The 70,774-nt window shown below is 49.7% G+C and overlaps 2 protein-coding genes across 3 annotated transcripts; both read right to left on the bottom strand.

Annotated features, from left to right (window-relative positions):
- Positions 1-34,775: 34,775 nt before the first annotated feature.
- On the bottom strand, positions 34,776-38,989 carry LOC134057617 (zinc finger protein 239-like). 2 transcript variants are annotated; one of them, XM_062514594.1, is made up of 3 exons: positions 38,229-38,989; positions 37,734-37,874; positions 34,776-37,547 (listed from the first exon to the last, which is right to left on the bottom strand). In XM_062514594.1, exons 2-3 carry the CDS (start codon positions 37,813-37,815, stop codon positions 36,631-36,633), a joined length of 999 nt encoding a protein of 332 aa, XP_062370578.1. In that variant the 5' UTR covers positions 37,816-37,874; positions 38,229-38,989; the 3' UTR covers positions 34,776-36,630. The 2 variants fall into 2 exon arrangements, with proteins under 2 accessions (XP_062370578.1, XP_062370577.1); XM_062514593.1 differs by having other exon boundaries at positions 34,777-37,547; positions 37,734-38,989.
- Positions 38,990-40,325: 1,336 nt separating this feature from the next.
- LOC134057616 (uncharacterized) lies at positions 40,326-49,321 on the bottom strand. The gene is made up of 7 exons (XM_062514591.1): positions 49,298-49,321; positions 46,683-46,786; positions 46,234-46,636; positions 44,107-44,179; positions 43,719-43,771; positions 43,281-43,394; positions 40,326-42,803 (listed from the first exon to the last, which is right to left on the bottom strand). Exons 1-7 carry the CDS (start codon positions 49,319-49,321, stop codon positions 42,636-42,638), a joined length of 939 nt encoding a protein of 312 aa, XP_062370575.1. The 3' UTR covers positions 40,326-42,635.
- Between the last annotated feature and the right edge of the window lie 21,453 nt (positions 49,322-70,774).

The following is a 70,774-nucleotide window of genomic DNA, read 5'->3' as shown; positions in this document are numbered from 1 at the left end:
ATGATTAAAAGAGGGTCTCTCTGAGACTCGTCTCATTGAAAAATCAAACCATATAGCTGTGTCTCTTCTCAAAACACCGCTAAACAAAAAGGTAGTAAATCTACATAATGATGTGCCTGTCTTTGTTGTATGATTTCTGCAACTCTCTCCCGAGCTTTCTGTGCTTCTGGTGTGAGAGTTCTGGGAGATTTGATACTATTGTCTTCTCTCAAAAGATTGAACAAAGATGAAAGATCCTCAGTTTTGATTCCTAAAATTGGTCTCATCCATTTTATCTCTCCAAGAAATTGTTGTAGATCTTGTAAATTGTTGATTGTTGAGCTGATTTCTATTTTCTGAGGCTTTATTGTCTGCTCCATGATTTTCCATCCGATGTATTTCCAAGGTGCAATCTCTTGAATCTTTGAAGTGCTGATTTCCAGTCCAGCCTTTTGCACTTCTGTAATCACACAGTCACGAGCTTCTTGTAGCTTTTGTTGTGTCGATGCCGCAATGAGCAAATCCATGTAATGAATGATCCTCACTTCAGGATACTTTTCCTTGCTGGAGCCAAAGCTTGTGCCATGTACCACTGGCAAATTGTTGGCGAATTCTTGAGGCCTTGTGGTTAAACCACCCAATGATATATTTTCTAAGGTTCTTCTCTGTTTAAACTTGGAACAGAGAATGCCATTCAATGAGCATCATCTGGATGAAGTGGTATGCTAAAGAAACAATCCTTGAGATCAATGATCACAAGCGGCCAATCTCTCTGAATCATCGTGAGAGAAGGAAGTCCTTGTTGAAGTGGTCCCATTTCTTCCATGATTTCATTCAGCTTCCTGAGATCATGACACAGTCTCCATGAACCAAAAGTCTTCTTCCGAATGACAAACACTGGAAAATTCCAGGGACTATTTGTTGGCTTGATATGTCCTTTTTGCAACTATTCTTTGACTAAACTCTTCAAAGCACTCAATTTCTTCTTCTCCAAGACCCACTGATCCACCCAAACAGGTTTATCAGTCTTCCATGTCAAATTCAGTGTTGTGATTGCCACAGTGAGCCCCACTAAAAATCTACTTTCAGACTCACGCCCTATTGTGCCAAAAGGTCTCTTCCCCATACTGTAAATGGCTTTTGCACAATGAAAGGATGAGTAATAGCTGGTTTTCCTCCTGGCCCTGAGATTACTATTGCATTCTCACTTTGCAGACATACGGAGCTTCCTCCTATGCCTGTGATTCGACCCAAAGGTACTACCAAATTCCATTCTCTTGGCCAGAAAATATATGAAACAAGTGTGATGTCTGCTCCTGTATCAAGCACTCCTGTGATAACTAGTTTTTTGTCATTATGTGTCAACTCACAAGTAATAATTGGTTTGTGACCTATGTGTTTCAGCCATGTAGTGTGAACTTCTACATGATCATTATAATAAGGATGATCTTGGCCTAATGCTGTCATAACTTGATGTTCCAGTGGGTGAGGTGGCAAAGCAATTGCTTTTGCTGAGTATTCTCTGGAATAGTTAATGGTGGCTGAAGAGCTCTAGCTAAAACTGTCAGATCTTCATTATACTCTGCTGAAATGACTGATAAATGATCAGACCAAAAATACTATTTCTGTCTCTACCTATTATCAAAAAGTCTTGCCTTTTCTGAGAAGATCCTCTGACTCCTGTAGGTATCGATCTCTGCTCTCCACTCAGGAAGCATATTATTTTGGAAGCTGCCAGGATGCATTGTGCTCTGGGTGGTAATAATTTTCGGCCACAGGGGACACCTGCAAGCGTCTTGCAGAGGGAGTCTGATTGACGTTCCCTAACAATTGTGCCGTCTGTGCTGTTGTTGTTCCCTGTGTTATTGCCATTACTTCTGTCATCGCACATTGACGACCCGCACTCTTTTCGAAGTTTCCTGGAATGGGTAATGGTTTTTCATCAACATCTGTCTGAGAGTAACACTCACTTGCAAGATGCTTTCGTCTCCTGCATCTTGGACAAAGCTCTGATGGCTTGCCAGTCTTTGCAAGCTGAGGACAATTTTTTTAAAATGTCCAAAACCCCCACAATTGTAGCATTGTCCTTCAGGGGAGTTATTTTTCTTTTTAAAATTCACAAGAACCTGCTCAAAGTTTTCATTTTGTGCTTGAAGTACTCGTTCCATTTATTCTTGTATTCTTGAAGCTATATGCTGTGGAGTGCCTACTTTATTCCAGGCTTCAACCATTTCTGATAAAGAGGGCTGACCAGGAATTGCACTAATAACTCTTTTGCATTCTTGATTGGCATTTGCAAATGCAAGACTCTTTAACAAATGTGGTTTGGCTGCTTCATCAGTGACTTGCCTGTTCACGGCTTGTGTGAGTCTGTCTGTGAATAAAGAGAAGGGTTCAGACACGCCCTGTCTGATGTCTGTATCAATTGTGTCCTGCATGCCTGCTAGTGCAATTTGCAGAATTGCCTTGCGTGCAGCTTCTTTGATATCTGTTAACACTTCTCATGGAAGTCTCGCTTGCTGAGCTGGATTGTTTTTCGGAGGATCACCTGCTAATTCTGCCAAGGTGAGAGCTGCATTCGGCCCACCTTGATATCTGGTTCTCAGTTCTTGCAGAGCCCTCCTCCATCTGTTGTCCCAGATGAGTTCCTCTGTGTCTGTGAGAATCAGAGAAACAAGAGACTTGAGATCGTACGGAGTTAACTCATATATATTAAAAGTACCTTTCAAAAGCTGTTTGAAATATGAAGATCCCAGTCCATTGTCCCTGATTGCCTTAATTAAACATTTCACTACTTCATGATTCAACCTTTCTCACCTTGGATTTTGCCCTTGGACATCATAATTGACTGGCATGGCGATGTCACCTGTTCCAGTCACAGGACATTATCTTTTGCTAGATTCAGCCTTATATGTGCCCAATCTATTAATGTCTGCGCTGCAGGTGGCTGTGCTTCCATGGAAATTGGCCTGTAAAGAGGAGCCATCTGATGTGTTTGTGTCCACGCTGCAGCTTTATTCACGGGCCTCACTGGTACCTGCACTCTTTGTTGTGTTGTTCCTGGTCCTGGCTGAGGAACGAGCATCTGTGACTCAAGAGTCGCCTGAAGAGTCTGTGGAAAATCTGCCCTCATCTTTGGACGAGATTCCAGAGTTGTTCCCATCTGCTGTAAAAAAGCCTAAAAAACATCTTTTGGTATTGTAACCAATTGTCCTTGATTTGCACTGGCATCTGCTGTCCACGCCAGAATCCCCTCCGACACTGTAATATATAATGTATCATCCCGTTGCTCATGAGGAACTTCCTGTATTTTCTTTTTAAAAGACGATTTTTTATAAGAAATCGGAAAAAAGTCTTGTAATGTTAGGGTTCCGCCACCAGATGGAGCTGCTGCCTACGTTTGTATCAATCTACTTTTCTGTTGCCGTTGCCATGGCAACCGAGGCTCGACCAAGTCTGTGTCCATGGAAACACCTTTTGCTTGGGCACGCCCCGGCTCCACTCGCAGAGCCCCGGGGGTGTGGCCACTCCTGTCCCGACCGCGCCTCCTCTCTGCCCAGAAGACGCTGCCCTGCTCTTGGACATGCCTCCTCTCCTATCGTAATCACTATCGCTGTCACTGAATTCATGCCCTTCCGAGCTTGATTGGCTCTCATCTGAGCGGTTTCTTTGTTTTTACCACGCCCTATACGGCGTCTCTCCGTATCTGGGTTCCCGGTCCCTATCGCTGACACTTCCGAGTTTCGAGTCTCCCGCGCATGCTCGCCGCGTTTCGCACGCACCGCGCAAGCGCTATCCACTGCCTGTGTTACTATCACCGCGCATGTGCCGCTCCCTGTCGCGCCCGCCGTTACCGGGGCCGGGGCCGGGGTCTCCATCCCCGTCGCTGCACTTGGGGCCGGGACCGCCGCTGCCGCGCTCGCCGCGGTCTGGGCCGCCCTTCCCGCCGCCTCCGGGACCGGGACCGGGACCGCTCTGCCCCCCGCCGCTGCCAATCCGCGCGTCTCGGTCGGCGCCGCGGACGGCTGCGTCCCGCCTACCTCGGCAATGCCGCGCACCGAGCCCGCTCCGCTCCCCGCTGTTTCCGCGGTATTATCTGCCTTTCTCGCGCTTCCCGCCTCCCCCCTTGTCCCCCCTGCCTCCCCGGGAGTCGTCTGCAGCTCCCTCCCGCTTTCTGGGGACAAGGTTTCTGAAGGGCTAAAGAAAAGAAAGTCTAGGTGCTCTAACACGCTGGGAAATATTTCTAACTTAATTTTTCCCGGCTTTGGATAAAGTACTGTGGGTAATTCAGGGAAAATGGGTGATTCTGGAGATTCTAGTAATTCAGGGCATATACCTTGACCTTCCTCAGGCCCTTCATCTATATTAATTGCACCTTGCTGGTAGCAAGGTTCGTCCACTGGCTGATAACCAGTAACGGTCTGCTGCTGGCTAGACCATTGTTGTTCCACTTGCTGATGGCAAGACGGTAAAAAACCTCGCTCCCCCACCTGATGGCTAGGTGAGGACCTTAGATTGCCCTCTGACAAATGGATAAGCCCGCATTTCTGCGAGATAGGACTTTTAGCATTATCCTGGCAGGAGACAAAAGCTTTATTGCCTCCCTGTCTCTTAGAGTTGCTAAGTGAAACAAAGAACGATTGATTTCCTGCCAAAAACCTGGCTCAAATAACAAATTTATTTCAGCATGTGGATACCTTAGTCTGACCCACAAAAGTAAATTCTTAAGTTCTTTATCTGAGATGGGGATGGGATGAGCAGATGCCACACCTTTTAAGGTGGATAAAAGGCTTATTTGTTCCTGACTGAGTCCACCCCCCATAGTTTCTGAATTTTGACCTGTCTTACCCAAAGGCAAGTCTTCAAAGTCGAGCTGGACGGTTTTTCCTGATCTCTGGCCAGTCGGGCACAGGGGTGAGGAGTTCCCGGGTTTCCTCCCTTCCGAGTCGAATCTGGAGCTGGCTTTCTCTCAGCAGAGGTCAAAATTTCTGCAGTCTTCTCCAGTGGTGTGCCTCTCTCTGTTATTCAGGGTGTGTGGTCACATTTGTGAGCCATGCCCACCCAGGGACGCCAGATGTCACTGTCTGTGGGGTCTCCTGAACTGGAGATCACCCACAACAGGACATTTAGGTGGTTTAGAGTTCAAGTTTTCCCAGCTCCAGCACCGAAGAAGAATTAGGAAGCCGTTTTCTGTGGTTTCCAAGGTTGTTTATTCTTTCTTATCTAAGAAATTCTTTAACTAACAGAGGTCTGTGTAGTAGCTTGATCCAAGGCACACTCTCCATGCCCTTGGGGCAGGACGTATCTTTTATACTATAAAATACATACCTAATGTTTACAATTACTGTCCAACACATGACACCTTTATTACACTGTCCAACTTTGTCCCAAACCAATCCAGTAATGCCATCCTGACTCAGAAGGTGGATGACATGAAGAAGAAGAAGAAAAGACATACCATGCCCAAAGTCCTCCATCTTAGCTTTAAAGCCCCTAATATAAACATTTCTAAAAACTCACTTTTCTACCTTCTAACAATCTAATTTATACTCTACTTAATTTTTGTGACTTGTAATTCTTCCTGCAATGTTGGTAATTTTTTCCAGGGACTAAAATCCAGTCCCCAGGGGTCTTGGGCACTATACCAAGCCCTCTGAGCCCCCTGCCTGGAGGGTCTGGAGGCATCCAGGGAAGCCAGGGGAAGACTCTGGACTCCCACATTTTTCCATCCCATCTCAGGCAGAGGTGGGACTTGGGGGGGGAAAAGGGGGGAGAGCAACACAGGAGTCAGAGGGGCAGAGGGAAAAAGCTGCTTTTTCCCATCCCAAGCCCAGGTAGAGGCAGAATTCCTTCCCATCCTGACCCATGGAGAGGCAGAATACAAGGGGGAGCACAAATACCTCAAAACACTCCTTTGAGGTAAAAATAGGACAAAGAAAGAGTAAGGTTTTAAGTCCAAACTACCCATGAAGGGGTCAAAGTTCTTAAATTTAAAAAACAAAAAAAACCCGACCAGTAGGTTGCCAGAAATACCACCGGGCAGCCCTTTGGGAATGACGTTGAGACACAAGGGAATTATACAAATGAAAAAGTAAAGAAAAATTGATTCAATATTTGTTTAATAAAGTGGACCAAAGAAATGATCCGTAGAGATAATCTGTATTGGGCCATGTTCAGATCGTTTGAGGGGTGGATTTGTCGAGCATTAAACACATATGTTGCTTGTAAAGAACCATTTATGAGAGAGGAATGTGACTGTGCTGCTCTGTGGACAGAACAGCATAAACCATTCTCGGGATGTGCGTTCAAGGAAAAAGAGGATGAGGATAACAAAAAAGGTTACCTGGGAATCCCTTGATAATCTCCCACCTCCATATAAATACAAAAAATACAGGAGACACCCCCCCACCCCCCCCAATGTCTCTGCTCCCTCCCCTTCTGGTACTCCAATAGCTCAAAGGACTCCCTGGAGTCAAAGAAATACCAGGAGAGATAGGATCAGCAGAGAGGAGGGAGATAATGACACAAAGGCTCCCCTTTACCCCCTGAGGGAAGTCCCATTAGCGGGACAACAGACTGAATTAACTGGATTTGTAAATGTTCCCTTGAACACAGGGGAGGTAAGAAACTAAAAAAAAGAGATGGGAAAACTATTGGAAGATCCTACAGGGGTATCTGAGAGACTAGATCAATTCCTCAGACTAAGTAGGTATAATTGGATCTAATTACAATCTATATTAAATATCCAATCACCAGGGAAGAAAGGGGGAGGGAAACCACCCTGTTAGCGTGGAAACACATAATCACAGGATAATTATATGCAGGTGCATTTATTGAAAAGCTCTGGGAGCTGGGCTACAAACCCAAATCTGACTCCGACATGGATTTGAGATGAACATGATTTTATACCCTTTTAATTATGTAACTGTATATTAATTATTAAACTCATATTGTTGTATACATTGATCTTATCCAAGCATGAATTATTGTACTTTTCATCAGGTCCCCCAAACACCTTTTCTTGTGATTCTTATTACAATTAAACAACAACTATATTCAACTACCATACAGTCGTATCATTTATCATATGTTGATTACGCAGGTGCAGTTTCACCTGATCTAATTTGTTCCCAGGGCCTAGTTCCCATTCCCAGGCCTACCAGACCCAACCTTTCTTACCATCACCTGAATCTATACAATTCCCATGATTTTGGAAACATTTTTAACCCTATGCTATCATTTCCCCCCTTTGAAAGTATTTTTACTTCACTATAATAAGTGCAAATGCTTTCACTTGATACAGTCCTCTTGGCTTCCGAGTTTTTACTTGATGTTCGTCTTCAAATCCATGGTTGTTGTAACCATGGTCATGGATGTTGTCACAAACCGAGGAACCTGAAGATGATGGGTGTGGATTTCTGTCCTGTGTCAGTGTCTTCATTATCTTTCAGTTCCAGGATATCCTTTTCTGTATTTCTCTTTTCAGGATTCTGTAGACTAACCAAATCACTAAGAACATAATTAGTAAGATTACCAAATTCTCAATGATAGACCTAACCCATGAACTCACATTCCATCCTAACCCTTTGAAGATTTTGTCTAACCAGCTCGTAGTCAAGTCCTTTTGTTCTTCTGTGCCTAATACCTTATTTGTTTCAACTGATTGATATAACATTCTACATCTGCAGTTATGTTTGGGATGTGGATTCAGCAATGATCAATTTGTCCATTTAAAAATCCGCATGCCCCGTGCTCTTTAAGGAGTAACGTATCTAAGGCCAATCGGTTTTGTAAAGTCATTTTTGTGGTTGCTTGTAAGTGAACATTTAGTTCTTCAAATCCTTCCTGGGTGACTCTTTCTAGTGTATCTACTTGACCTGTAAGTTTATATAACATTTCTCTATTTTGGTAGTTTGTTATAGGACCGAATAAAGACTCTCGGGCCCACCCAAATTCCACTCCACTGGAGGGTTCTTGCCAAGTTTCATCCTGATCTGGAACTTCTCATCTTGTTCTTATCTGCAGAAGTTCATGTTTTCCTTTAAATGGGGATTTTTTCCAAACTGGACATAAAGTAGGCAGGCCCAGGTAATTTCTTTTACTTTCCCAAATCTACAGGCAGATGTGTTGTCCAGGTACCATCACTTGTTGCCCATACAAATTGTCCTGAACTTTGGATTGTACTCTTGCCACATCCCACTATTATCTTATAATTCACTTTACTTCGTTTGTGTTTGATCCCTCTGCAGGCACAACCAATTTGCAAGGCTACTGCTAGTGGTGGCATTTGTTTTACCTTTATGTTGTCAGAAGTGCAATCATAAGTTTTATTACATGCCCACCAACTCACTATTTCTGCCTTTATTCTACTGCTAATGGCAGTGTTCATCACTGCTGGATCTGTTTCATTCTCAGGTCCTTCCCATTTTAATGCACCAAGGGGTATTTGCCGTATATTGAAATTTCTGAAGTATACTCATGGACCACACACTGTCCCAGGGTTCTGTTTGACCTTTCCAATCTTTTTCCTCACACTTCCATACAAGAGTGGTCTCTGTGATATTCTCTTTAATCTTTTTGTAGCGTGGCAAGAAGCATTCCCAGTTTGCAAGGTTTTGATCTTCAACCCACTATTCTATGATTTGTCCTACCTTTCCATGACTTGAAATACAGTCCTGTTTTCTCAAAGGCCTCGTCCATTCCCCTATTACTTTCCAGGTCTCCTTGATTATTTGCCTCGACTGTGGTACTTGTTTACATGCATTGTTTTGTTCTTTTGTACTTCAGATAATTTTGATGTTAGGATTCCCCAGCTTATTAGGTCTCCCGCTGCCTTCGGTATTGGTGTTTTGCATTGTGGCAAAGTCTTTGACTAATCCAATCATTACATTCTCAGCCCAAATTGCATTGGAAACTTTTATCACCTGAGTTTCTGCCTGGACCTCCCTCTTCATTCTGGAATGAAGAGTGGTCAGTTGATCCTTTTGCATTCCATATCCCAAAGTAACATTAATTCCAGCTGGTGACATTAATATTAATAACCATAAAATGAGCATTGGCACAATTCCTGACATCATTTAAAACAATTAAACACATCTTATCTGCAGCTTTGTTGGTCCTACAGCTTGTGCAGTCCACAGTCCAGGACAGACTTTCTTCACTCAGGTATAGTGTATCCAGGGATCCACTCCAGCCACCTTGACTGCTGTAAAAGTGGTCAACAGCACCTGGTAGGGTCCACTCCACCTTTCTTTTAATGGTTCTTCGTCCCAAGTCTTAATGTACATGTCGTCTCCTAGATTGATGCCATGAACTGGATTCTCAAAGAGTCAGTGGCCTATTCCACATGAGGGCACTCGAAAGCTGAGCTAAAGTTTTCCCAAGAGACAGAACATAATTATGCACTTCCTGCTTCCCTGTGACATATACATTTGGATTAGGTTCAGGAGATTCATATGGTTTCCCATACAATATCTCATAAGGACTGACTAACATCCCACTTCTAGGCTTTATCCAAATCCTCAGCATTGCTATGGGTAAAGTTTGTGGCCATGGCAGTTTGGCTTCTTGGCATATTTTACTGATTTGCCTCTTTAATGTCTGATTCATCCTCTCTACCTGTCCACTTGACTGGGGTCTCCATGGTGTGTGGATGTCCCAGGTTATTCCTAGCAACCTACTCACCTCTTTTACCACTGTGGCTATAAAATGTGGGCCCCTATCTGATGATATCCCTATAGGCACCCCAAATCTGGGAATGATCTCTTGTAGTAACCATTCAGCTGTTTCTTTTGCTTGGTTTGAGTGACAGGGAAGGGCTTCTGGCCATCCAGAAAATGTGTCAACCCCCATTAAGAGATATTATCGAGTATCCTTGAGGTTCTCGTAACTCTACAAAATCTACCTGCCAATAGTCTCCTGGTTCTATCCCTACCTGAATTCTTCCTAGCTGTGTCTGTTGTCTAGCCACTGGGTTGTTTCTCAAGCAAATCTCACATTTTGTCATTACTGATTTTGCCATTGTTAACATTCATACTGAGATTAAATTTTGTTTTAGCAATTTCACCAGTGCTTCTGCACCCCAATGACATTCACTATGTTTAACTTGTAAAATTTCTCATATTATTAAGGGGGGGGGGGGGGGGGGGGAATACCACTGTTTGCCCTTGTGTAGTTACATACCACCCTTCTGAATTCTTTTGTGCATTCAGCAAACGTCCCAGTCTCTTGTCTTCTGAATATTTTGGTTTTGGAGGCAAATTGAATTGAGATACATTAAGTTTTAAAGGTATCAATGCCATTGCTGTTTGCACCTTTTGAGCAACCTGTCAGGCTGCCCAGTCTGCCTTTCGATTTCCCTCACAAATTTTAGAACCTCTTGACTGGTGTGCTTTACAGTGTATAATTGCCATTTGCTCAGGTTTTTGCACTACTTTTATTAGTTGCAGGATTGTGTCTTGATGTTTAATGTGCATACCCTGAGAAGACAGCAGTCCTCTTTCTTTCCACAGTGCTCCATGCACATGTACTACTCCAAAAGCATATTTTGAGTCAGTCCATATGTTCTCTTTTTTCCCTTCACTCAATTCTAGTGCTCTGGTTAAGGCAATCAGTTCTGCCCTTTGGGCAGATGTGTTTGGTGGTAATGCTTCTGCCTCAACTACTGTACTGATTGTTGTTACCGCATATCCAGCGTATCTGATTCAGTTCCCCATGAAGCTGCTTCCATCTGTGAATAACTCCCACTCTGGTTGCACTAATGGGACATCTTTTAGGTCTTCTACACAGTCATGCTCTAATGGGCCTTCTTCAGTTGTGGTACCTAGGAACCAGGCTAGATTCAAAAAGTTAGTTGTCTTTAATGTGACATCATCCTGCTTGGTCAGGATTACCTGGAATTTTATCATCCTGCTTGGAGATAGCCAGTGTCCCCCCCCTTTTGCTCTAAAACAGTGGTTACCGTGTGTGGCACATAGACATCTATGTGTCTTCCCATCGTGAGTTTCCTGGTTTCTTGTATCAACATTACAGTGGTTGCAACTGCCCGCAGACATGAAGGCCATCCGGCACTTACATTGTCAAGTTGTTTGGAAAAATAGCCCACCAGCCTTTTCCAGCTTCCCAAACATTGAGTCAGGACTCCCAGTGCCAGGTGAAGCCTTTCATGTACAAACAGCTGAAAGCCTTTAAACAGATCAGGTAACCCTAATGCTGGAGCAATTGTCAGTGCTTCTTTCAATTTTACCAAGGCCTCTTTCTGTGGTTTGCCCCAAGTGAAGGGCTGTGTCTTTTGAGCTTCATACAGGGGTTTGGCAATTAGCCCATAGTCCTTGATCCACAGACTACACCACTCTGCCATTCCAAGGAAGATTCGCAGCTCGTGAAGATTCTGGGGCTCTGGAATAGCACAAATAGCTTGGATATGGTTAGTACCTAGTTTTCTCTGTCCTTGTGAGATTTCACATCCCAGGTAAATTACAGTCTGTTGGGCAATTTGTGCCTTTTCTCTAGACACTTGGTACCCTCCCATTCCCAGTGAATTCAAAATCTCAATTGTTCCCTTCATGCAGGTTGCCTTTTCTTCTATTGCTATCAGTATATCATCAACATACTGCAACAAAAGGTATTGGTCTTTCAGTACTTGCCCCTCTTTGGTCCAGATCTCTAGTTCCTTTGCCAGTTGGTTTCTGAATAGGGTCGGACTGTTCTTAAATCCTTGGGGTAGTCATGTCCAGGTGAGCTGGGTTTTTCTTCCATTTCCTGGATTTTCCCACTCAAAGGCAAACAGTTTCCTACTTTCTTTGTCAAGGGTATGCAGAAGAAAGCATCTTTTAGATCAATTATAGTAAACCATTTATATATCTCTTTTACAGATGTCAACAATGTGTACTGGATAAATGTCTAGTTATTTTATTTATTGCCCTTAGATCCTGTACTAGCCTATAATCCCCATTGGGTTTCTTTACTGGGAATATTGGTGTATTATATTCTGATTCACATTCTTCTAGAGTTTGATATTATAGAATTTATCAATAGTCTTTGCTATTCCTTGCCGTGCTTCTGTTTTTATAGGATACTGTTTGACCTGTACGGCTTTTGCAATATGCTGTTTGCAATGGGCACTGATTCAAGCCCAACCCTTGCATGACTGACCCTCTGCCGCCCTTGCCAAACCCACCCCTCCCCATAGTTCTGCCTCAGCTGCTTCTAGCACCTCCCCTTGAATTTCCTTGTACTATTGCCAAGAGATTCTGCTCCTGCTGCTTGTTAACCTCTTTTTCTCTATTGTTATAAACGTCCAAGCTACCTCAAGCAACCTGTCCAAACTTCTTAACTCACCCCCCCCACCCCCCATCTCTGCAACTCCCTCCCAATGTCATCCCATGATTGGCCAAGAAAGACAAGAGCAAGCTGAATTTTCACCTGTTCTGCATCTACCTGGAGGTCAGTATATTTCCTGGCTGCTTCCCCAAGTCCTTCCAGAAAGGCAGCTGGAGACTCCCCCCTTTCTTGCCTGATCTCATATAATTTGGACCAATTCACAGTCCCAGGCATGGCACCCTGAACCCCCCCACCTACATCCACCCTCGATATTTCCTCAGCCCCATCATATCCACTCCAGGTGGGCTACTAGGATGCCACAATGGGTCCACAGTAGGAAAGTTATAATCCAAAGTCCCATTGCAAATTTCTTCTCTCACCCTTTCCCTGGCTGCACTAACTACCATTTCCTTTTGGTAGAGGCCATTAGAGTATCTAATATAACTTGGATGTCATCCCAGTCCAGATTTTGAGTTTTCAGAATAATTTTCACTACTCTGGCCACTTTATCAGGGTTTTCTCTGTAAGTCCAAGCTGACTGCTTCCAAATTACTAAATCTCCTGGGGAAAAGAGTACATTTACAAAAAACGGTCTGTCCACTCCCGCTCATTGTCTCAAAGGGGCAACTACAGTTCTCTTTTGTTTGTCTGATCTTAATAAACCCTCTCTTGTTTTAGACCAAGCCGGGGCTAATTTTAATCATGTCCAACGAGCAATAGGGGTTAGTGGTTTATCTTCATCGCTCCCACTACTATCTACTCCTTTTGCACCCTCCCCATATCTCTGTATTACAGTTACATCTTGGTCACTTTCTGGGGAAGGAGGGGCAGGTGAAGACAGCAAAGAGGGTACAGGAAGATAGGAGCAGGTGAAGGAGGCGTTGGAGGGAGAGGAGGGTATCCCTGAGCAGGAGTAGGTGAGGGAGGAGGGTATCCCTGAGCAGGAGTAGGTGAGGGAGGAGGGTATCCCTGAGCACGAGTAGGTGAGGGAGGAGGGTATCCCTGAGCACGAGTAGGTGAGGGAGGAGGGTATCCCTGAGCACGAGTAGGTGAGGGAGGAGGGTATCTTTTGGCAGGGGGGTGTAAGTGAGTCAGGTGAAATAGGGTCAGGTGAGGTAGGGTCAGATTCCCTTGATGCCGTGAGGGCTACCAGCAATTCACCATCTATATCATTTTTCCAATATAAACTTTCATCCAATGCCAGGTGTTCTAAACAACGCTTCCCTTGGACACAACCCATGCAATTATTGTTTTCAGGTATTTTAACAATCATTAACCCACACTGAGCCAGCCACTCTGGTTTTTCCTGCAAACAGGAAAACAAATCAATGTACAGAACTTCATCCAATCTCCTCTCCTGTTTACAAAACATCAATAACTGTGAAATCATGTCATATTGCAAAGAACCGTTTTTCAGCCACGTTTTCCTTTTTTTTTCTCTCTTTTTTTAACCTTTTTTAATTTTTTATTTTATATGCAAGACATATTTTGGCCACCAAGAGTTGCAATAATCAATCAACTTAACCTTACGTAACTCGTGCCCAAAATTACCTTCCTTCCAATGTGCTATTAAGCACCCCAAAGGATAAGTGTGTAGTATGGGGGCATTGCCGCCCAAAATCCATTTGAACTTCTCCATGTTACAGCTATAATAGACCCCTGATGCTGAACCTGCAGTGCTTTTGCGATTGACTGACAGACGGTGCCTAGGCAATACCAGGAATTCCTTAGCCCAACAACACACAGCTTTCGCTGCGTCTAACTGGCAGGCAACCAGACCAGATTAAAAGAACCTTACCTTTCTCCAGGGGACGTTGTCAGCGGTGGGGGGTCCTGGTGCCGATGGGCTCCCCGAGAATCCCTTGGTGCCGGCTGGAGCGTGATCAGGTCATGGGGTCATCAGCAGCACTCACAAGGTCCCATCTGGGTCACCAAAATGTTAGCGTGGAAACATATAGTCACAGGATGATTATATGCAGGTGCTTTTATTGAAGAGCTCTGGGAACTGGGCTACAAACCCAAATCTGACCCCAACATGGATTTGAGATGAACATGATTTTATACCCTTTTAATTATGTAACTATATATTAATTATTAAACTCATATTGTTCTATTGTATACATTGATCTTATCCAAGCATGAATTACTCTAATTTTCATCAGGTCCTCCAAACACCTTTTCTCATGATTCTTATTACAATTAAACAATAACTATATTCAACTACCAAACAATCGTATCATTTATCATACGGTGATTACACAGGTGCAGTTTCACCTGATCTAATTTGTTCCCAGGGCCTAGTTCCCATTCCCAGGGCCTAGTTCCCCAGGCCTACCTTACCATCCACTAAATTTATACAATTCCCATGATTTTAGAAACATTTTAACCCTATGCTATCACCTTCAAGGTGGTTTTAAGCAGCCCATTGCACCGTTCCACTTTCCCAGCCGCTGGTGCGTGATAAGGAATGTGGTACACCCACTCGATGCCGTGTTCTCTGGCCCAGGTGCTTATGAGGCTGTTTTTGAAATGAGTCCCATTGTCTGACTCAATTCTCTCAGGGGTACCATGTCTCCAAAGGACTTGTTTTTCCAGGCCCAGGATGGTGTTGCGGGCAGTGGCATGAGGCACAGGGTAGGTCTCCAACCATCCAGTGGTGGCTTCCACCATGGTCAGCACGTAGCGCTTGCCTTGGCGTGTCTGAGGCAGTGTGATGTAGTCAATCTGCCAGGCCTCCCCATACTTATATTTGGACCACCGCCCCCCATACCAGAGGGGCTTCACTCGCTTGGCTTGCTTGATGGCAGCACACATCTCATAGTCATGGATAACCTGGGAAATACTGTCCATGGTGAGATCCACCCCTCTATCTCATACCCACTTATAGGTGGCATCTCTGCCCTGATGACCTGAGGCATCATGGGCCCATCGAGCCAGGAACAATTCTCCCTTGTGTTGCCAGTCTAAGTCTATCTGTGACACCTCTATCCTTGCAGCCTGATCTATCTGCTCGTTGTGTCAGTGCTCCACATTAGCCCAACTCTTGGGGACATGGGCATCTACATGATGGACATTAAATATGTTAATGATTTTGGGAGAAAGGATTATAATATGTATCTTTATTCCAGGAAAATCAGTGAATATGTATATAAAATAGAGTATAAAAACAGAAGCATTTTCTATTATCACTGTGTGAGTTTGCTGGAGTTATGCCCCACACATCCAGCCAAATAACGCCTGCTTTCTACAGGAAAACACAGGAGACTGCTCCTCAAACATAGGGCTGAAATGCACAGAAAGAGAATGCTCACAAAATTGCACCAAACTGTTTCCAAGCCACCAAAATCCCTGAAATGTAATCAGACAGTTTAATTTAAACAGCAGAATGGGACAGACTCCTTTGCTTTGCAAAGAACAAGTACAATATATCTACTTAAGACAATTCCTTCTGGAATAACACATTCCTCAACTTCTCCTGAAACTGGGATTTTATACTAAATACAGACATGACTAAGACTTTTTTTTCCCAACCTGACTTTCACGGCAGTCCACTTTTGCCCTGTGAGTCTCACCTTAAAGAGCTTTTGTAAAGATTGTTTTATCTGCAATGACTTTGTGCCTGTATATGGGAAGTATTTTTAATTATTCTTTTAACCATTGCTGCCCTCAGAGTGGGTTTGCCTGAGGAGAATAGAAGCTCAGACATGCGGGTGTGAGCAGGCTGCTTCCCCTGGAGTAATCAAAGTATACACAGAGCTCACATCTGGGATTTGAGAGGTCCCAGCTGGCTGGAATCTGGCAAATGTACAAATGTCAAGGAGGACAAGAAGGGGGACCCCAGACACTCCAGGCCAGTCAGTCTCATTTCAATACCAAATAAAATAATGGAAAAGTTTATTCTGGGAAGTATTGAAAAACACCTGGAGGACAATACAGGCATCAGTCAGAGTCAGCATGGCTTCATGAGGGGAAGGTCCTGCTGGTGAAGTCTGATTTCCTTCTACAACAGGGTAAAACACATCAGTTGATGCAGGAAAGCCAGCACATGGAATCTTTCTGGATTTCAGCAAAGCTTTTGGTACTGTGTCTCCCAGAATGCTTCTGGACAAAGTGTCCAGCACACAGCTGAATAAACACATTGTGGGATGGGCAAGCAACTGGCTCAGGGGTCAGGCACCAAGGGTGGCAGTGACTGCGGTGACACCACACTGACAGTGGTCACCAGCGGGTTCTGCAGGGCTCCACTGCCAGCCCCGGCTCTTCAACATCTTCCTTAAGGACCTGAACACAGGGCTTGAAGGGATAATCAGTGAATTTACTGATGACACTAAACTGGGAGGAGCCGTCACCTGCCTGGAGGTCAGAGAGGCTCTGCAGAGAGACCTCACAGCTAGAGATGGGCAATCACCAACTGTGGAGTTTAACAAGGGCAGTGTCAGATTCTGCCCCTGGGATGGGGCACCCCTGCCTTGGTGTATGGACCAGGAAGGAGAGGCTGGAGAGCAGCTGTGGGGAGGGACCCAGGGGTCCTGGCCAAGGGCAAGTGGAACATGAGTCAGCAGTGCCCTGGCAGTCCAAAGTGCCACCATGTCCTGGGGCAGCAGGCCCAGCATCAGCAGCCGGGCCAGGGAGGGGATTGTCATGCTCTGCTCTGCACTGGGGTGGCCTCACCTTGAGGGACAGCACAACATAGAGAAGACATAAAGCCATTGCAGAGTGTCCAGAGGATAATAGCAATCTCTTCACTCTCATGAGCAGGGACAGGACTCGAGGAAATGGCTGGAGCTGAGTCAGAGGAGGCTTAGGTTGATTAGGAAAATCTTTTTCACCTAGAGGGGGCTTGAGCACTGGAACAGGGTCCCCAGAGAAGTGGTCCCAGCCGCAATTCTGTCTTGGGACAAGAAGCATTTGGACAGTGGTCTCAGGACCATAGTGGAATTGTTGCGGTGTCCTGTGCAGGGACAGGAGTTGGACTCAATGATCCTGATGGGTCCCTTCCAACTCAGCATATTCTGAACTTCTCTGAAATTACTTCAGCATCCAGCACTCAACTTCCACTCCAGAATAACTCACCTGCCCTGTAGAGGAGATGAATCTCTCTGCAAACAGCCCTTCAACAGTCCCCTGGAACCTCCTTTGAGATAAGAAAAACTACTTGCTTCGAATGACTCATGTTATAAAAATGCAAGCTCTTCCTATCTTTTTAGAATATTACTGGTTGGGTTTGGTTCTTTATAATTGGTTGTCCCAAACAAAGAAAGATAATGTAGTTAGCCAAAATGTGTTTACCCTGTTTTCCATTGGTTTACTTGTGATCCCCCCAAAACCTATAAAAGTACATGTGTGATCCCCTGTCTTTGGATTTGTAGCCTGACCCCTTCACGGACAATAATAAAGCCTGTGGAAAAAAGTCTGAGCTGCTCTCCCGGTCTTTTTATGCCGGCTGGAAACTACAGGTTTCTGTGAGAAACCATGAAGCTAAGTGCCTGAAAGGCCAGCGCTCACAAACCTTGTCACTTTCCCCTGCCCAACAACACGGCAGGGGACACAACAAAAAGTTACACTGTCCCATCCTGTGTCCCAAGCTCTGCCCTGGCACTGCTGTCGCCGTGTCCCCTCCTCCTGCCCACAGGGCGCAGGTACAGCTGCAGGGATGGCCTTGTCCCTTGTGTCCCCTCAAGACCCCACGGCTCCTTGGGCACCTTGGAGGGGACAGAAAACACCCTCTGGATCAGCGCCCAGTGCACGCTGCCCTTGGGGACACCCCTGTCACCAGCCCTGTCGCTGTCGGGGTGGCTGTAGGAGCGTTTCCAGCCCTGCAGCCGCTCCCAGCGCTGGCTCCCCAGGGACCCCCCGCCCCTTTTGGGGTCCCCTCCTGGGGTGGTGGCGGCCACAGTGTGCCACTTGTAGGTCTTCAGTAGTGCGGGGGGGGCTCAGGGGTGTCCGGGGGGGCTCACACCTCCATGTGTGGTGGCGGGGAGTCAATTTTGGGGGGTTCAGGGGCTGCATTTGCTGGCGGCATCATGCGGGAAGTCATTTTGGGGGGACCAGGGGTTGGATTTGGGGCTGGTGGGATGGGGAGAGGAATTTTGGGCTTGGATTTGGGGTTGGTGGGACAGGGGAGGCATTTTGGGGACTGAATTTGGGAGTGATGGGGTAGGGAGAATAATTTGGGTGGGTCCAGGAGCTGCATTTGCTGGCGGCATCATGCGGGAAGTCATTTTGGGGGGACCAGGGGTTGGATTTGGGGCTGGTGGGATGGGGAGAGGAATTTTGGGCTTGGATTTGGTGTTGGTGGGACAGGGGAGGCATTTTGGGGACAGATTTGGGAGTGATGGGGTAGGGAGAATAATTTGGGTGGGTCCAGGAGCTGGATTTGAGGGTGGTGGTGGGAAGCATCCCCAGCCTGGAATCCCCACCTTGAAGGGTCCCAAATTTCCTGACCACCCAGGGGTTCCAAATTTTTGGGTTCTCCTGCCCACCCATGCCAGCCTCCCGCAGCCTCCACCCCTGCTGGGGACAGGGTGACAGGTGTCCCGCTACCCCTGTGCCCCAAGTGCAGGAGGGACTGGAGGCATTTCTGCTGCGCCCCAACCACACTTCCCTTCCCCCCTACACCTTGGGGATACCCCTGACCACCTCTTTATCACCCTGGGGTGCCCCTCAGTCAGGGGGTGCTTGGTCACACCGCAGGAGCCCCTCTCTGTGCAATCCCCGAGGTGGGGGTGGTGGCAACATTTTTGGGGTCACTCCCAACCATTTCCTTTTCCCTGCATCATCCTGAGGATGCTGCACCACCCCACATCACCCCCCCCCCCCCAAACACTGCCCCTGCCACAGCATTCCCTGAAGGGACCTTGGGGACTGTCCCCATGTCCTCCCCTCCCCCCTGACCCCCCGTGGTACCTCCACTGCTCCACCTGTGCTTGGCCCCAGTTCCTGTCGCAACCTCCCCATGTAAACGGGCAGGAGTTTCAGTCACATCCTCACCTCCTCCTCCTTCTCCTGCGGTGGACTCACTGGTGACACCAGAAGAACACCACGGGTCACCCTTCGAGGGGACTGCAGAGTCACGGTGGCTCCTGGAGTCCCCCTGGTGTGACAGCTGAGGGGCCTGAGATCCTGCGGTGACAATCTGGGGGTTGGGTGCTTGTTTTGGAATCTCCAGGGTGGATCCCTAGGTCCTGAAGTCCCCTCCCACCACCATACTCACCCCCCCCAGCTCATGCCTCAGTTTCCTCCTCACTCTGCAGGGACTACCCAGAGCTGATGTTCTGATACTGGGTTTATTTTGGGGTGTTTGGGGTTGGGGCAACTGGAATGGGCTGGTGGACCAGTGAGGCTGGCCAGGGCGTTGCCAGGCTGGTGATCATCTGTGCTGGGGGCTGGCCAGGCTGGGGGTCTGCAGGACCAAGGGTTGTCCAGACCAATGTCCAGCTGGGATCTACCCAGAGCATTGTCCATCCAGAGTGGGATCCATGGCTCTGGTGTCCATCTGAACCAGTGTCCAGCTGGTATCCATGGCTCTGGTGTCCATCAGGACCAGTGTCTAACCTCTCCTGCCCCCATCCATCCCAGACTCCCTGGCCAGGGATACTCCTCACTGCAGAGTGGACAAGACCCACGGTCAGTCCCAAGATGACCCCAAACTCCCTCCCACCAGGAACTGCATTGAGCAGCACTTTGCCATGGCCAAGATGAAGGTGCTGGTGGCACTGTGGTGGCACAAGTGGTGGCATTGATGCCATCCCAGTTCATGTCCCCATCCACGTCCCCCCATATCCATATTCCCCATGTTCCTACTCATGTCCATGTCCCCTTACCCAGGGCTGTGTCCTTACATGTCCTCACACATCCCCACCCATGTCTTTGTCCTGCCACGTCTCCATCCATGGCCATGTACCCATCCATGTCCACGTCTCCCATTTCCCCACCCATGTCATTGTCCACCACGTGTCCTGATTCATGCCTTAGTACAATGACTTTACCCCGATTTTGGGTGTTTTTAACGACAAAGAGAAATGAAAGAAAATCTAGGCCACGAGGAGCCAGGAGGATGTGGAGCCCCCAGCCGGGTGCCTTCTCAACATAGATGAGTGGCAACACAGATCACCGGAGCTCTGCCCACTGGGGGTCACTGGGGATCATCCAGCACAGATCCTGCCATGGGGGATGGAGCTGGAGCAGCACATGAAGCTTTTCCCACACTCGGGGCACTCACAGAGCTTCTCTTAGTGGAAACTCTGTTGGTGTATGATCAAGTTAGAGTGCTGTGAGAATCTCCTCCCACACTCCCCACACCCGTAGGGCGTCTCCCCGGTGTGGATGCGCCGGTGCCTGACGAGGGTGCAGTTTTGCTTGACGCCCCTCCCACAGTCAGGGCAGCAGAAGGGCCTCTCATCCATGTGAATGCGATAGTGCTTGAGCAGATCAGAACTGCTCTGAAATCTCTTCCAGCACTTATCACACTCAAAGGGCCTCTCCCCTGTGTGGCTCCTTTGGTGGACAGTCAATTCTGAACTTATCCTGAAGCTCTTTCCGCATTCCCCACGTTCATAGGGCCGCTCCCCTGTGTGGATTCTCCAGTGGCAGATGAGGTTGGATTTCTGACTGAAGCTCTTCCCAACTTTTGAGCACTTGTGGGGCTTCTTCCCATCGTGAAGCTGCTCATGGACCACCAGCTCCAAGCTCTGGCCGCGTCTTTCCTCCTGGGATCCCCCTGATCTGCACTTGCAGCCCCTCCTCATGCGGGATCTCCAGGGCTTTTCCTCCCCGTTGGATTGCTGCACCGTGGAGCTGCTCAAAACGGCCTCTTCCACGAGGTTCTGCTGCGGGGATTTGTCCTTCCTGGTCTCCTTCCCCTGCTCCATCGGGCCAAGGTTGGGGAATGGGAAATCCTGGTTTGTGGGAAAACAAGGTCTGAGCACGCTGGGTTTGATGGTCCCTCTGCCCGAGGGCAGCTGGAGAAGCCAGGGCCCCTTGCAGCCTCGGGGAGCCCAGAGCCCGCTCAGCACCAACCTCCCGCACCCCTCCAGGCTGCCGGGGGTCCCCCGGCTCCGGGTCCAGCAAGATCCCTGCCCTGCAAAAAACCCCTCCCGGAGACCCTTCCGCCGACTGATTTGGGACGAGCTTCCCCTCCCAGCTCACCTGCGGAGTCCGAGGGGGGGTGATGCTGCCGCAGCCGAGGGAGTTGCTGCCTGAGGGGAAAACTGCGTGTTTCTGCGGCTGCTACTCTCCCTCCCGTTCTGCCCTGGGGGATTCCAAAGCAGCTGCGCCCGCGGGGCACTGGGAGCGATACTAGGAGCACTGGAAGCGATACTGAGAGCCCCAGAAAGGAATTGGCAGCGTTATCCCTGCCAGGACCGCTCTGACTGGGAGCACTGGCTGCAGCCGGCGGTGGGCGGGGCCACATACAAGGGCATGGTTATGCAAATCCAGAGCGATCGCGCGCTGTAATTGGTGGGAGGGAGGACCGCGGGGGTTTCCCCAGTCACGTGAGGATCGACGTGGGGGGGGGGGGCTGGGGATGGCGGCGGCGTCGGGTGAGAGGGGACGGGAACCGGGAATGGGGACGGGGAATGGGAACCGGGTTCGGGAACGGGAAGTGTGACTGGGAATGGGGACTTGGAATGGGACGGGGAATGGGACCGGGAATACGGGACAGGAACCGGGAATGAGAGCGGGGATGGGAATATGGGAGCAGGTCAGGGAATGTGGGAGCAGCAAGCAGAGAGAGAATATGGGATGGGGATTAGTGTTCAGAAGTGTTCCAGTGAAACACCCCGGGGCTGTGAGCTCTGCAGCTGGGCCTGCCCTGGGCTGCTGCGGCCCAGGGCCCCAAGGCTGGAGCTGCAGCCTTGCTCCTGTGTCAAGAACAGGAGCCTCGTGCAGGCCCATGGCCCTTGCATGGCCCCACTATGAGGGAGGGCTCTGAGGCACAGGGGTGCTGGCAGGATGGGCTGCTGTGGCCAGCTGGGGGCCTCTGAGCAATGCCCAAAGCCTTGTACTCTCTGCAGCTGGCCAAGGAGTGCAGCAGGGCTGAAGGGTTCATGTGGCACGGCAGCCCCAGCTGTGAAACCCTCGGCCCCCATGGGAGAGGCGGCCCTCAGGAATGGGACTGGGAATACAGGACAGCACTGGGAATGGAACTGGGAATGGGACCAGGAATGGGGACCAAGATCTGGAATGAGACCGGGAATGGGGGTGGGGACTGAGAAAGGGCACCGGGGAACAGGGACTGGAAATAAGGACAGCGACTGGCAATACAGGAATGGGACCGGGAATACAGGGCTGGGACTGGGATTGGAGACAGTGACTGGGAATGGACCCCAAATACGGGACACAAGCGGGAATGGGACCAGGGATGCAAACATGGGTATGGGACAGGGAATATGGAAAGAGCAACCAGAGAGAGAATATGGGATGTGGATTAGGAAGATTGGGAACCTGAGTACGGGAGCAGAACTAGGAATGTGAACTTTGGAACAAGACAGGGACTATAGAAATGGAAGTATGGAACTGGAGCAGAACTGGGAATATGTCAGTGGGAACAGGACAAGGAATATGGGCCTGGGAATTTGGGAAAGGCAACCAGACAGAGAATTCAGGACACTGACAGGGAATGAGACCTCGAATGGGATCCAAACTGGCATGGGAGCAGGAGTGGGGTGACTTGGGAATGGGCTGGGGGCAAGGGAGCTGGCAGCAGGGACAGGGGGATCCTGGACAAGGCACACCAGGGACCGGGATGGGGGGACATGGGGACAGTTCCAGGGCAGGGGGTCCTTGGTCAGCTGCCCCAGAAACTCTGCCAGGGTGTCCCAGTGCCGACAGAGCTGCTGGGCCTGCAGTGCCCAAAGCCCTGAGCAACCCCCAAGTCCCTCTGAGGAACCCTGAAGTCCCACGAACCCAGCATCCCCCACATCCCCTGGAAGATCCCCCCATGTCCCCTTCCACATCTTAGTTCAACATCTTTATTTCTGCCCCAGTTTTGGGTGTTTGGAAAGGACAAAGAGAAATGCAAAGAAAATACAGGTAACGGGGAGCCAGGAGGATGTGGATCCCCCAGCCAGGTGTCTCCCCAACACGGATCAGTGGCACCACAGATCACCAGGACTCTGCCCACCCAGGGTCACTGGAGATCATCCAATGCAGACCCTGCCATGGGGGATGGAGCTGGAGGAACACAGTCTTGGTTTAAAGACAGGTGTCTGCTGAGGAAGGCAGGAGCCTCTCTTGAAATGGAAAATGTAAACTCTCTCTGTTATAACTTTGAGATTAAGGAGCTCTCAGGCAAAGATATGGGAATAGGAATATCAGATTTTTACTGGGAAAATTAAAAGTATAGTAATATTAAAAAGAAAACACTGATAGAGTTAGAATGCAACCTGACACCCTATTGGTCACAGTGTTGGTAGCAGTCTGATTACATGCAGGCTATAGTTTTACTGGAGTGACAGATGTGGTTTTGTTGAAGCAATGATTTTGGAGAAGGGTGTGTTCTTTTTGATTTTTTTTTTTTTAAGATTTACTGGTGATGAAGATGGGCCTGGTCTTTCTGGTCTTTCTCTAGGAATTTAGTGGGAAAAGGTTGCTGTGATATTTCAAATTTTAGATTTTATTTAGGTAGGAAATGCTTGGCTCTTCCCCTTGGGTGGGGCATTTCAAATGGGATGATGTAATTTGATTAATCATGCAGCGAGACTTAATGGCTTATTAACAGAAAATACCTTTGTTATAAATGAGAAAGAAAGTCTCCATATTTAGCAAAATTTAAGTTGCTTTATTTGATATAGACGGAGCAAGCAGCGCTGGGGAATGTGAGGGGTCAGCGCCCACTCCACGCTCTGTCAAACCTTGGTTTGCAGCTCCTTTTTATAGGATGTTTTTCCTCGTAGTAATCAATAACTGTTATTTTTTTTGTTGTCATAATTCTGCCAGGTAAGCGGTGGTGGTCAAAAAAACATCCATGGGACCGCTTGTGAAATCTCCGGACAATTTGTCAAGTAACCATCTGGTTTTGGTAGATAAAGAACAGCAGAAGTGGGAAGTCTGGTCTTAGCAGATAGGTTGCAATTGATTACACAAAGGCAGGAAATCTGATTTTGCAAAATCTTTCAGGCTGTGGGAAATCCTCATTTTGCAAACTGGTATTGAATACAATTTACTAAAAAACACAATATTCATAACAGGGGTATTTAAAGAGAATGATTTAATCATATATATTTTTCTCTATTTTTCTCTATCTAATGTCCATGCTTCATTTCAGACCTAAGTATTCTGGTTTATACAAACCCCACTACTTTTATGATTGACACGAATCTTTTATCAATTATCACACCTTCCTGGACAAAGGATGGGTCCTGAAAGGGGTAAACAAAACTACCCCACCTGGCTTTAACAGCTGGCCTATTAACAGAAGATATTTCCCCCTGCCCCCTGGAGTTATGATGGATGGGTCATGGAAGAGAGAAGGAACACTGCTCCACCTGCTTTTAACAGATGGTGATAGAATATATACTTGTGGTTAACATCTTACATTGCAACCTTAGACTGGCACAAAGCTCTTCTTGCACTCCGGGCACTTGCAGGGCTTCCCTCAGTGGTGCATCTTGGTATCTGGTGAAATGAGAGCTCTGTGAGAAGCTCTTCCCACACTTGGGGCACTCATGGGGCCTGAGACATCACAAGGGGCAGGGCTGTGATGTGCTCTGGTACCTGTGACTGAAGGCTGGTAGGGGGTCTTTTGAGATTCAATGCTTCAGACCCAGGAAGCTGCCAGCCTTCCCAGAGAGAGAGAGTCCTGCAAGGAACTGCCTTCTAGGGGATCTTCTGTCTGTTCTCCTGGCCACTGGATAAGCCTCAGGAAGGGGTAGCTGTGGCCACAAGTCATCAGCTCTGGTCAGTGATTTAATCTCAGCGATTCCAGCTCTGCTTGCAAGGCTTTCCCAGGCTGCCTCAGGGACAGAGAGACGGGAAGCGTCTTATGGCAAATTCCACAAAGATTCCTTTATTATTCAGCAGCTCTGTGAAGGGAGCCAGGAACGACTGCTCCCTAGAGAACTGAGGGAAATAACTGAGGTTTTTATGGGAGAGAGCAAGGGGGAAAGACCAATTGGTTACAAAGGATTAACATGGATACTAGGGCATGGTGGGATAAGAGAAGCTATTCAGTAGCTCACCATGACAAGAAAAGGTGTGCTAACCTAATGAGCATCCTTCTAGGAGGGTTGAGATAAGCTAATCACAGCCCACTCAAGGGAAATTCCTCTAAGGCAAAGCCATGGGCCTCCACATTTGACATCACAAGGAGCAGGGCTGTGATGTGCTCTGGAGCCTGTGACATCACAAGGGGCAGGACTGTGATGTGCTCTAGTGCCTGTGACATCACAAGGAGCAGGGCTGGCTGTGATTTGTTTGGTGCCTGTGAAATCCCAAGGGCAGTGTCACAGTGGGGGCAGCTCTCAATGTCCCCACAGGTCACTCTGTCCAGTGCAGCCGTGCCAGCGGTCACTGCGCACTCGGGGGAGGCTGGGCTGGACGGGGATCCGGGCAGAGACACCGCCCCCGGGACTGGAGTCTCCCCCTGCCTCTGGGCCCAGCCCCTGGTGGGAGTGCCTTGGGCACAGCACGGGGCTGCTGCTGGGCCAGGGGGAGAGCCCCTGCCAGCTGCCTGGGCCCTTCTGATGCCTGTGCCACATCCCTGTGGCTCCTGTCCCTGCTGCTCCCTGCCACCTTCACTCCCTCCATCAAAGCACCACTCAACCTCTTCACAGTGACCTGTGAAAAGAAAGAGAGAAAGAAAGAATGAGAGAAAGGAAGTGTTGTCAGATGACCCTGGCTGGATGGCCGACACCCACCAAAGCTGCTCTCTCACTCCTCTCCAGATACGGACAGGAGACAGAAAACAGAATGAAGGCTTACTGGGTTGAGATAAGGACTGGGACATATCACTTAGCAAATGTCACAATGGGTGAAACAGGTCTGAAATTGGTGATATTAATTGAATTAACTGCTCTCCAAATCAGACCAGGAGAGTGAGAAGTAAGATAACTGTATCTTCTGCCCATCCCTCCCTCTTTCCCAGCTCTGCCTCCTCCCCCAGTGGGTGCAGGGAGATGGGGAATGGGGGTTCTGGTCAGTTCATCACATGTTGTTTCTCCTGCTGCTGCTCAGGGAGAGGAGCCGTTCCCCTGCTGCACCATGGGGTCCCTCCCTGAGACGCTTCTCCATGAACTTCTCCAAGGTGAGTTCATCTCAGGGACAGCAGTTCTTCATAAACTGCTGCAATGTGGGTCATGTTCCTATGGGCTCGCAAGTCCTACCAGGACCCTGCTCCAGCGTGGGCTTCTCTCTCCACGGGTTGCTGGTCCCTGCCAGGTCCCTGCTCCAGCACGGGTTTCTCATGGGGTCACAGCCTCCACTCAGGCGTCCCCCTGCTCTGGCATGGGCCCCTCCAGGCGCTGCAGGTGCACCTCTGCACTCTGTGCCCTCCATGGGCTGCAGGGGCCCAGCTGCCTCACCAGGGACTGCACCACAGAATCTCAGGGCAATCAGCTCCAGCACCTGCAGTAGCTCCTGCCCCTCCTCCTGCCCTGCCCTGGCTGTGTGCACAGTTGTTCCTCTCATGTTCTCGCCCTGCTCTTCCCTGGCCACAGTTACAACTGCACGAGAACTGCTTTTCTTCAGTCTGTTTTCCCAAAGGTGTTCCCACCATTTCTACCTGGCCCAGCCTTGGCCAGCGGCTGGTCCGTCCTGGAGCCAGCTGGCGTTGACTCTGCAGGACATGGAGGAGCAGGTGCTTCCAGCAGCCTCTCACAGAAGGTGCTTCTAGAGACCCCCCATACCAAAACCTGGCCTGGCAAACCTAGTATAAGTGTGGTAGGGTTTTTATTACCATGATTAATTCTTATTATCGCTATTAGCTCTATTATTGCTATCAATAGTACAGTTATTCTTAGTTGTGTTATAATTAGTACAGGTATTTTTAGTCTTTTTGACTATTAATCGTTGCTTTATTAGACATCAGAATAAAAGTTCTTAATTGCAAGTAGAAGGTAGGAGTTTGGCAGCTGCTCTCCCTGCCCTATTCTGTGTCATTGCTGCGTGTGAAGCGGCAGCTGCCAGGACCCCCCATTTCCCTGGTTTGGGAAATTGGATGGCATTGCTCACATGTCAGAAAGAGAGGCCTGATTCCAATTAAATGCATTGCCTGAGCTCTTGTAGTCGCAATGCTCAAAGCTTGTTTTCTAACGTTGCTGACTTGCTCAGCTTCTGTTCATATTTGCGATTTTGGACCAAAATGTTGTCAGATGTGATTTTGCAAGGTTTTCTGTAATGAGCTGTCTGTTTTGCTCTTGGATTTCTTAATGGTGGGTCAGAACGGAATGCAGCATTTTGGGTGGGAGCCCTTCAGTCTGATCTGGGACTGTCTGAGCAGCAGCTGGTTTTGCACCTGTAAGCAGAGATAGCAAAGATTGCATGAAGTGAATATTGTGCCCGGTTGCGGAAGCCGTAGCGCCTGGCGAGTGCGGGGCAGCTGCCGGGATCTTCGGGGCACGGAGGAGCCGCAGACGGACGTTGCAAGTGGCTCCTTCGGGGCAGGATTTTGTCCCGATGCGGGGGAATTGCCGCGGGCTGGGCGGGCTGGGGCCTCTGCCGAGCGCCGCCGCCTTTCCCCGGGAGCCCCCGGGCAGAGCTCTGTGCTCAGGGCCGAGGGCCAGGCACCCGCTCGGCGGCTCCGAGACGGCAGAGTTTTGGGGGTGCCGCTGTTGGGGGCAGTGCCGGGGGAGTTGCCCCGGGCTGGAGACTCAAGGGCGCCGAGGATGGCGAGCACCCAGTCCATGTGGCATGGGACAGCTGCGGACATGCCTGGGGGGCAACCTGTGTGGGGGCTGAGGAGGTTTAAGAAGTTGGAGAGGATTGGAGGAGGGGGAAGGCACCCAAAAACGTACCAGAAGCAAGAAGGTGCCTGAATTTAGGGGAAAGGATGGAAAATGGGGGAAAGGATCCAAAAGATGAGGAAGGGAAGCAAAATAAGGGGAAAGGAAACAAAATAAATGGTAAAGACTCAAAAGAGGGGGAAAGACACAAAATAGGGGATAAAGTATCCAGAATAGGGAGAAAGTATCCAAAATAAGGGGGGAAGACCCAAAATCCAAGGAGAAAAGGTTTCATGGGGTGTCATAACTGTCATGGCGTGTCCCTACGTGTGCTGGGGTGGGTGCAGACACTCAGCACCAGGAGCAGCCACGGAAACATCCTGAGGGACACAGGGAGACTCTGCAGGACATGGGCTGGGGACCTTGGAGGATCAGGCCCCACCAGGGGTGGAGGACAGGAACATAGGAGGAGACATGGGGGCACATGGAAGGGGACAGGGACACACAGAGGTAATGGCCACAGTGGAGGATGAGGACAAATGGAGGGGAAGGGACACAGTGCCACCAGGACACACAGCAGGGGACAACATTGCCACACCTGTGGGGACACTGCCACTAGGACACCACTGGTGACACCCTGCATGGGACACTGCTGGTGGCACTGGCATTTGCGCTGTCCTCAGAGGTGGTTGGGCTCCCCTGAGGGTGGTGGCCCTGGTACACTGTGGTGGCTGTCACTTGCTTCCACACCCCTTGTCACCAACTGAACAAGCCCTGACAACAACTTGTCGACAACCCTCCCGCCCTGGTGGATGGTGACATTCAGCTGGGATACTGCAGCAGTGATGGTGGGAATGTGGTGGCAGGAACTGCATTAGGCAGTGCTTTGCCATGGCTGAGATGAAGGTGCTGGTGGCATTGATGCTGTCCCAGTTCGTGTCCCCACCCATGTCCATGTACCTTCATGTCCCCAGCTGGGTCTGTGTCCCCATCCATGTCTATGTCTCCATGAAAGGCTGTGTCCCCTCACGTCCCCATCCATGACCTCACCCATGTCCTTGTCCGCCACATGTCCCCATCCATGCCTTACTTCAACATTTTATTTTAACCCCATGTTGAGGGTTAGTTCTTTCTATTTTTTTTTTTCCCTCTGTGGAATTTTCCCCATTGTCATGCTAAGATACCTGTTGACTGGGCCCTGGTGACAAGGGGGAGGGGACGGGAGGGAAGAAGCAAGCCCCGCGAGATTCAAACAGCCAGAAGAGGAAGAGGAAGGCTGGGCCTCGGCCCATTTCCCCCGCGGAGTTCGGACGAGAAGGACGATCGCCGTCTGTGTCCCATCCCAGCGTCGGGAAACCACCATCGGACCCTGCCCGGCTGTCTTCTCGCTGTGAACTACCACCATCCAGCACTCTACTGAGCACCGGGACCGACACCGTGAGCGGAGAGCTCTCTCTCCATCTCTCTCTCCCCCTGGGACAGCTCTGCCATCACCCCCAGCCCTCCTGCAGCTCTGCGGGAGCCGCCCGCCCCCAGCACCGGGAACTGCAGCTCAGGGAAAAGGTGCCTGCAGCCAAAAAACACTGGGACTGAGTTACTGTTCTGTTTGTGGGTAATTTCATAGCTGTTGTTGTTCTTGTTTGTCTTGTTAAATATACTAGTAAAGAACTGTTATTCCTACCCCCATATCTTTGCCTGAGAGCTCTCTTAATTCTGAAATTATAATAATCGGAAGAATCATATTTTCTTTCAGTCCAAGGGGAAGCTTCTGCTTTCCTTGGCAAACACCTGTCCTTCAAACCAGGACAGATTTTGGCGCCCAACGTGGGGCCCGAGGGCATTGAGAGAAAAGGGTGAAAAAGGAATAACAGTTCTTGAGTTACCTCAGTTTTGTGTTAGGTGGCATCATGTTGTCCAGCTTACCGTGGTTTGGGCTCCATGTGGCCACAGCTCTATCTCTCCCATTTGCAATCCCTTACTTGAACATGGGTCCTATAACTCAGGCTGCTGTAACTATTATCCAGTTCCTTTTGTGGGCTGATAACATGAGAAATTCATGGATTTTTAACTTCCTCTGGAAGGTGGGCACATGGATTCGGAGCTATCACACTCTAACTGTATGTTTTTGGGGCTACTTTAATAATGGTACATACTGTGAGGATATGACACCAGGGAAAATTTTGTCCCAACCCCTTACACAGTTTTTTGGGTCTGCTCCACCAGCTTTTGAGGGGTTCAAATCTCTTCTAAGCAGTAATGATATCATACAGTGGCTGACATTGCTAATAGGCCTTGTAAACCTGTTCTATTTAACATTCCGAGATGAGGGGAGATTGACTTGGATGACAACCCTGATACGTCCCCCAAGGAATAGGGATCCTGCCCCAGAGCCTGGCCCTGCCCCAGAGCCTGGCTCTGCCCCAGAGACTAAGGACTCTGCCCCAGAGCCTGACCCTGCCCCTGCCCCAGAGACTAAGGATTCTCCCCCAGAGACTAAGGATTCTGTCCCAGAGCCTGACTCTGCCCCTGCCCCAGAGACTAAGGATTCTGCCCCAGAGACTAAGGATTCTGCCCCAGAGGTTAAGGATGTTGCCCCTGAGCCTGATTCTGCCCCAGAGCTCACCTCAGAAAGGAACCATCCAGAGTGGGTGGGGTTTCTAGTGAAGGAGATGGGCCAAATGCTGAAGGAGTACCTTTCCCCAGCTCTTGAGAAACTCTCCCTCTGCCTTAAAGAGGGAGAACCTGATGGTGCAGCAGTGGAACCCACAAATGTTACATCTCTCCAGGCTCCAGCTGAACTGCAAGGGCACTCACAGCCAGCAGCAGTTGCCCCCGTGGAAACTAGAAAGTCTAAGGTGAAAACAAAGCACCTAGATAATAATGATCAGAAAGCAGGGCCCTCACAACCAGCAGGGGAGCCAGAGGTTGAGATCGTCACAGAGTCCCTGTCATACGAGAGTCTCCGTAATCTCCGTAAGGATGTTGTACGAAGGGGCCGTGAGGCTTTTACAACGTGGTTACTGCGGGTCTGGGACCTTATGGGTACAGGTGTGCAGCTGGATGGTACTGAGGCAAGGAATTTGGGACCCCTAACCCAGGACTCAGGTGTGGATCACATATTCGTAAGGGAACGAGGCCCCCTTTCCCTCTGGGAGCGGCTTTTAATGAGTGTAAGAGAGAGGTTTGTCCATAGAGAGAGAATGCAGGAGCACCACCATAGAATGTGCTGGAAAACCGCTGAGGAGGGGATCCAACAGCTGAGAGAAGTAGCAATACTGGAAGTACTCTTTGGGACGGGTGGACAACGACAATGACCCCGACAAGGTCAGGTGCACAGGGCAGATGTTGTGGAATCTGGCACACCTGGGGCCATCTCAATACACCACATTCATTGCAGCCATTAATGCTGACACCAACCACGAGACAGTGGGTTCTGTTGCCGATAAGCTCAGAAATTTTGAGAGTATAATGAATGGCCCAATGCAGGCTCAGGTCTCTGCCGTGATTAGGGAACTCAGATAGGAGTTCAAGGAGGAGATAAGAGGGGTGAGGGAGGAGATGAGGAAGGTCAATGCAGCACCAGTGCGAGTCACAGATCCCAGAGTTAGAGCCCAACGTCCCCCAGCTAAGGAGAGAGGATACACCCCACGAGCTGACCTGTGGTTCTTTCTGCGTGACCATGGGGAAGACATGAGGAGGTGGGATGGGAAACCCACTTCTGCCCTGGCAGCACGGGTGCGTCAACTCAAGGAGGGAAACACTAACCAAAGGAGCTCCACTAAAGTGAAGGTAGCCTCAACTTCCCATAACCAAGATGCAGGGTATTACAAAAGGGAGGATGATTTGTCAGATCCCCTTGAGGGAACCTCCAACATGTATGCCCAGGAAGGAAATAATAACCAGTGCTAGAGGGGCCCTGCCTCTAGCCAGGGAGAGGCACGGGAAAACTGGGTCTTTTGGACGGTGTGGATCCGATGGCCTGGCACATCAGAGCCACAAAAACATAGGGCCTTAGTTGATACTGGTTCACAGGTCACCCTAATACCATCAGAACATGTGGGGGAAGAGCCTGTTTCTATTGCTGGGGTGACAGGGGGATCACAGGAATTGACTTTGCTGGAGGCTGAGGTGAGCCTGACTGGGAAAGAGTGGCAGAAGCATCCAATTGTGACTGGCCCAGAGGCACCGTGTATTCTAGGCATAGACTTCCTGAGGAATGGCTATTACAAAGACCCAAAGGGACTCAGGTGGGCTTTTGGAATAGCTGCTGTAGAGGCAGAAAACATTAAGCAATTGAACACCTTGCTTGGACTGTCAGAGAACCCATCTGTAGTGGGACTCCTGAAGGTGAAGGAGCAGCAAGTGCCAATTGCCACCTCCACAGTGCACCACCGGCAGTACAGGAAAAATCGAGATGCCGTGATCCCCATCCACAAGATGATCCGTGAGCTGGAGGGCCAAGGGGTGGTCAGCAGAACCCACTCACCCTTCAACAGCCCCATCTGGCCTGTGTGCAAGTCTGATGGAGAATGGAGATTGACTGTGGACTATCGTGCATTGAATGAAGTGACTCCACCGCTGAGCGCTGCCGTGCCGGACATGCTGGAACTCCAGTACGCGCTGGAGTCCAAGGCAGCAAAGTGGTACGCCACCATTGACATTGCCAATGCATTTTTCTCCATTCCTCTGGCAGCAGAGTGCAGGCCTCAGTTTGCTTTCACCTGGAGGGGCGTGCAGTACACCTGGAACCGACTGCTCCAGGGGTGGAAACACAGCCCCACCATCTGCCATGGACTGATCCAGGCTGCACTGGAAAAGGGTGAAGCTCCAGAACATCTGCAATACATTGATGACATCATTGTGTGGGGGAACACGGCAATGGAATTATTTGAGAAAGGAGAAAAGATCATCCAGATTCTGCTGGGAGCCGGTTTTGCCATCAAGAGGAGCAAAGTCAAAGGTCCTGCCCGAGAGATCCAGTTCCTGGGAGTAAAGTGGCAAGACGGGCGGCGCCAAATCCCCACTGAGGTCATCAATAAGATCACCGCGATGTCTCCACCAACCAACAAGAAGGAAACACAAGCTTTCCTAGGTGCCATAGGCTTTTGGAGAATGCACATTCCTGAGTACAGCCAGATCGTGAGCCCTCTCTACCTGGTCACCCGGAAGAAGAACGAATTCCACTGGGGCCCTGAGCAGCAGCAAGCCTTTGCCCAGATCAAGCAGGAGATCGCTCATGCTGTAGCCCTCGGCCCAGTCAGGACGGGACCAGAGGTGAAGAATGTGCTCTACTCTGCAGCCGGGAACAAGGGCTTGTCCTGGAGCCTTTGGCAGAAGGTACCTGGTGAGACCCGAGGCCGACCTCTGGGATTCTGGAGCCGAAGTTACAGAGGATCTGAAGCCAACTACACCCCAACAGAGAAGGAGATCTTGGCTGCTTATGAAGGAGTTCAAGCTGCCTCAGAAGTGATTGGCACAGAAGCACAGCTCCTCCTGGCACCCCGACTACCAGTGCTGGGGTGGATGTTTAAAGGGAAGGTCCCCTCTACCCACCACGCCACCGATGCCACATGGAGCAAGTGGATTGCCCTCATCACACAGCGCGCCCGTATCGGAAACCCAAATCGCCCTGGGATTTTGGAAATAATTACAAACTGGCCAGAAGGTGAAAATTTTGGTCTTGCCGATGAAGAGGAGCAAGAACAAGTGACCCGGGCTGATGAAGCCCCGCCATACAACCAACTGCCAGCAGATGAAACTCGCTACGCTCTTTTCACTGACGGTTCCTGTCGCATCGTGGGGATGAACCGGAAGTGGAAAGCAGCCGTATGGAGCCCCACACGACAGGTTGCACAAGCTACTGAAGGAGAAGGTGGATCAAGTCAACTTGCTGAACTCAAAGCTGTTCAGCTGGCCCTGGACATTGCTGAAAGAGAGAAGTGGCCAAAGCTTTACCTTTACACTGATTCATGGATGGTAGCCAATGCTCTGTGGGGCTGGCTGGAAAGATGGAAAAAAGCTAACTGGCAACGTAGGGGAAAGCCAATCTGGGCTGCTGATGAGTGGAAAGACATTGCCAGTCGGGTAGAGAAGCTACCCGTAAAGGTCCATCATGTAGATGCCCATGTCCCCAAGAGTCGGGCTAATGAGGAGCACCAACACAATGAGCAAGTAGATCAGGCTGCAAGGATAGAGGTGTCACAGATAGACTTAGACTGGCAACACAAAGGAGAGTTGTTCCTGGCTCGATGGGCCCACGATGCCTCAGGTCACCAAGGCAGAGATGCTACCTATAAGTGGGTATGAGATAGAGGGGTGGATCTCACCATGGACAGTATTTCCCAGGTTATCCATGACTATGAGATGTGTGCTGCCATCAAGCAAGCCAAGCGAGTGAAGCCCCTCTGGTATGGGGGGCGGTGGTCCAAATATAAGTATGGGGAGGCCTGGCAGATTGACTACATCACACTGCCTCAGACACGCCAAGGCAAGCGTTACGTGCTGACCATGGTAGAAGCCACCACTGGATGGTTGGAGACCTACCCTGTGCCTCATGCCACTGCCCGCAACACCATCCTGGGCCTGGAAAAACAAGTCCTTTGGAGACATGGTACCCCTGAGAGAATTGAGTCAGACAATGGGACTCATTTCAAAAACAGCCTCATAAGCACCTGGGCCAGAGAACACGGCATCGAGTGGGTGTACCACATTCCTTATCACGCACCAGCGGCTGGGAAAGTGGAACGGTGCAATGGGCTGCTTAAAACCACCTTGAAGGCACTGGGCGGGGGGACTTTCAAAAACTGAGAGATTAATCTACCAAAGGCCACATGGTTAGTGAACACCCGAGGTTCCACTAATCGAGCAGGCCCTGCCCAGTCTGAGCCCTTGAGAACACCAGATGGGGACAAGGTTCCAGTGGTGCATATGAGAGGTATGCTAGGAAAAACTGTTTGGGTGAACCCTGCCTCCAGCAAAGACAATCCAATTCGGGGGGTGGTTTTTGCTCAAGGGCCAGGGTGTACCTGGTGGATCATGCAAAGGGATGGAAAGACCAGATGCATACCCCAAGGAGACATTGTTTTAGGGTGAACTACCTACAATACTGTGCCTGTATCTGTAACTGTATGGATGTCTATAATTTGAAGGTTTTTAATTTGATTTGGCATGATGGTAGGGGAAAATTCGGGGTGGATAATGTTGAGGGTTAGTTCTTTCTTTTTTTTTTTTTTTCCCTCTGTGGAATTTTCCCCATTGTCATGCTAAGATACCTGTTGACTGGGCCCTGGTGACAAGGGGGAGGGGACGGGAGGGAAGAAGCAAGCCCCGCGAGATTCAAACAGCCAGAAGAGGAAGAGGAAGGCTGGGCCTCGGCCCATTTCCCCCGCGGAGTTCGGACGAGAAGGACGATCGCCGTCTGTGTCCCATCCCAGCGTCGGGAAACCACCATCGGACCCTGCCCGGCTGTCTTCTCGCTGTGAACTACCACCATCCAGCACTCTACTGAGCACCGGGACCGACACCGTGAGCGGAGAGCTCTCTCTCCATCTCTCTCTCCCCCTGGGACAGCTCTGCCATCACCCCCAGCCCTCCTGCAGCTCTGCGGGAGCCGCCCGCCCCCAGCACCGGGAACTGCAGCTCAGGGAAAAGGTGCCTGCAGCCAAAAAACACTGGGACTGAGTTACTGTTCTGTTTGTGGGTAATTTCATAGCTGTTGTTGTTCTTGTTTGTCTTGTTAAATATACTAGTAAAGAACTGTTATTCCTACCCCCATATCTTTGCCTGAGAGCTCTCTTAATTCCGAAATTATAATAATCGGAAGAATCATATTTTCTTTCAGTCCAAGGGGAAGCTTCTGCTTTCCTTGGCAAACACCTGTCCTTCAAACCAGGACACCCCAGTTACAGGGCTTTCAAAGGAATGAACAGAAACCTTTTTGTTTCAAGGCCAAAACAAAAGAATTTATGTGTCCCTGCTGGCAAAGCATCCACATGCTTGGCTGGGTGGGAAGAACCCTTTTTGAAGGGGTTTCCACCCCACCATCTCCAAAATTGTGGGGTTTGCCCCAATATGTTCCCATTTGGCTGTGGAAGATGCCCATGAGCCAGAAAGGATTAAAATGATGGATTTCTATTGGAGAAGACCTCCAAGGCCATTCAGTGTTGCTTGATGCCACCAGAAGATGCAAAGAGTGAGATTTTTCTCGGGTCAGAAGTCGACAAACGTGCTCTTCACAATGGATTTCTGATGTTGATCTGTGGATATGTCCAGGTGCTCAAGGGAAGCCAGGAGGATGAAGAGCCGCCCAGCCAGGTGTCTTCCTAACATGGATCACCGGGGCTCTGCCCACCAGGGGTCACTCGGCATCATCCAGCACAGATCCTGCCATGGAGAATGGAGCTGGAGCAGCACATGAAGCTCTTCCTGCACTTGATTTGCAGGGCTTCCCTTAGTGGTGCCTCCATTGGTGTTTGGTCAGGTGAGAGCTCTGTGAAAAGCTCTTCCCACACTCAGAACACTCATAGGGCCTCTCCCCAGTGTGGATGCGCCGGTGGGTGACGAGGTTGGAGTTGTGCCTGAAGCCCTTCCTGTAGTCGGGGCAGCAGAAGGGCCTCTCCTCTATGTGAATGCGCTGGTGCAGGAGGAGACTGGAGCTGGTCAGAAACCTCTTGCTGCATTTATCACACTCATAGGGCTGTTCCCCTGTGTGGATCCTTTGGTGGACAATCAGTTCAGAGCTTGTCCTGAAGCACTTCCCACACTGCCCACACTCATAGGGCATCTCCCCAGTGTGGATGCGCCTGTGGGAGACAAGGCGGGAGTTGTATTTGAAGCCCTTCCCACAGTCAGGGCAGCGGAAGGGCCTCTCTTCTGTGTGAATCCGCTGATGCATGACGAGATTGGAGCTGGTCTGAAACCTCTTCCTGCGTATGTCACATTGATAGGGCCTCTCCCCAGTGTGGATCATCTGGTGGCGGATCAGTTTGAATCTCGTACTGAAGCTCTTTCCACACTCCCCACACTCATAGGGCCGTTCCCCCATGTGGATTCTCCAGTGCCAGATCAGGGAGGATCTCTTGCTGAAGCTCTTCCCACAATTTGAACACTTGTGGGGCTTATCCGCATCATGAAGATGCTCATGGAACCCCAGCTCTGAGCTCTGGCTGCAGCTCTGTCCGGTTCTTTGGCCCTGGTTCTCCTCCTCGGATACCCAAGAACTGTGTTTGCAGCCCATCCTCATGTGGGATCTCCCGGGCTTTTCCTCCTCGCTGGTTTCCTGTGCAATGGAGCTGCTCCAAACAGCCTCTTCCACAAGGTTCTGCTGCAGGGATTTGTCCTCCCTGGTCTCCATCCTCAGCTCCTTGTCTAGAGGGGGAAAGACAAGGAGAAGATGGGATTTGCCTCTGTTCCAGAGGGAGGGGGAAGGAGATCCCCCCAGCACGTCCCTGGCAGGACGGCGTCGGCAGCGGGGCTGTCCTGCAGCCGGGGGCCGTGCTGGGCTGGGAGATGGAGCAGGACAGAGGGTGAAAGGGGCAGGGACTTCCTCCTCACCTGCCTGGGGCTCCGGGGGCATGTTCTTCTTCCTCACGGCCTCATCCTCCATCGGGCCAAGGTTTAGGAATGGGAAATCCATTTTTGGGGGAAAAGAAGGGTTGAGCGCGTTGGGTTTATGTTCCTGCGGGCCAAGTTCAGCTGGACAAGCCAGTGCCCCTTTCAGCCTCAGAGAGCCTGGGGCTGCTTATCACCAACCTCCCACACCCCTCCAGGCTGCCGGGGGTCCCCCGGCTCCGGGATCGCCCCTCTGCGCTCTCCCCGCTCCGGGGTTCCCGTATTCCCCCACGGCTCTCCCGGATATCCCCAGAACCGATCTCGCCCCCTCTCCGCCAGAACGAGCGATAGCAATGTGGGACCCGCCAAGATCCCTCCCGGGGCATTTCCGGCTGAGCTTCGGGGTCCTGCAAGATCCAAACATCTCCTGCCCCACAAAGAAACCTCCAGGAGACCTCCCCACGATGGATTTGGGGCGAGCTCCCCCTCCCAGCTCACCTGCGGCTTCCGGGGGGAGGGGTGATGCCGGGGAAGTCGGGGAAGCTGCGGCCTAGAGCGGGCGAGCGAGTGAGCCGCTCGGTTCTGCTGCTGCTCTTCCTTCCACTACTCTTCTTCCTTCCGCTCCTCCTCCCCCAGCCCGGCCCGGCCCGGTGCCGACGCGCAAAAGCAGCCGCGCTCCGCCCTGGGGGATTGCAAAGCGGTTGCGCCCCGCGCGGCACTGGGAAGTGATACTGGGAGCACTGGTAACGATCCTGACAGCACCTAGAAGCAACTGGGAGCGCTCTCCCTGCCAGTACCGCTCTTACTGGGAGCACTGGGAGGGAACTGGGAGCAAACTGCGCCTAGACCCGGCTACAGCCGGTGGTGGGCGGTGTCGGAGCAGAGGGCGTGGTTATGCAAATCTAGGAGCGATCGCGCGCTGTGATTGGTGTGCGGAAGCAGCGCGGGGTTCTCCCTGGTCACGTGAGGGCGGGAGCGGTGGGCAGAGCGATGGCGGCGGCGTGCGGTGAGAGGGAACGGGAATGGGAGCGGGAGCGGGAACGGGAGTGGGAACGGGGACTGGAATGGGGACTGGAATGGGGACAGGGACCGAGAATGGAAACAGGGAATGGGGACAGGGACCGGGAATACAGGACCGGGAATGGGGACAGGGACTGGGATAGGGACAGCCCCGTGTCATGCCCTGGGGACCGAGGAGGGGACAGGGACAGGGGAGGAGCCAGGGACTGGGCTGTCGCACCGTGACCTTGCTGAACTGGGAGCTCGCGTGTCTCATTTTCGGGGCTCCTGCCCCCCACCTCCCCCCCCCCCCCCCCGGGGGTTCCTCTCGTCGTGTTCTGGGGGGGAAGCAGTCAGCACCCACAGTACCCCTCCAGTAGCTCCCAGTATCCCCAGTAACCTCAGTGCTGCCAGACCAGTATGGGGGCTTAAGATAGATCCTGGTTTGGTGTCCAGTTCCAGTGCCCAGCCCCAGACCCGGTGTCCATTGGTCTAGTCCCAGTCCCCACCACGTTTCCAGCTGCTGTGTCATGATGCCAGGCATTGTCCCAGGTGGCTTCCAGCCCCAGTGCCAGTCCCAGTTCCCAGGGCCATGATGCCAAGATTGGGCTTGGTGTAGGGCCCTGGGCATGACTGGGGCACAGCGTGAAGGGTTTCATGGGACATGGGACTAAAGACATGAAACATGGGACATGGGGCATATAGGACATGACACAGGGTGCAGGGTGTGGTATAGGACACAGGACATGACCTTGAGCATGGCACAGGACACGGAACAGGACACAGGGACAGGGGACATGATTTTGGAGCATGGTACCTGCCCCAGCCCGTGATGCATGAGTTCCTGTGCCCACATGTGCCCCACACGTCACCTGCCACCCCCCCTGCGGCACCACCATGTTCTCACCGGTGTCCCTCCTGCCTGCTGGGTACAGTTTGGTGGCCTCGGATGTGGCCTTCCCAGTGTGGGTCCTGCTCTGCCACAAGCCCTGGGGACATCATCCCTGCCCAGTGGCACCAGGTGTCTATCCATCGGCGATAACTGGGACAAGTCCCACACGGTGGCATCAGGTGGCACCTGTGCCACTGGCAGCAGAGATGTCTACAAGGGGGTAACTGAAGGGACAGAACAGGGTGCAGGTGCTCACAGTGTCCCTGTCATCCACAGGGGGTGGTGATCAGGGGTGTCAGGATGAGGTGGTCATAGAGGTGCCACCAGGGGTGTGGTGATACCAAGGCACACATGGCCATGGAAGTGCCGCCGCAGGTGCTGGAATGCCCGTGGAGATGCCACCACGAGCACGGCAGTGCCAGGGGACACATTAGTCTATGGTGTGGCAATGCTGGTGGGCATGGCAGTGACAGGCCAGGCGTGGGGCCAGGCTGGGGTGGCTCCGTGCCCACCCCATGGGTGGCCCTGCTGGTTGCAAGCCGTTTTGGTTGGTGTCTGTGCCAGTGCCTGGCCCGGTGCTACCGTTAATGCCAGCCCTGGCACAGGGACATGCACAGGTGTGGGAGTGACAAGGGGGACTGGGCACCCCGAGGGCTGTGCCAGGCCAGCACCTCCCACCCCATGCCTTTGTCCTCAAGAAGGTGGCACACGGAAACCGAAAGGGGTTAGAAGAGTTGGGGACACAGTGGTCATCTGGGGACATGAAGGACCTCAGCCTATGGAGGTGATTTGGGACACTGGTGTGATTTGAGGACGCTGAGGTGCCCCAGTGCTATCCCCAGCACTGTTTCCCTGTCCCCACAGTACCTGGCTGTCCTCAACAAGACCCTGGGCCACTACCCCTATGCTGGCACTGCAGGTGTCACCAGAGATGGCACCAGGCACAGCACTTCTTCCGCACAGGGGACATTGACCCTGGTAATGACACCTTCGACATTGCCTCCAGCGTCATCACTGGTGGGGACACTTGGGGTTTGGGTTTTAGAGTTAGGGTTGGGATTTGAGATTTGGGATACTCTAAAGGCATTTGGGATGGTCCCAAGAGGTTTAGGAGTAGGGTTTTGGTTTGGGGTTTGGGGTTTGGGTTTGAGGTGCAAGGTTTGGGATGGTCCTGGAGTATATGTGATTCAGGATTTGGGAAGTCCCAGGGTTTCTGGGCTCTCAGCATTCCCTGACCCCAGTCCCAAGCCCACAGAGTGCCTGGGGGTGTACCCTGGAGACCCCCAGCTGCTGGTGCTGGATTGCACTGACAGCAATTTCACCCTCCAATTCCACAGGTAAATCCCACAAGTCCCACCCAGGGAAGTTTCCCATCCCTAAAATCCAAGTGTTGGATTTGCGACCCCTTTTTCCGAATTCCTGTGTGGGATTATGGGATGAAATTTTCCCTTTCCCAGGGTAATTTTTGGGGATTTTGTGGCCAAGTTTTCCCTTTCCTGATGTTTTCTGGGGGATTTTGGTGCAGAATTTTTCCTTTTCTAGAATGTTTTTTTTTTTTTGTTATTTTGGGAACTCCTGAGGTTTTTGGGGATTTCAGGTGGAATTTTCCATTAGCATTGGATTTTTTGAGATTTTGGGGTGGAAATTTTCCTTTTTTTTTTTTTAGGATTTTGGGGTGGAATTTTAATTTCTGGGGGATTTTTGGGGTCAAATTTTTCCTTTTCCAGGTTTTTTTTTGAACTTGGGGAACTCACAGGGTTTTTTGGGGATTTATGGGCAGATTTGTTCTCTTTTTTGGGGATTTTTTGCGGCGGAGTTTTCCCTTTTGCATTGGTTTCTTTGGGATTTTGAGGTGGATTTTTTCCTATTTTATTTTTTAGTGATTTTGAGGCCTCTTGTAGTGTTTTTTGTCCCCTCAGGCTGATCAGTGTCATCATGGAGTTCCAGCTCAAGGCCATCAACATCCAAACGCTACTAAAACAGAAAATCCCCGACTGCTACACCTTCAGTGATATTGTGAGTGTCCGCAAGTGTCCCAGTGTCCCCTGAGTGTCCTTCTGGTATCTTCTCATGTCCCTTTTGTGTGCCTTATGTCTCTCCTGGTGTCTCACTCATGTCCTTCTGTCCCACATCTATCCATCTGTCCCCTGGCTGTTCCCCAGTACCTCTGCGGACCCTGGGGAGCAGCCAGTGAGTGCTATGACAGTGATGGTGATGGTGACAGTGACAGTGCTAAGGACAGTGACAGTGACAATAACAGTGACAAATGGCAGTGGCACTGACAGTGATGGTGACAATGACAGTGAAATGCCAATGACAGTGCAACCCAGTGTCCCCACATCACGTTTGACAACTCTGTCCATAGCAGGTGAGTGCAGATCCACCTGGACACCCATCCAGGAGTGCCACCACCCCTTGCTGCCCAGCAAAAGGGACAGTGGGGTACAGTGGATGATGGGAGACAGGGGGACACAGTGACAGGGTAACAGGTGCCATGTCCCCCTCGTGCTCCGGACACCGGCAGGACTGGACGCATTTCTGTTGCGCCCCAACCACACTTCCCCATAAAACCTGCTCCCCTCACACCTTGGGGACACCCCTGACCCCCCCCCCCCTTTGTCACCCTGGGGTGCCCCTCAGTCAGGGGGGTCTTGGTCATGCTGCAGGACCCTCTCTCTGTGCAATCCCCGAGGTGGCACCTGCGCTTTTTGTCACCGCCATCTGCCAATTTGTTACCAGCACCCCAAAGAAGGGGGCGGCCCACATGTTACAGGAGGAGGTGGTGAAAACATTTCTGGGGTCACTCCCAGCCATTTCCATCTCCCCACATCCCCCTGAAGATGCTGCTCCACCCTGCACCCCCTCCCCCCCGCCCCCACCACAGCATCCCCTGAGGGGACCTTGGGGACTGTCCCCATGTCCCCCCCCAGTCCCCATGGTACCTCCGCTGCTCCACCTGTGCTTGGCCCCCGTTCGTGTGGCGACCTCCCCATGTGAACGGGCAGGAGTTTCAGTCACATCCTCACCTCCTTCTCGTCTTCCTCCTGCTGAGGAGGTGATGTTGCTTCTGCTGGGGACTCGCCAGTGACACCAGAGGGACACCACAGGTCACCCCTCGAGGGGCCTGGGGTTGCAGTGGCTCCTGGAGTCGCCCCAGTGTGACAGCTGGGGGGCCTGAGATGCTGCAGTGACAATTTGGGGGGTGGGTGCTCGTTTTGGGGTCTCCAGGGTGAGTCTCAAAGTCTCCTCCCATCACCTCATCCCGTGCCTCAGTTTCCCCCTCACTCTGCAGGGAGCATCCAGAATTGATGTTCTGGAATTGGGTTTGTTTTGGGGGGTTTTGGGGTTGGGGCTACTGGGATGGGCTGGTGGGCCAGTTAGGTGATACACACCCAAGGTGTGTATCAAGGCTGGTGGTTATCTGGGCTCGGAGCTGCCTAGGCTGGGGGGCTGCAGGGCCAAGAGCTATCCAGACAAGTGTCAAGCTGGGATCCATGACTCAGGTGTCCATCAAGTGTCCACCAGTGTCCAATCTCTCCTGCCCCCATCCATCCCAGACTCCCTGGCCAGGGCTGCTTCTCACTGCAGAGTGGACAAGCCCCTGGTCAGTCCCAAGATGACCCCAAACCCCCTCCCACCAACCTCACCAGGCCACCCACCCTGAGCTCTGGTGCCATCGGCATCCCCTGGCAGCCGGTCCAGCTCTGAATCTCTTGGAAGAGGAAATCCACAGTCCCAGGCCGGGGACTCAAGGGTATCCAGGATGGTGAGCACTGAATCCATGTGGCATAGGGGGACAGTTGGGGACACAGCTGGGGAGATGTCTGTGGGGAAGGGAGTTGGGGTGTAGGGGAGTGAGGGGCGCCTAAAAGGTGCGGAGGGGGTTGGAAGGGAGGGATGCACCCAAAAATGTGCCAAAGTGAAGGCGAGGGTGCATAAAATTGGGGTAAAGGATGGAAAGAATCCAAACAAGCACAGAAAAGACTCAAAATAGGGGGCACTGAACCCAAAAAAGGGGAAAAGGACTGAAAATGGAGGGGAGAAGGACCTAAAATCAGAGGACAAGGATGTCATGGGGTGTTACAGTGTTTTCCTACCTGTGCCAGGGTGAGTGCAGATGCTCCGTGCCAGAAGCAGCCATGGGGACATCCTGAGGGACATGGGCACACATTGAGGGACACAGGGACACTACAGGATGGGTCCCCTCAGACAGCCCAGGACCTCATGGTTTTTGGCCCCACTGGGGGCAGGGGACACATGGAAGGCGAGAGGAAGATATGGTAGGGAATTTGGACATACAGAGGGGAAAGGACATGATGCCACCAGGACAGATAGCAGGGGGACAATGTCACCAGGACACCCCTGGTGACATGTAGCATGGGGCCACATGACACTGTGGGTGGCACTGACCCTTGTGCTGTACCTTGGGCCATTGGGGTCCTCTGAGCGTGGAGTCCCTAGGACGCCCTGGTGACTGTCACTCACCTCCGGGCCACTTGTCAACAGCCGAACAAGTTCCACCTCCTGCCCTGCTGGGTGATGACATCTGGCTGGTGCACTGTGGTGGTGATAGTGGGGATGTGGTGGCAGTACCTGCATTGGACAGCACTTCGCAATGTCCCCATCCATGTTCCTCACATCCTCATCCATCTCCCCCCATGGCCCCACCCATGTCTTAGTTCCTTGTCGTTATTTTTAACCCCAGTTACAGGGCTTTCAAAGGAATGAACAGAAACCTTTTTGTTTCAAGGCCAAAACAAAAGAATTTATGTGTCCCTGCTGGCAAAGCATCCACATGCTTGGCTGGGTGGGAAGAACCCTTTTTGAAGGGGTTTCCACCCCACCATCTCCAAAATTGTGGGGTTTGCCCCAGTATGTTCCCATTTGGCTATGGAAGATGCCCATGAGCCAGAAAGGATTAAAATGATGGATTTCTATTGGAGAAGACCTCCAAGGCCATTCAGTGTTGCTTGATACCACCAGAAGATGCAAAGAGTGAGATTTTTCTCGGGTCAGAAGTCGACAAACGTGCTCTTCACAATGGATTTCTGATGTTGATCTGTGGATATGTCCAGGTGCCCATGGGGAGCCAGGAGGATGTGGAGCCACCCAGCCAGGTGTATTTCTAACATAGATCACGGGCACCATGGACCAGCAATGCTCTGCCCACTGGGGGCCACAGGAACATCCAGCACAGATCCTGCCACGGGGGATGGAGCTGGAGCAGCACATGAAGCTCTTCCTGCACTTGATTTGCAGGGCTTCCCTTAGTGGTGCCTTCATTGGTGTAGGGTAAAGTGAGAGCTTCTGGAACAGGACTTCACACATTTGGGACACTCGTAGGGCCTCGTCCTAGTATATATGCGCTGGTGGGTGACGACAGTGGAGTTTTGGTTGAAGCCATTCCCATTGTTGGGTCAGTGGAAGGGCCTCTCCTCTGAATCTGCTGATGCCTGAGGAGACTGGAGCTAGTCTTAAATGTCTTCCTGCATTCCTCACAATCGGCACGCCTCTGCTTTGTGTGGCTCATCTGGTGGGCAGTCAGGTCAGAGCTTGTCTTGAAGCCCTTCCCACACTCCCCACACTCATAGGGCTGTTCCCTCATGTGGATTCTCCAGTGTTGGATCAGGTAGGATCACTTGCTGAAGCTCTTCCCACATTCTGAGCACTTGTGGGGCTTCTCCCCATCATGAAGCTGCTCATGGACTCTCAGCTCTAAGCTCCAGCAGCATCTCTGGCCACCTCCCTGGCCCGGAGTGGGTCTTTCTGCTTTGGATCACCGTGATCTGCATTTGTAACCCCTCATGAGGGATCTCTGGGGCTTTTCCTCCTCCTTGGATTCCTGCACCATGGAGCTGGTTTAAAATGCCTTTTCCATAAGGTTCAGCTGTGGGGATTTGTCCTCCCTGGTCTCCATCCTCAGCTCCTTGTCTGGGGGAGGAAGGACAAGGAGAGGATGGGATTTGCCTCTGTTCCAGAGGGAGGGGGAAGGAGATCCCCCCAGCATGTCCCCGGCAGGACGGTGTCGGCAGCGGGGTTGTCCTGCAGCCGGGGGCCGTGCTGGGCTGGGAGATGGAGCAGGACAGAGGGGGAAGGGGGCAGGGACTTCCCCCTCACCTGCATAGGGCTTCTGGGCCATCTTCCTCACGGCCTCCTCCTCCATCTGACCATGATTTGGGAATGGGAAATCCTGGTTTTGGGGAAAAACAAGGGCTGAGCACATTGGTTTTGATGTTCCTGCGGGCCAAGGGTAGCTGGAGATGTCATCACCCCTTTCAACCTCAGAGAGCCTGGGGCTGCTCATCACCAACCTCTTGCACTCCTCCAGGCTGCCGGGGGTTCCCTGGCTCTGGGAATGCCCCTCTGCGCTCTCCCCTCTCCGGGGCTCCCGCATTCCCCCACGGCTCTCCTGGGGATCCCCAAACCCCATACTGGCCCTCTGCCCACCAGTACTGGGTGATCACCACGTGGGACCTGCCAAGATCCCTCCCGGGGCATTTCCGGCTGAGCTTCGGGGTCCTTCAAGATCCAAACGTACCCTGGCCCCTCAAAAAGAAAACCTTCCAGAGACGCCCCCGCTGGTTTTGGGGCGAGGTTCCCCTTCCTGCTCACCTGTGGGTTCCGGGGGGGCAGGGCGATGCTGCCAGAGTTGGGGGAACTGCAGCCTGAGCGGGCGGGCGGGGGAGCCGAGTGGTTCTGCTGCTGCTCTTTCTCTTGCAGCTCCTCTTCCTCATGTTCCTGACTTTCCCCTTCTTGTTCTTCCCGCTCCTCTTTCCTTCCTCCCCCTCCTCCGCTCCCAGCCCGGCCCAGGTCGGTGCCGACACTGAAAAGCAGCCGTGCTCTGCCCTGGGGGGTTCCAAAGTGGCCGTGCCCTGCACAGTGCTGGAACCAATACTGGGAGCACTCGAAGCGATCCTGAGAGAACCCGGAAGGAATTGGGAGCGCTTTCCGTGCTAGGACCGCTCTTACTGGGAGCACTGGGACGGAACTGGGAATAAACAGCGCCCGGACGCGGCTTCAGCCGGCGGTGGGCGGGGTCAGGACCGAAAGCGTGGTTATGCAAATCCAGGAGCGATCGCGCGCTGTGATTGGTGGGCGGAAGCAGCGCGGGGTTCTCCCTGGTCACGTGTGGGCCGCGGGGGGGCCGGAGCGATGGCGGCGGGGCCTGGTGAGAGGGAACAGGGAATGGGGACAGGGAATGGGAACGGGAACCAGGAACAGAAACAAGAATACAGGACTGGGACGGGGAATACAGGACACGAACTGGGAATGGAAATGTGGGAACAGGACAGGGAATACAGATACAGCAACTGGAGAGAGAATATGGGATAGGGATTAGAAAGATGGGACCGGGATTAGAAATAGGGCTGGGAATGGAAATACGGAAATGGGACAGGAAATATGGAAATGGAAATGCGGGACCAGCATGAGGACTGGGAATATGAGAACGGGAACAGGACAGGGAATATGGGACCGGGATTATGAGAATGACAACCAGACAGAGAATACGGGACAGGGAATGAGACCAAGAGTGGGATCCAGACTGGGATGGGAGCAGGGTGGGACCAGGAGCGAGGTAACATGAGAATGAGCAGGGGGCAAGGAGAATGACAGCGAGGAGAGGGGGATCCAGGACAGGAGAAACCCAAAACTGGTACAGGGGATATGTGGACAGTTCCTGGGCAGGGGATCCTTGATCAACTGCCCCAGAACCTCTGCCAGAGTTTCCCAAAGCAATTAGAACTGCTCAGCCTAGAATATCCAAGACCCTGAGCGACCCCCAAATCCCTCCCAGGAACCCTCAACCCTCTTGAACACAGCACCCCCCACATCCCCTGGAAGATCCCCCCCCATGTTGCCATCGTTGTCTTAGCTCAACATCTTCACCCTGGGTTTGGGTATTTTGAAAGAACAATGAGAAATGCAAAGAAAAATTAAGGCAGGAGGATGTGGAGCCCTCAGCCAGGTGTCTCCCCCACATGCGTTGTAGAGGAGACAAATCCCTCTGCAGATATACAAGGGACCGCAGGGTCCCTTGTTCCCATGAGGCCTTGCAGTGTCACAGGGGTCTCCTTGGTGATGCAGTGTCACAATGGACCCTTGGTTCTGTGGGGACTCACAATGGCAGAATGGTCTCCTTGGTTCCACGAGGCCCTGCAGAGCCCCTTGATTCAACGTGGCCTCAAAGTGTCATCATGGTCTCCAGAATTCCATGAGGCCCTGCTGTGTCACAGTGGATCTTTGGTTCCATGGGGTCCGCACTGTTCCATGAATCCTTAGTTCCATGGGGCCCTGCAGTGTCACCATGGACTCCTTAATTCAATGGTGTCACACAGTGACACAATCACCCCTTAGCACAACAAGACCCCAGAGTGTCACTGGTTCCTTGCTTCCATGAGGCCTTGTAGCGTCACAATGGACTCCTTGGTTCCATGGGGCCACAAAGTGTCACAGTGGCCCCTTGGTTCAGTGAGGCCTGTCATGGCATAAGATTTTAGCCTTTATATTTTTGAAATCCTGTTATGCATCAATGCATAACGCTAAACTCCATAGAAAGTATTAGTTAACTATCTTCACATTTTGGTCAGACAAAAAGATTCCTCTGAAACTCAAGGACACCCTACAGCCTCAGGTTCCAAATACAATAAACAAAAGTGAATTGGGAGGGGGGAGCAAACTGAGGGAATATGACTTCATTAGCGGAAGCTGTAATTGGAGGATTAACCCCTTATATGCAAACAGACCAAACTTATATCTGTCTGAAAAAGTCATGACCACCATCCACCTTGGGTGTAGCCTCTGGGAAGCTTTTCACTGTCCAAGGTGTATCTATTGAAGGCCTTTAATAAGCACCGACTTTATTCCCTTAACCTTGTCTAGCCTGTGTTCTAGGTAGCCACTCCAAGACATCACCTGCAGTGCCACAATAGTCTCTGTGATTCGTTAAGGCCTGCAGTGTCAAAACAGACCATTGATTCCATGACACCCAAAGTGTCACAATGGCCCCTTGGTTCCACTGAGTCCAACAGTGTCACTAGGGTCCTGTTTGCTCCACAAGGCTCTGAAGTGCCACCATGGCCCTTTGGTTTCACAAGGCCTCAATGTGTAAAAATGGCCTCGATGGTTTCATGAGGTCCTGCTCTGTCACAATGCACCTTTGTTTCCATGGTGCCCCATAGTGTTACAATGGTATCCTGGGTTCCACGGTGTCAGAATGAACCCTTCATCCTGTGCAGACCCACAGTGTTCACTGCCGTGCCCTTGATTCCATGAGGCCCTGCCAAGCTGTAACAGTCCCTTGTTCCAGTGGGTCCCAGAGTGTCAGAATAGTCTCCAATGTTCCATGAGGCCCCGCAATGTCACTGTGCTCCCCTTGGTTCCACAGGCTGCACAGTGTAGCAATGGACTCTTGGTTCCATGAGGTTCCTCAGTCACAATGCTCTTGGATCCCCAGTGTCAGTGTCAGTGTCAGCGTTAAGGAGAGAGAGTTCAAAGTGCACCTCATGATTTTTGGTTTTAATCAAGTGAATATTTTTTTTAATTTTTCAATTCAGAGAAGAGGTGACCGAAGCATTCCCCAGGTGATCTTGATGATGAATGTCACCTTAGAAGGTCTGGGCACAGAGAAGAATGATCCCTTTCAGGGTTGACCCTATTTGGACAACCTGCTTCTCACCTCCAACCTCACCATGTCAGACATTGCCCACCTGGGACTGACATCCTAAAACATAAAAAAAATCCCTGCATGTTTATTATTATAATTATATATTAATAAAATAATAAAATTACAAAGATGTTTTTCTTTTAATAATAAAAATAATATTTTTATTACCTAATTTTTCATTTATGTGTTAAAAAATCGATACGGTTTTAGCAATCATAAAAATTCTTGGTGATTGGTTCTAAGTAACACAATTCCCTTCATTAATTAATTGAAAACTACTGGCTATTGCTTTCTCCTTCTGTATGATAAGTAGACTTTTTTCAGTCCTTCTCTAATCCTTGTTATCATTTTCTCAGACAGGGTAAAAGGGGCCACTCTGGAGTCAAGGGAGACATTTCTGGGGTACATTTGGGGCAGTCTTGGGTCTACACAGGGAATTTAGAACTTGAGGGTATGTAGGACACTTCAATGGGCCGGGTGGGCACTGGGCAGGGCACTGAGGGATTCTGACGGACACCTCGGAGGCTGGGAGAGCTCTTGGGGGTCCAGGGCGAAAACTTGGAGGTCAGGGAGGGGAATGTGGAGCGCTTCGGGGTCCGGGCGGGCACCTGGGGGGCTAGAACGGGGCTCTCTGGGGCGCGGGGGATGATGGGAATTGTAGGCACGGGCATAATACGATTGAATACAGCCGCGGAGCATCACAGGAGGGCGCATCCGCATTGTCTCTTTGTGGGTCGCGGTGCCTGATGGGAGATGTAGTCACGGCTGGAATAGCACTCTAACGGGACTGCGGAGCATGATGGGAGCTGTAGTCCCGGAAGTGGCTCGGACGAAGCATTTGGGGTCCGGGAAAGCACCTGGGGGACACTTTTGAGTCCGAGCCGTGACTTGAGGTCCCCAGGGCAGAACGCATGTGGTTCTGGAGCACTTGGGGGAAGCTTGGGGGGCTCTAACCAGGCTTTTTGGGCACCGAACTTTGCAGGTGTTTTTGGTGCCGAACTGTATTATGAGGGGCTGTGAGGCTGTGGCGGATGAGACACTGTTCCCTGTGTCCCCAGTTGGTCCCACTATACCTCGTATCACTCACAGTATCCTCAGTTTGCTACATTATTGCCCAGTATCATTCCCAGTATGTCCCAGTATGTCCCAGTGGGTCTCTGTGTACCCTCACAGTCCAACCCACCTGTACTGGATCAAAAGCAAAACCAGTGAGACTTCAAGTCAGTAATACAATTTTTAATAGGGAAGAGAAAAAGGAAAAACAAAATACATGCAATTAAAAAAAAAATACAACCACTAACAGAGTCAGAATACAACCTGATACCCTGTCAGTCAGGGTGCTGGTGCAGTTTTCCTCCAAAGGGTCTGTTAGCATATACATATACATTTAATAGTTAGTGGTAGTAATGCTAAGGCTGCAGTTTGTAGCTAGTGCAAGGTAGGCCCTGGGAACTAAGCCAGGGAATGTGCTGAGCTACAGAATAATGAGTTAAGGGCCAGTGGGGCGAAGAAGGACCAACTGGTTATTTATAGGAACAGTAGGGAATTTACTGATGAAGTACAATAAACAGGTGTGGGATTAATCTATAGTTCTAGTTTAGACAAGCATGTAGGATTTATAACCGTTAGAAAGGTATCTTATTGTCTTAACTTAGGCAGGCGTGCAAGAGTTATAACCTTTAGAAATGTTATCTCGAAAATGACTGCTGCCTTTGATGTGAAGTATGTGGACCATAGCATGTAGCCATGGTGAAGCAAGATTTGTAAAAGGGTATAAAACTGTGTAAGATTCACTAAGGGGTTGGGACTTTGACTTTGGACGCTAGTCCTCAGGTCCCCGGGCCCTGAATAAAGCACCGCACAAAACAACTTTGTTGATTTGTGTTTTACTCTTTGGGATCGGGCAGCATTTTTTGGCGACCGCGGCAGGACTCCGGAGGTGGCTGGGGCGGTTCGCGAGCTGATCCACTCCACGCCGGCACCAGGTGATTCCTGGGGAGTCATCGACCCGCGCCCGACCCCGCGCCTGACGGACAACTGTAACAGGTAAGCCCGAAGGTGCTTTATTATTTGGTTTAGGTGCCTGCCTGATAAGTCGAGGCGGCGATCCTCGCAGGGTTGGGCAGAAGACGTCTCTGGTTGGTAAAGCCTAGGCGCCGACCGTTAGACGCGACGAAAGCTGCGCAGGATCGGCACTTGCCCCTCGCGGCGTCGAGAAGTGGCAAGTTTGGTTGGTTATTGGTTTATTGGTTAATAATTTGATAATCACTGTCTGTTGGTTTGTTGGTTAAATAATTTGATAATTAGTGTCTGTTGGTTTATTGGTTAATAATTTGATAATCACTGTCTGTTGGTTTGTTGGTTAAATAATTTGATAATTAGTGTCTGTTGGTTTATTGGTTAGTAATTTGATAATCACTGTCTGTTGGTCTGTTGGTTGATAATTTGATAATCAGTGTCTGTTAGTTTGTTGGTTGATGATTCGATGATCAGTGTCTGTTGGTTTGTTGGTTAATAATTCGATAATCAGTATCCGTTGGTTTATTGGTTAATAATTTGATAATCAATATCTGTTGTAGCCGTGACTGTTGGAAGTGTGTTTGTGAGATAGTATTGTGTGATTGTGTTATTATGATGCCATTTAAAACGTTTAAAGCTTTGGTTCAATCTAATGAAAAGGTTCCGGAAAATACTCCGTTAGGATGTTTGTTGGGGCGTTGGAAAAGAGAAGGGTTCCATCAAGAGTTAAAAAGGGAAAGGATGATTGATTATTGTAATCATTGGTGGCCACAATATGAAACTGGAAGTTCGGGGTGGCCCCTTAATGGGTCTATTGACCCTGGTGTGATATCCCCGTTAATGCAGTTTTTACGGGAAAATGAAAAATGGGATGAGATTCCTTATTTGGATTTGTTTTATACCCTAAAAGGCAAACCCGAATGGCAGAAAGAATGTGGTATTATGGTATTACAGGTAGAGGAAAAAAATTGTCAAGGTTGTAGGCAAAGGAATAGGTGTAATGGTTGTTTGACAAAGCTGACAAGCCAGGAAGAGGACCTATCTTTGCTTGTAGCTCCTAGTGCCCCTCCTGCAGAATTAGCTTCGGAAGAGGAAGATAGTGATAAAGAAGAAAGAGAAATAATACAAACCCCAGAAATGGGGAAGGGCTCCCAGGAATCGATAATACCTTGTCCTGGGGAGCCATCTCCCGGTCATACCCGTAATATACCGAGAACCCCTATTGCAGAAAGAACTAGACAAGGGAGGAAAAATAGGGAAAAACCCCAACTGATAGCCCCTTTAAGGGAAGCTATGGGACCTCAGGGTGAGAAGGTGTTTATTAAAGTCCCGTTCTCACCTGGGGATCTGATAATTTGGAAACAAGCAGCAGGGTCATACCGGGAGGATCCGGACAAGGTTGCTCGAGTGGTAAAAATGATAATAAAAACACAAAATCCTGATTGGAATGATTTACAGGTGTTACTAGATACCTTGATGGATTCAACCGAGAAAGAGATGGTGTTACGGGCAATGACAGAACGAGCCAGGGAAATGTTGAGGGTACAAATGATGGATGGAACTCTAAATGACTTGGTCCCGAGAGAGGACCCCGGGTGGGATCCTAACACCAGTCGGGGTTGGAAAAGACTTCAAGTTTATCAAGAATTAATAATAGAAGGGATTAGAACGGGGATGCCAAAAACAATGAATTGGTCAAAACTGTATTCCATAAGACAGGATAAAAGTGAGTCCCCGTCAGCATTCCTGGAGCGGCTGAAGGAAACTGCACGAAGATTTACTAATTTAGAGGTTGATGGGGAGGCAGGGAAATTACAGTTGGCTTTGATTTTTATGGGGCAATCTCAGGATGATATTAGGAAAAAGCTGCAAAAGTTAGAAGGGGAGGACACTCGGAACCTAGAGAAAATGCTAGAAGTGGCATGGAAGGTATATAATAATAGAGAAAAAGAGACAGCAAAGAGACATCAGGCAAATATTTTAGCAGTATTGCAACACGCTACGGGAGGAAGCCCAAGAGGACGAGGACGGGGCCGGGGTGGTATGGGTCGAGGAAGGGGCATAATTCAGCAGAATTTGGGAAGGGGAGCAATGGGAGGATTGGGAAATCCCTTCGGGGGGCAAGGAAAATTGGGTCCTAATCAATGCGCCTTTTGCAGACAGTTAGGTCACTGGAAAAATGAATGTCCAGTCAAATGGGGAGTGGGTAATGTGGGGAATGTAAATCCTATGGGAAACGCAGGAGCTACCACGGGGCCGGTAGATGTCGCTCAAGCATTTGTGTTAGGCAACTATCAAAATCAGAGCTGACTAGATCAGGATCTGAAGGTAGTATTGGAGGTAGGGGGACAAGAACGAGAATTTAGTGTTGATACGGGAGCAACACATTCGGTTTTGAATACAAAATTAGGGTTATTAAGTGATGCAAAAATTCAAGTAATAGGGGCAACTGGGCAAGTAGAAGAGAGGACATTTTTGCAGCCGTTAGACATAAAATTCGGAGGAAAATAATTTGATCATCAATTCCTGTATATGCCTAATTGCCCAGAGTCACTGTTTGGAAGAGATCTGTTATCTCTTCTAAATATGAGAATATTATTTGAAGGAGGACGAGTGAAATTAGAAATTCCTGATAAAGAAATATCTAGACTATTTGTGATTAAGGAGGTAGAGCCCACCCCAATTCCTGAAGAGGTTGAACAGGCAGTGGTACCTTGGCTTTGGGAAACCGGCACTCCAGGTAAGTCTAAGGCAGCTCAACCAGTAGTGGTTGAGCTAAAGGAGGGAGTCCAACCGGTAAGGATTAGACAATATCCGATTAAGTTAGAAGCTAGGAAAGGAGTAGCCCCCATGATTGCTCAATTCTTAATCCAAGGTATTTTGCAAGAATGTGAGTCAGAATTTAATACCCCAATTTTTCCAGTACGAAAACCCAATGGTAAATATAGGTTAGTTCAGGATCTGAGAGCTATAAATAATATAACCAAGGATATCCACCCAGTGGTGGCAAACCCCTATACTTTGTTAACATCTGTGTCTGAAAGATTTCAATGGTTTACAGTAATTGATTTAAAAGACGCTTTCTTCTGCATCCCTCTGGCATTTGAAAGTAGGAAATATTTTGCATTCGAGTGGGAAGACCCTGACTCTGGCCGGAAGAAACAGCTTACTTGGACACGACTTCCGCAAGGATTCAAGAATTCCCCCACAATATTTGGGAACCAGTTAGCCAAGGAATTGGAGGAATGGAAAACAACACAGGTAAAAGAATCTCCCTTTTCTCATGTAATACTTCAATATGTAGATGACATTTTCCTGGCCACAGAAGAAAGGGACATTTGCCTAAAATTAACTATAAGCTTATTGAACATGCTAGGCCAGGCTGGATATCGGGTCTCGAAAGAAAAGGCCCAACTCATCCGGACAAGTGTGTTATATTTGGGCTGTGAAATAACACAAGGAGTAAGGCGATTAGGAGCAAATAGAATTGAAGCCATCTGCACCATACCTATTCCCCGAAATCATCAGGAACTAAGATCCTTTCTAGGAATGGTAGGATGGTGCCGGCTGTGGATCCCGAATTTCGGACTCCTGGCCAAACCCTTATATGAGGCACTAAAAGAGACACAGTTACGGTGGGACAAGCCACAGCAGAATGCGTTCCAAGGGCTAAAGCAAGCACTAAAAGAAGCCCCGGCATTGGGACTACCCGATTTAACTAAGGACTTTCAATTATATGTAAATGAGAGACAGAGACTGGCTTTAGGAGTACTCACGCAAAAGTTGGGATCATGGAAGCGTCCGGTCGGCTATTTTTCGAAACAACTAGATGCAGTCAGCTCTGGATGGCCGTCCTGTTTGCGAGCCGTGGCAGCTACTGTACTATTGATTCAGGAATCAAGAAAATTGACTTTGGGTAAGAAAATAGAAGTGTTTGTGCCTCACATGGTGATAACAGTTCTGGAACAAAAAGGGGGGCATTGGTTGTCCTCCAGCAGAATGTTGCAATATCAAGCAATATTAAGGGAACAAGATGATGTTGAGCTAAAAGTAACTAACCATATCAATCCAGCAGAATTTCTCCGCAGTGAGCAAGAAGAAGGCGAATTGACCCACGACTGTGTGGAAGTCATTGAACAAGTCTTCGCTAGCCGCACTGACCTGAAAGACGTGCCATTGGAGTCTCCGGACTGGGAACTGTTTACAGATGGATCCAGTTTCGTCGAGAATGGGACCAGGTATGCGGGTTATGCGGTGGTAACGCTCCTCCAGGTCGTGGAAGCTAAAGCCCTCACCCCGGGAATATCAGCGCAGAAAGCAGAGATTGTGGCTTTGATTCGCGCCTTGGTTTTGAGTCAAGGAAAGAAGGTAAATATATGGACTGACTCTAAATATGCATTTGGAGTTCTGCATGTCCATGGAGCATTATGGAAAGAAAGAGGACTGTTAAGTTCTCAAGGGACATCTATAAATCATCGAAACGAAATCCTATCTCTTTTGGATGCTGTGCATAAACCAGCTGCAGTAGCAGTAATGCATGTGAGAGGACATCAGAAGGAAGAAGGAAAAAATCTTCCAAGGAAATAATCTAACAGATGCTACTGCTCGGAAAGTGGCACGTGAGGTTTGAACACAATTGGCATTGATTCCGACAAAGGTAAGCCCAGTCACTCCTCACCTAGAGCAGAAGCCCAATTACTCCTTAGAAGATGAAAGACTGGCCAGACTTGTGAATGCCCAGAAGAACGCGTTAGGGTGGTATGTGACCGACACAGGGCAAGTATTAGTACCTGTCAAGATCATGAAAAAAATTTTAGAAGCAGAGCACAACAAATGCCACTGGGGGGCAGAGGTATTGGTTAAATTTTTAAAGAAAGAAATCATTTCTAACCAGATGTTGACTTTAGCTAAACGAGTTAATGCAATGTGCCCAGTCTGTATAAAGAACAATCCTGTAGTGAGGAAGCAGATTCAATTAGGAAAATTACAGGTAGGACCAGAGCCAGGTGATTATTGGCAAGTTGACTTTTCAGAGTTGCCCAGGACTCAAGGGTACAGATACCTTCTGGTATATGTATGTACTTTTTCGGGATGGCCCGAGGCTTTTCCGTGCAGAACTAACCAGGCTAAGGAGGTGGTCAAAACCTTATTAAGGGAAATTATTCCTAGGTTTGGAGTACCCCTGGGAATTTCATCAGATAGGGGACCACATTTTGTGGCCGGAATAGTACAAAACATAGCACGAGTGCTCGATGTTAAATGGAATTTACATACCCCATGGAGACCTCAATCAAGTGGGCAGGTAGAAAGAATGAATCAGACATTGAAAGGTCAGATCAAGAAAATCTGTCAAGAAGCTAAGATTCAATGGCCGCAAGCATTACCATTGGCTTTGTTAAGAATCAGGATTAAACCCAGGGAAAAGGTAGGAGTAAGTCCATATGAAATACTATATGGCAGACCATATCATGCAACAACATTAAAAGGTGATCCTCACGTGGTTGGGGACCAAATGCTCTTTAACTATGTTCTATCTCTTAACAAGACTCTTACAGCTTTGAGAGGTGCTTTGCAGTGGAACCGCCCTCTGCCGCTGGAAAATCCAGTCCATGACATCCAACCAGGAGACCGGGTGTATGTAAAGAACTGGAGCACGGACCCCTTGAAGGAATCATGGGAGGGTCCACGTCAGGTGATTGACAACCTTCACGGCGGCAAAAGTCGAGGGCATCAACAACTGGATCCACTACACCCGGATCAAGAAAGTCCCTACTCATTGGGAAGTGCAGCCACTGTCTTCCACCAAGATGGTTATTCGAGCCAAACCCACCGACCCAAGGCCTACATCTTAATCATTGGACTGATCATGTCATGTCAAGTAACTTTAACTCATGAATCTGTTGTGATTACTGTTCTAGAGCCGGTGACTATGGCGGTTGAAGGAATGAATGTAAATCTGACTTGTTCATTCACCAATGACCAGGGAGCTGGATCCGAAGAAGTCAATGTAAGATGGAAAAAGGATATGGATTGGGTAGACACAGGTATTGTCACAACTTGGGATATGAAAACACAAATGGGAAACACTACCCTACAATTGATAAATGTAACTTCGGGATCTGAAGACAAGTATTTATGTGGAGTCTGGATCAGAGATAGTTTCGACTACGGTAACTTGAAATTACGGGTAATGTCATTATTAGGGGATGGTACCAAGAAGGGGGATGTTGAGGTCATTCCAGCCTCAACCTATGTAGACATGTGGGACAGTCCTCCTTTGCGAATGAATTGTACTTTCCGATTGAAAAACGAGTGTGAATATGGGATACAAGTTAAGTGGTGGAGGGAAAATTCTCAGGGAATGTGGAATCAAATCAGCGAAGGAGTTAGCTGGTGGTCCGAAGGAACCGTGGGAGGAGGATGGTTAAATATTACTGATCTGAAGATTGGGAAATTCGGAAGTAGATACTTGTGTATAGTCTCATGTGGAGAAATGGGTGACTTTGGAATACGAAACGTCAGGGCTTGGTCGCATTTGAGAGGTGGAATCACTGGCCAACGTGGGGTCTATAGTGGGCGGGGACATGCAATAACTGCAGTTTATCTTAATAGCATCAGAGGAACTCACAGAAGAACTCGAGCCATAGATGTAACATTTCCCCGCAGTCAGGAACAGGAAAATTTGATAGTAGGATTAATTCGGGACTTTGGTAAAGTGCAGAATGTTTCCTCGATTACAGCTTGTTTACCTTTACCACAGGCAGCCGGGGAGCCGATACCGTGGGGAATCATCCCAGTAAAAACTTTACCCAGGGCATTCGTGGATTTTACTTGGAGTTGTAAATTGATACCAAAGGAGGATGTAGAAAAGAAGGAAGGATGCCAATTAATTAGGAATATGTTGGAAAAAGATTGCCAGCAAATGCCAGGCTACTATGCGTGGGTTAGTAAAATGAACAAATGCATTGTGGAAGGACCAATAAGGGAACCCTGTAATAAGGTTTGGATGCAGGTAAAACGCACAAGAAATGAAGAAGTATGTCAAAACATTACGCAATCACAGTCTTTAGAAGACGATTGGGGAGCAATTTGGGGACCAAGTTTATTAGAGACATATAGTTACCTAGGAACTGTGAATTGGTGCATTGAATGGATAGGAAATAAGAACCAGACTTATACTAGAGTATTAACAACAGAGACAGCTCAGAGGACATCAACTGGGACAACAGAGACATGGAATTGTTCACGAGTTATTACTTGTGATACTCCAGAAGCAGAAATAGGTTTGGTACCAGTAAGAGTGTTACTCAAGTGGGGATGTGAATGTAGAGGGTACAATCATACAATTAGGGGAGAGATGGCCGGTAACAAACAAGTAGATTGCAAAACTACCACTATCAGAAGCCCTGGTAACTTGGTCTGGGTAATGGGACATGGGAAATGGACCACTCATATACCGATCGATGGGATGGTAACTCAAATAACTTTAGGAGTTCCTACCTTATGTCCATTCTGGAAACAATCTAAACTTAATAAACAAGAAATACAGGCCAGGCAAAGGAGAGACATAGGAGATGAAATTATTGAAGAAAATGAGTGGCATGAACCGTCAGGGGGAGTAAAATTCGGATGGGCACTAGAATCTTTATTTGCACCTATCTCCACATATCGAAATAGGGAAATGTTGTATAGACTCCTGGGACAGACCGAAAGATTAGCAGCAGCCACCAAGAAGGGATTTAAAGATTTAAATTCACAATTACAGGCAACTACTCGGATGACATTGCAAAACCGGATGGCATTAGATATGCTGTTACTAAGAGAGCATGGAGTTTGTGGATATCTGCATGGGAAGACAGATCATTGCTGTATTCATATCCCAAATGTGACAAAGGAAGTAGAAAAAGATATAGATCAATTGGAGAATATTGAATCTAAAACTAGGGAAATAGCAAAATATGCGGAATATAACTGGATTGGAGCAATATTCAGCTCTCTAGGGATCCAGGTCTCTGGTTGGATATCCTCAATTGTTCAATATGCAATAATATTGTTGATATTAATTGGAGTTGCGTATGGAGTTTACAGAAGTCTTCTAGGAGTAATCACCAGAGAAGGAATTCATACCCGGAGAATAATGAAGGCTATGACCAGGAACGGACAACCGGCTGGGAACACACCGCCTCCTTCGTGCTTAGAGACGGTTACATGAAGAATGGAGGGAAGAAGTTGAGCATCCTTGCAGAAAATTGAAGGATGCTCAAAAGGGGGGAGTTGTTAGCATATACATTTAATAGTTAGTGGTAGTAATGCTAAGGCTGCAGTTTGTAGCTAGTGCAAGGTAGGCCCTGGGAACTAAGCCAGGGAATGTGCTGAGCTACAGAATAATGAGTTAAGGGCCAGTGGGGCGAAGAAGGACCAACTGGTTATTTATAGGAACAGTAGGGAATTTACTGATGAAGTACAATAAACAGGTGTGGGATTAATCTATAGTTCTAGTTTAGACAAGCATGTAGGATTTATAACCGTTAGAAAGGTATCTTAATGTCTTAACTTAGGCAGGCGTGCAAGAGTTATAACCTTTAGAAATGTTATCTCGAAAATGACTGCTGCCTTTGATGTGAAGTATGTGGACCATAGCATGTAGCCATGGTGAAGCAAGATTTGTAAAAGGGTATAAACTGTGTAAGATTCACTAAGGGGTTGGGACTTTGACTTTGGACGCTAGTCCTCAGGTCCCCGGGCCCTGAATAAAGCACCGCACAAAACAACTTTGTTGATTTGTGTTTTACTCTTTGGGATCGGGCAGCAGGTCCAGTAATGATGTGGAAAAAAAGCCTGGTTCTTCCTCTGGAATCCAGTGGAAAAAGGTTGCCTTTGGCGTTCTAAGCCTCAGTTTTTTATCTAGGTAGGAAAGGCTTGGCTAGTCCTCCTGGCTGGAGTATCTCCCAATAGGATGATGTAATCTCATCAGTTATACAGTAGGACTCAATGGCCCATTAACAGAAGATACTTCCTACAGAGATAAGGATGATCACCTGTTGGGGGTTGGTTCTTTCCTTTTTCCCTCTGTGGAATTTTCCCCATTGTCATGCTAAGATACCTGTTGACTAGGCCCTGGTGGCAAGGGGGAGGGGAGAGAAGAGGGAAACCCCCCGAGATTCAAACATCCAGAAGAGGAAGCGGAAGGCGGGGCCTCGGCCCATTCTCCCCTCGGAGTTCAGAGGAGAAGGACAATCGCTGCCTCTTTCCCATCACCGCCATCCCAGCGTCGGGAACCATCCTCACTGCTGTCGGACCTTGCCCTGCTGTCTTCTTGCTGTAAACTACCACCATCCAGCACTCTGCTGAGCACCAGGACCGACACCGTGAGCGGAGGGCTCTCTCCATCTCTCTCTCCCCCTGGGACAACGCTGCCATCACCCCCAGCCCTCCTGCGGCTCTGCAGGACCTGCCCGCCCCCAGCACCGGGAACTGCAGCTCAGAAAGGACTGGGACTGAGTTACTGTTCTGTTTGTGGGTAATTTCATAGCTGTTGTTCTTGTTTGTCTTGTTAGGTATACTAGTAAAGAACTGTTATTCCTACCCCCATATCTTTGGCTGAGAGCTCCCTTAATTTCAAAATCATTATAATCGGAAGGAAGGAAGCATCACATTTTTCAGTCCAAAGGGAAGCTTCTGCTTTCCTTAGCAAACACCTGTCTTTCAAACAAGGACAGCCAGGGACCTGATCCTTTATGTGCAATGTGTTACCGAGGATGTTGCAAACACCTGGGCTTTTATGTGGCAATTTTTATGGAGGGTGTTGTTCCAAGGGAAATGGTGCTTCACATGTGAAGTTTTGCTTTTCTGTCACAAAGCCTTGGGCATGCTCGGGGTGGCAGTGTGGGATATTTGTCCTCTGAAATGGGTCCTGTTTGGTGTAAAATAACCATTTTTTTTACTGGTTTTTGGTTTTTTTGTCCCTGAGGAGTATGAGGCTGACCAGTCCGGTTGGTGTCTGGGAATGGGGGGGGGGGGGGGGGGCGCTGTTCTGGGTTCCAGCAGCACTCCCAGGGCTGCTGCTTTGAGATGTAATATGGAACCCAGCAATCTCTGTGCTCTGCAGATGCGGGAAGGAGTGGAACAGCAAGTGGCAAAGCTGGGCTTTGCTCCTTAAATCCCAGAACAGCTGGGTTTAAGTTCCATCAGCCAGGGGAGGGAATGAATCCTGGTGCCAGCTGTTGGGGGGCACTGGACTGGTGTTAGCATCTTCTCTCTTATTTTTTGCATGATGTGATTGTCCCTTGATGAGAGAAGTCAGAAAACGAGGCAGGAGGGGGAGCTCATTTTGTTTCTGTGAACTCCAGGCTTGGGGCAGTTGCAGAGCACTTTGGTTTCAAATAATGCTGCCCAAACACAGTGAACTTGAACCTCTCTTGGGCACTTTGGGATCCCTCTGTGCCACTCTTCCTCAGATCCTTCACCTGCGAGGTGGGGGCTCAGAAACCCCTGCCCCTACTTGACAGGTTTTTACATGTACAAATTGATTTTCTTAGAGAAGCCATCAGGCATAATGAGAATCTATGGAAAACAGGGGGTTGGTACACTAGCTGATAGTAGGTCTTGGGCTTTTCTTCTTTTCTTTAACTTGTTCTTAAAAGGATCCCTCCACTGGAAAACTGAATGGGGAGGGGAGGGAGTTGCTTTTCATTTTTGGAAGTATTGCTTTGGATTTTGGTATGTCAAGTGACACCACCAAAATAAGATTGGAAGAACTGAGCTTCAGGACTCAGCACTTAATTATTTTAATGTGTTTGTGTGGGTGCAGGAAATGCCAAATCCCAAAGCAATTCTGTTATCTGTAACATGAAGTGCAATAACAGCTTTAAAACCAAGTGCTCGGTGTGGGGTTTTCACATATGTTTTTATGGTCTAAAGGCTTTTCTTGTGCCCCAAAAGCCACAAGGAACCTGCCAGAAGCCGGCCTGCATTGAATATGTGGGATTTCATTTTGCTCTTGGATTCTTCCCTGCAGTCTTCTCTCGAGTTCTTGTTCCAGAGGGGCTCTTACTCCAGAGCCATACGCGGGGGGGGGGGGGGGGGGGGGGGGGGGGGGGGAGGGAGGAGGGGGGTGCGTTGCCTTGATAAATGGGAATGAGATTGCCCAAGTCTGTCAGGAAAGCAAAACCATGCCCGAGGTTTGTTTGGCCAAAGATGGACCATGAAGACATCCGTACTGGCACTGGGCGTGAGCGCTGATGCTTTTGGGTGGTGTGGTGCCTCTGGCCCCTCAGAAGTCAGGGCGAGGCTGAAGGAAGGAGGGAAGCTGCCACAGCTGCAGGTGAGGGCAGTGCTGGCTGTTTCCAGCTGCTTGGTGCAGAACTGGGAGAAGTGGGAGAACAGCTTTCCTCCTTCTTTCTCTCCATCACTGGGCAGAATATTAGGATGAAGCTGCACTAAGCTATGTCAACAAATGTGGGTTGTTGATTGGTTATTTTTCTTCTGGCTCTTTTATGTATTTCCAAGTGATCCAGTGAGGAGCAAGTTGCTGGCTTACATGATTTCTGAGTGACCTGTCACGGAAACGGGCATCTCTGTGTGCACGTGCTTCCTGGCAAATCCAGATGAGACATGGAAATCCTAAGGGAGGATTTCCAGCCTTGACCACACGTGACACAGGCTTGTGAAAATGGAAGTGACCTTGACAGAATAGCAGCTGTGAAGTGAAGCAGAACTGAAATCCACATAAGCAGAAAAACCAAGTGAAGTGGTACTTCTCGGTCATGCGTGCACCTCGTGCCTCTGCCTGCTGCCAACACTCGGTGGTGCAGCTCGACAGAGTCCCTTTCAGTGTTTGTTGGGTTTGATTTTTGTGGTCAGTTCCCATAACCAACTCCCCTCCTTTAGTGGATACATCCCTGGAGTGGGACCAGACTCACCTTTAGCCTGGAGGAATTCTCTGCTCCCCTGGTGTTGTAATGCACATTTATGTTTTTGTGTTGCACTGAGGATGGTTCGTTCTGTTTCACTCTCGGTTTGTATCGTGGTTGTCCCCTTCCCTTAACCCCTCCCTTTCCCCTGGCCAGCCCTGAGTGGCTGTGATACGGGATTCCTCCGCCCCTGAGTTGGGATTGAAAATACCCCGTGTTTCCCATGCTATCTCTCTTCTCCCTGGAACCCTTCAGGACAATAAGCTTGGATCATCCCAGGAAAGAGAGCCTCCTCTCATCTTTTACCTTTGTCCATGTCAGATAAAAAATCCCCCATCTCTCTGACCCTGAGCTAGCCGAGGCAGGTCAGAGAGACCAGGGGGAAGATCTGACACCCTGGAAAGGGGGTGAAGCCAAGGCTTATGAGTAAAGGGAAGACAACCACAGCATGGGCATTGTGTCCTCGATGCATGCAGCACCACGTGTTTTCCAAGTTCCCAGCACTGATGAATGTAAACAAGAAAATACCTGTTCCTTCAAGTGTCCAGCTCTCCCCCGCCACCTCCCCTGCTTCCCCTGCTCTTATCCCTCACTTGCCAAGGTCCTGCATCTCCCTGCTCTCCAGCTTCAAGTCACCTTGTCCTGCCTGTGGCTGAGAAAATACGGGCCTGAGGTTCTTTTAGCAGCAATCCATTCATTTAAAGAGCACAAAGAGCATAAAGTGCAGAAGAGTCTTTAGACATCCAAAGAAGGGACTCTGCTTTTCCTGTAGTTCTCCTTCCTGTTTTCACATGGGCCGGAAGGATGGGCATGGCCAGTATTTATCATATGAAAGTGATGTTACTAAATTTGTCAGGAGTTCTGATTATTATTATTATCATTATTATTATTCATTTTCTGACAGAAAACATTCTCATTTTGCCTTTCCCACATTGTTTACAGGTGCTGCCCAGGGCGGACATCTGTGGCTTCAGACAGCAATTGCCTGGGAGGAAGGGGAGCCTTTGCACAGCTCACCTGCACAGCTCAGGTGGATAGGACAGGGTTGGTGTGGCCTGAGAAGGCATGAACAGCCGTCTGTGTTCTGGAGTGACTTGAAACCTTTCTCTGTCAGGTTTTGGAGGCATTTCTCTTTGGGATTTCTTGCAATGCAGCACCCTGGGTGTCCCTTTGTGCAAAGTCCAGTGGAGGGGTCCCGGTCCTGCCTGTGCTGTGAGGTCAGTCAGAGGATACAGGGTTCCCCTTTTCCTCCCTGCTGGGATGAAGTGCCTTGGGAATCTGGAATCTGGGTGAAACTCCAGCTCTGCTGGTGTCCAGGGATTCGAAGTCCGGGGGACTGGGTTTACCTGTGGCTTTCCAGGTCAGCAGGAGCAAGAGGAAGTGGAGTGCCAGAGCCGTGTCCCATCAGGCTGTGTTTCCCTCTGAGGACAGAGAGTCCGGGCTGAGGTGAGGTTGCCAGGAGCGCTTGGGTGGGCAATCCAGGGAACGGGGAGCTTGGAATTGCAGCTGCTGCTGGATCCATTGCCTTAGGTCTGCTCCGTTTTATCTGTGCCAAGTGGGATTTGTGCTGAGGAGAGAGGTGCTGTGGTGAACGAAAGGTGGAGTAAATCCTCTCTGGGGATGTGCAGTGAAGAACTAAGCAGCAGGGAAGGAGAAGATTTGTAAACAATACGACTGTTTCTGACAAAAGTGGGGTGGAGCAGTGATGGGGTGGTTGGGTTTGGCCTGGGTCTGTTATTCTTTGTGCAAATTTTAAATTCTGTAGTATGATTTACTGTCCGGGATCTTTCTAACAAAAGCTGACGGAAATTTAGGTTTGCATTAGAAGTTGGGTCCATTCACGGCAGAAACTTGCTGAGGCTGGAGGACTGGAGTGATGGCTACTCACAGGAAAGGTCACTTGTATTAATACTGTCTCAGATTTCCCTCGGTGGCTGCCAGCCCTGAATGGCTGTGAGTCTGTGCTCTTCTCATTGGGGAATTGGAAATAATTTCAGTATAATTAGAAATTTTAGAAAAATCCAGCTAAAAATTTCACCTTGGTCCCGCCTAAGAACAGCTGTAAATTCAAAGGCAGAGAGAGAAGATGTACCAGCAAAGGACAGGAAAGGGGAAAGGTTTCAGAAAGCATTTCTGTGGTGTAATTAATGACAATTTCTGACGACCAAGGGAGAAGAAGATGAACTCCCAGCCATTCGGGCCTGACAGTCCCCTGCAGCGAGAGCTCAGCACATATCCCCAGAGGCCAGTCCAGCATGTGAAAGAAGAAAAAAGATTATTTCTTTTGCTTCAAAGTTATTTCAGGTTCTTAAAGGCCAACCAGCATTTGCTCTTGATTGTGGTTGGGTGACCCATGAGCAGTAGGCGGCACGGGTCATGCCATTGATTTAGCTGAAAGCCCCGGTGTCATTTAGAGGGGAGACAAGAAGTGTTTGTGTAGGAAAATGCGAGGGGATGTCCAGGGGAGTGAGGAGGCATTTTTGAGGGGATTGCTGAGGTAGTTGAAGGGAGCCCGGCAGGCGGTTCCTCTGGGAAATTTCTCCGAGGCCCATGGGGAGCACAGCCAGGACTCTCCAGGGCTAGCAGGCAGGGCTCAGACCTCGGGACTCTGTGTCCTCCTTCCCTGGCAGCAGCCGGCGAGAAAGGGAGGAGAGGCTCCGTGTAGGATGAGGCCCGTGGGAGAGAGCAAGCAGAGGAGCGGCCTGGGGCTGGAGAGGGGCAGGAGAAAGGCAAAGGGACCTTGCTGGGGTCACTGGGGGAACAGAATGGACACTTGGATGACCAGTGGAGGTGAAGAGTGGATCTGAGTTCACCTACAGGGAAATAAGGAGGGGATCTTCTGGAGGGAAAAGCTGAGGTGATGAGTTCAGTGACCTTGGCACAAGTTGTGTTTGCAAAAAGTGGGACCAGAGGTACAGGCGATGCAAAGCCAACCCTGCTTGACCTCTGAATTCCGGGATAGTCTGTCAGCACACCAAGCTAGGAACTGATGGGAAAAATAAAGCAGCACTACCATTCTGGACCTCTGCATGGTATTCACCCAGAACTTGCTTCTCAAGGACTAAAATGGAACAAAAGCTATAAAAGAAATGTAATTCCAAGAGGGAAAATGGTCTGCAAGAAACAAATCCACGTAGGCCTGGATGCTGATCCCTATTGCTGGTCCATGAGAGCATCTGACAGGTCACATTTCAAATGGTTTGATTTGACAGGGAGCTGGTTTGTTCCTTCTCATGAATAGGATCATTGGCTTGGCATGGGCCAAGCCACTTGACCTTTTCCATCTAGGTAAAGAGTTAGGGAACTGTTTGAAAACCTGGTCCTGGACGTAGACAGCTTGGCTCGGTATTGCTGTGTAGAAATAGGAGAATATCTCTTCTGATTTTTCTCTCATCTTTCTTGCACAGCTGTTTTTGTACTCCTGACTTGCGTTCGCGTCGGGGCCGTGTGGCTTGGAGCTCGGGAGCCGGATCTGTTACTTACCCACGTCAGATTGGTCTGCACTGCTGCAGGAGATGAACTACAGGCTGACTTGGGAGCTCGGAAACAAGGAGAAGAAGCTCTTTTGTCTCTCTGCAAAATGGTTTGGCTCCATCCGGGCATTAAGTCAGGGAACTAACACTTCATTTTTAATGTTCTGTGCTCTGCCATCATCGCTGTGAGCCCTGAAAGCCTCCTGAGCTGTTCTCATACAGACCTAACTTATTTGGTCCAAAAAAAAATCTTAGTTTTGTTTGTTAAAAAAAATGCTATTACTGTGTGCAAACTCAGGGAGAAGATTTTATTCAACACCTCTCATTAAAGGGACATTAAAGCTCCGTTTTCCTTTTTATTGAACAGTCTGAGACACATTATTGCTTTATATCATTTTTCTTACAGGCGTTTTTAACTTTTTGAAGAGCCAGAAAGACAGTTTGTGCATATGTGTGTCACGCATACGCATCCTCTCTCCAATGTAGGATGGAAAAAAAGGCTGCAGAGCTTCCTGCAAGGGGCTGTAAGTGCAAATCAAGAGGAGCCAGAGGTTTAGATGCTACAAATTACCATTTCTTAAAAGAACCCTATGTATTTCATGCTATCAAAACCAGTACGAATAGGAGACTGAACTCGGGCATTGTGATGATCTCCTTGGGTTTTAAAAAGCTTTAATGGCCTTAAAAGACATATCACACTTAGTTTATTTTTAATTCCCTTTCATTAAATTTAACAAAAGCCCTGATCCATCACTGCTGTTGTGATGTGTGACAAAAGCCCATCTTCCCTGCATTTGGAACAGGTGAGAGATGGAACTAAACCCCAAGAGATTTTCTGCTCCCGGACTGTGAGTTTTATTGGCTGTTCTCTGCCAAATCTGGTCAGTTGTTCGTGAATGTGTCCATGAGGGGAGATGAACATGCCAGTCCAGATAGGCAAGCATGCAGTGCCAGAAGGAGAACCCTTGAAATGTAAACCGGGATTTATTCAACTGACTCACAGGTGTGTGCTGAGCCCAGGCCCTGTATACAAACGGAGGGCCAAACGTACCCTACAAAAAGACATCAGCATTGTGGGCTCTTGAGTTTGGCTTCCTGGGGGAAAGTGCCACCTATGTCTAGCTCTAGGTTTCAGGTTAAATTTAGGTTAATGTTATTATTAAGCTTAGGCTTAGCGTTAGAGTTAGGGTGCGGGGTTAGGTTTAGGGATGAGGTTTAGGGTCAGGGTTAGGATTAGTGTTAATATTACTCTTAGGGTTAGTGTTGGGTTTAGTGTTAGGGTTAGCGTTGGTGTTGGGGTTAGTGTTCGGGTACAGGTATGGGTTACGTTTAGTTTAGGGAGAGGGATAGGGATAGGGATAGGGATAGGGATAGGGATAGGGATAGGGATAGGGATAGGGATAGGGATAGGGATAGGGATAGAGTTGGGGTTATGGTTAGGGTTAGGGTTCGGGTACGGGTTAGGGGTTAGGGTGACGGTTATATTCTGTCAGAGCTTAGCAAGAGAAGCTGTCCTAGAGCGGGCTTTACATGAGATAGTTGCCCAATTCCTGAAATTCTCTCCATTCCTTGGACAGAATGGAGTGACACCACAGCAAACTAGCACGGAAGTTAGTTATTAGAACCTGGAAGTAAAAGGCAGGGACAAGAAATCAAAGACGGTGAAGGGCAATACCTTCCTGCTTGGCCCGCGTAAGTCGCATCACACCCACCAGGTTATTGTGTCTTTTCCTTATTCACTGCATCTGCCGAGGAGTTCTTTGCATTTCGAAACCTAATGGCAAAGCGCTTCCACGTAAGGCTCAGAGATGTCTCCCAGAGAAAAATGTTCCAGCGGAGAAACTTGCCCTGCTCTGTTTCCTCCTCGTTTCCCACATGCTGTTGTTGTGGTGATTGCCTTGGCCATGGAAACGAGTAATCCAGCAAGTACTCCTCACCGGCCACTTCTCGCTGGTCGGCAGTTACGTGGCCTACGGGAACAGTGCCAATTAGAAAACACAGCAGTGGAGCTAAAGGCAGGAGAAAGCATGCACGACTCGGGGTATTCCTGTATAGTGCCCTCCGTGCTGAAACGCGGAAAAGCTAAATGCCCTGCCCGAGCTTCACTTATCGATGTTTCACAGAAAGCCAAGAATGAAGCGGCAGAAAACACAGATGGTTTCAGCAGCCTCCGGAACTGCAAAACTGCAGCAATATTTCTATCAAAGCAGTACTCAAGCGAGAATGCTTTTGCAGCTTGGCAAAGTAAGGTGCAGCTGTTGACAAGATATGCCCGCAGCGATAAGCGACTCCCTACCCATTCACTGTTGAAGAGGTCTGAAACAAAAACAAGCACGCTACCTGTCCCTTATAGGCTTTCTCCCAGCAGACGTGCAGCACCGCCTACATTCTGCACTCTGGCAGCCTAGTTGCCAGCTTTCGGCAGCTGCTGTCCTAGCAAGGAAGCTCAGGGAGTCAAAGCCAGTGCCGGGCGGCACCTTTCTGCTTTGCCCGCCTAAGCGGCGTCACGCTCCCTGGGATACTGTGTCCTTTCCCTCTGCACTGCGTCTGCCGATGTGCTCTCTGCCTCTCGGAGCAGAAGGGCAAAGGACAATGTTTTCCACAGCAGGGTAGAAATGGCATTGCTAGCAGGAAAGCTAGATGCCTTGGAACTGTCCCCTTAGCCCTTGCCACTCACTTCAGGCTCGTAAGCTGAGCAGAACAGCCTGCTGTTCTGAAGCTTCGCTGGCTGCCGTTCGTGCCCAGACGCCATTTCCTTCCCAAGGAGGCGAAGCGCCGTCTACTTCTCGCAGCGAGCACGCTGCTCCTGGCTTTCGCTTCTGCCGCAACGAGCTCGCTACGAGCACTTTTCTTCTCAACCCTCTAGACCATTGCGTTCTGCTTTTCTTGTCTCGTGAATGGAGACGGAAAGCTTCTCGGCTACAATCTCGCCTAGAACAACTGCGGCTACACATTAAGCTCGCCCGGAACGCCCTGCTGAAACTTGCCTTCTGGCACCCCATTCGCGGGGCAGCCGTCTTTCTTCGGCCACCTGCCAAGTGGCCCCATATCGCCGCGCTCGTTGCACTCCGCTTGTCACATTGGCTTCCCGTGGCGCTGATTTCAGCCTGGCCAAATACTAGCGCTGCGGAGAGCTGTCTCGCAGACAATCATGTTCCAGCATAGAAATTTGTCCTGCAATGTTCCCCCCTCTTTTCCCGCATGGTGTTGCTCTGATGAATGCCTTGAGCATGGAACGACTTAAGCCAGCAAGTATTCCTCGCCGGCCACCTCTAGCTGTGCAAGAGGTATGCCGTGGACCCTTGGAACGCTGCCAAGCAAAAAGCAGAGCAGTGACCATAAAAGCGAGGAGAGAGCATGCACGAAGCACACTAGTTCTGTCTAGTGCTTTCCGTGCAGAGAGGCGGCAAAGCTGAATGCCGTGCCAGAGCTTGACTTCTCGCTGGAGCACAGGAAGGCAAGAATGAAGAGGCAGAACACAGCCTTGGTTTCAGCAGCCTCCGGGACTGCAAAAGTTCAGCAATAGCTCTGTCAAAGCAGAACTCGGCTGAGAATGCTCTCGCAGCTTGGGAAAGTTAGGCGCAGCTGTTGACCAGCTCTGCCCGTGGCCACAGGCTGCTTCTTCCACCTTCACTGTGGCAGAGCTTTTGCGGAACAGAGACGGCATTCTTCAAGGGCGTGTTCTCCAAGGTGCTGTGAAACAGAGCCTAGCACGCTGTCTCGCTGATCCTGGCTTTCGGCAAGCAGGCGTGCCAGACCGCTGACATTCTGCACTCTGGCAGCCTAGTTGCCAGCTTTCGGCAGCTGCTGTCCTAGCAAGGAAGCTCAGGGAGTCAAAGCCAGTGCCGGGCGGCACCTTTCTGCTTTGCCCGCCTAAGCGGCGCCACGCTCCCTCGGATACTGTGTCCTTTCCCTCTGCACTGCGTCTGCCGAGGTGCTCTGTGCCTCTCGGAGCAGAAGGGCAAAGGACAATGTTTTCCACAGCAGGGTAGAAATGGCATTGCTAGCAGGAAAGCTAGATGCCTTGGAACTGTCCCCTTAGCCCTTGCCACTCACTTCAGGCTCGTAAGCTGAGCAGAACAGCC

This window comes from Cinclus cinclus, unplaced genomic scaffold (genome assembly GCF_963662255.1).
Source record: "Cinclus cinclus unplaced genomic scaffold, bCinCin1.1 SCAFFOLD_41, whole genome shotgun sequence".
In the NCBI taxonomy this organism is placed as follows: domain Eukaryota; kingdom Metazoa; phylum Chordata; class Aves; order Passeriformes; family Cinclidae; genus Cinclus; species Cinclus cinclus.
This window is presented reverse-complemented; position numbering and strand designations above follow the sequence as displayed.

What these genes read in the sequence shown, in the direction of transcription:
- LOC134057616 (XM_062514591.1), bottom strand. Translation starts at nt 49,321, where the DNA reads ATGTCTGACATGGTGAGGTTGGAG. An exon ending in TGTTGACAAGTGGCCCGGAG is followed by an intron (nt 43,772 to 44,106) that starts GTGAGTGACAGT and finishes CATGTCCCTCAG; the next exon opens with GATGTCCCCATGGCTGCTTC. An exon ending in CGATGGCACCAGAGCTCAGG is followed by an intron (nt 42,804 to 43,280) that starts GTGGGTGGCCTG and finishes TTGTCACTGCAG; the next exon opens with CATCTCAGGCCCCCCAGCTG.
- LOC134057617 (XM_062514594.1), bottom strand. Translation starts at nt 37,815, where the DNA reads ATGGATTTCCCATTCCTAAACCTTGGCCCGATGGAGGATGAGGCCGTG. An exon ending in GCCCCCGGAGCCCCAGGCAG is followed by an intron (nt 37,548 to 37,733) that starts GTGAGGAGGAAG and finishes TTCCCCCTCTAG; the next exon opens with ACAAGGAGCTGAGGATGGAG.